General features: G+C 41.2%; 2 protein-coding genes across 2 annotated transcripts; one reads left to right on the top strand and one right to left on the bottom strand.

Moving 5' to 3' along the window:
* Window positions 1-3,781: 3,781 nt before the first annotated feature.
* LOC138599369 (anoctamin-4-like) lies at window positions 3,782-31,802 on the bottom strand. Its single transcript, XM_069671010.1, has 26 exons — window positions 31,740-31,802; window positions 31,382-31,530; window positions 31,066-31,215; window positions 28,361-28,461; window positions 27,045-27,089; window positions 26,827-26,958; window positions 26,461-26,567; window positions 24,711-24,766; window positions 24,452-24,573; window positions 24,184-24,318; window positions 23,333-23,429; window positions 22,767-22,827; window positions 15,363-15,445; window positions 14,380-14,520; window positions 13,835-13,999; window positions 12,646-12,682; window positions 12,294-12,405; window positions 12,010-12,067; window positions 9,591-9,688; window positions 9,269-9,411; window positions 8,159-8,311; window positions 7,928-8,075; window positions 7,712-7,831; window positions 5,829-5,934; window positions 5,307-5,510; window positions 3,782-4,546 (listed from the first exon to the last, which is right to left on the bottom strand). Exons 1-25 carry the CDS (start codon window positions 31,798-31,800, stop codon window positions 5,319-5,321), a joined length of 2,772 nt encoding a protein of 923 aa, XP_069527111.1. The 5' UTR covers window positions 31,801-31,802; the 3' UTR covers window positions 3,782-4,546; window positions 5,307-5,318.
* Window positions 31,803-63,910: 32,108 nt separating this feature from the next.
* LOC138599855 (NXPE family member 3-like) lies at window positions 63,911-68,592 on the top strand. The gene is made up of 5 exons (XM_069671610.1): window positions 63,911-64,282; window positions 65,441-65,736; window positions 65,993-66,063; window positions 67,749-67,955; window positions 68,039-68,592. Exons 1-5 carry the CDS (start codon window positions 64,106-64,108, stop codon window positions 68,590-68,592), a joined length of 1,305 nt encoding a protein of 434 aa, XP_069527711.1. The 5' UTR covers window positions 63,911-64,105.
* The last annotated feature ends 3,497 nt before the right edge of the window (window positions 68,593-72,089 follow it).

Below are 72,089 nucleotides of genomic sequence, written 5' to 3' on the forward strand. Positions count from 1 at the left end.
TTCTCCCCAACATATATCCTTTCTCTTTTACACTGTACACTCCCTGATCTGACACACCTCAGTTCAACTACATCAATTTCACAGAGTGCCGGCCTGCCGAAAAGCAGGATATGAGGAAATGTCAGATATTATCCTCTGACAGCCTTACGTAACTCCTGAGCGTGTGTCAGGGCTAATCCTCTTACAGACCAGTCGCCTTAACAGGAAACAAAACACAGTTTGCCTCCACTGTCCCCTGCTTTTAATAATCAAAATGGAGTTTGAGCAAAGGGCACCACACCAGGGTAATCCACCGTGCTGCAGGAAAAGCCTCTGCTCTCTAATCTATGATTATTTGTACGTTCAGAGAGAGCAGATAGTGATCGACGCTGGATAAACAGATGTGTTTGGTTATTAAAATGCAGCTGCAGGGACTTCCAGCACAATGCCAGCTATATGGTATTGTGATGTTGGACATATTCAAACTCACTTGCACATCAGGATATCACATATTGATCCTGGTATTGAAGAGCATAATTGATTTTTCCTACGCTCCAGTTGTTAAGCTCATAGAGTGCACTGACGAGAAGGCTGTGATGTGTTTAATTAACCATTGCAGGGAGATGAGGTTGATTGTAAAAGCCCACTTATCTGCACGGAGATAACGAGCTGCTCAGCCTTAAGGCAGCTGCACAGGGCACAAAGTGTGCGTTTACTTCTTCGTTAGTATTCAGATCCAGCTGCAGGATGGGTCACATATCTGACACTTTTCCTTGTTTGATCTTTTCAGTGATGAACTAAAAGGCACTGATGCAAATTTGGAAATAATTCACTTTACTTTAAAATATATATATAGAATACAGACGAATTAATTAAATGTTCATTCAGTGAATTCAGTAAAAATGCTTAATTTATAATATTCTCTGTACAACTATTATTATTATTATTATTGTTAAATTATATATAATTATAAGATTTATAGGAAGTATGACGATGAATCTACTGCATGCTGAAGTCTGCTGTTGCTCAAGTGTAGCTCTGTGACACCCTCTGGTGGCGTGAAAGAGAATTACTGGTTTGGCGTCTTTAATCCAGAGATTAATCTGCTTTGAGTAACCACTGAGTAGACTGATGTAGTTTTTACGTATTTCTTTTTTGATGAATTTGGGGCATTTAGTTGCCAGGAAGAAGGATGTACTCAACAATTGCAAACTTCCATTGCAGTTTTTCACGGAGCACCTGATGTCCCAAAAGTTGAAAAAAATGTATTATCTTGTGCGCACAAGTTAATTATAACAATAACTTGTTCCCACAAGACAATTATCTTGTGCCCACAAGCTAAAATCTTTCACCTTTTGGGACTTCAGGGCGCCGTAGTTTTTTATAGTCTATAAGTAAAAAAAAAAAAAAAAGACTACTTGTGTGCGAACGATGAAAAAGAATACTGAACGGGAAAAAACATAGAAACTGAAAGAGATGTCATGTCTAATCAGAAAGCAGTAGCGATGATATATAATGGTTAAAAAATTGTATTTTTTAGTTCAGCACTATTACGATGGATTTCAAATAGTTGTGTCACAGTGTGACATTACATCACTTCAATAGTAACGCGTACTGTGTCTGTAACAATAATGTTTCAGCAGTTTCCTGAAGACAATTTTTCAATCTTGTAATAATGTCTGTTAAAAACAGTTTACTCCTCAAATTTGTTGCACTGTGCAGACTTTTCAGCTGATCGGCTTTGCACTTAGACTCTGTTACACTAACATCCATCCATCCATTATCTATACCTCTTATCCTGTTCACGGTCTCGGGGGGGCTGGATCCTATCCGAACTGTCATTGGTCGAGAGGCGGGGTTACACCCTGGACTGGTCAATCACAGGGCTGACACACAGAGACAGACAACCTCTCAGGCTCACACTCACACCTACGGGCTATTTAGAGTCACAGTGAACCTACGAGCATGTCTTTGGACTGTGGGAGGAAGCCGGAGTACCCGGATGGAACCGACGCCTGCACAGGGAGAACATGCAAACTCCACACAGAAAGGCCCACTATGTCCGAACCGGGGTTTGAACTACCTTCTAGCTGTGAGGCGACAGCGCTAACCACTGCACCACCGTGCAGCCCAGTGTGACAGATAAGACTTTAAAATCATTGTTACTTAAATGGTAATGCCTTACTGTGTGTTTAAGCAGTTGTCTGTATATAAAAAAATAGAAATAGTCTTATAACAAGTTTAAATGTATTATCTGTTTATAACGAATAACTTTACTCTTCATATTGTTGCACTGTGCAGAAACACTTTTCAGCTGATCAGTTTTGCACTCAGACTTTGTTACACTAACAATTACATGGAATTAAATATTAGTACAAATAGAACAATGTCTATTTCATATAATTACTACAGAATGATGATGATGATCTTTGAACAAGTGAACTTTAAGGAAACTTGCAAAAGAAAGACTTTTTGTCACTTGTGTTTTCTTACTGACCAGAATGACCAGACTTCTGTATGAACCTGGAGGAGGGTTGACAGGATTGACAGGATTATTTATCCTAACTACCAACTCCTCTTAAAGGACAAGTTCTGTATTTTTAAACCTGGGCCCTATTTGTTTAAATTTGTGTGTTGAAATGACTCACAGGAACAAAAACCTTTGGAATTGGTCCAGTAGATAGCCCCCGCCATAGCCGCAACATAATCCAGGGCAACTGCACCCGATCAAAGTACGTCCACTAAAAGTGCTCGTTTTCGTCACTGACAGGCTCAGATTGTTACTCCAGGTGTCCGACAACATAACTGAAATGATCCCAACAAAGATCGTCCTTTTTTTAAAGAGTAAGATCCAGGAGCAAATTTTCCAAGTAAAGAAAATAGATCCATGTAGATATGTTAGGTCTACTTACTCGATAGATAGTTGCCCGAAATCTGGTAAATATTCAGCCATGGCTTTTGAAATATATTCCTCTACGTCAACAAATCCTCTCTCCAACTAAAACTCACGTTTCCACCGTCCTGGTCAGGTTACATCTCGCCACCTGCAGGATTACAGAGCGAGACTTCTCCATGTGTGAGACTTCTGTTTCTGATTACACAAAAAGGATCTTACTCTTTAAAAAAAGACAATCTTTGTAGGGATCATCTCCGTGATGTTGTCGGACACCTGGAGTAACAATCTGAGCCTGTTAGTGGCAAAAACAAGCACTTTTAGTGGACGTACTTTGATTGGGCGCAGTTGACCCAGGGGATTATGTTGCAGCCATTGCGGCCGTATTGCGGCTACAACTGAGGACATCTACTGGACCGATTCCAAAAGTTTCCAAGAGTCATTTCAACACCCGAATGTGTACAAATAGCCCAGGTTTAAAAATACCCAACTTCTCCTTTAACTCAATTATGGAGCGACGCCGGCGAGCTAGTTCAGGCGGACAACTCGAGTTGCACTGATTTCACACTTGCCTCATTCTCCACAATCACCTGACAAACGAATTCCTCCCAGTTTGCCGGGCTATATTTAAGCTGCAAGAATATCCCGTCTCTCCCTCTGCTCTGTCACTGCCATCGCTGCCCTGCAGTAGAACTGCACTCATACTTTCAGCCCCACCACCTCCCCAGCATCCACCTGCAGGCTTCAGCTAGCGGGGTTTAAGATATTATCTCATCAATCCTCAGATTTTTGCATGTAAAATAAATCTGTGAGGAGTGATGATTACACACATGAGTGATGTGACTGAACTGAAGAAAGACACACATAGTCAAGTCAAAGTCAAATTTCTTTACAATAAATAATGTTTATTACTGCAGTTACTCCTCTAAATCCAATTGGAAAGCATCTCCAATCCAAGCATACCGTGGACACTGTCACAGCCTGGACAGAATCCACGTCTAAGTAACTTTTATTTGTGGGATTGTTGAGCAGCAGCTGCATTGCTTACGCTTAATCACTTTCCTTCTGCTCCAACTCTTTACACTCCCTTAGTCATTCAAATAAAGTTCAGTCCGCAGTGCAGTTTATCTCCCAGCCATCAATCAGGCAACATCAAGTAATACAGTCCAGCTTTCAGCACTCAGCAATCCCATTCTCTAGATGTTATTGCACTACACTTTAGCAAAGCGGATGTCCTGAAATTTCTTTATTTACAATAAAGCAGAATGTGAACTCCTCAAACAAGGAGAAATGTAAACAGGGTTTGTCATTCAGTAAGCTCCAGGGACGTTTTTCTCTCGCTTAAGAAAAGAAATCTGTAAAATTTTAGTCAGAATTGAACTCTACATTCAGGATCTGAAGACATACGCTGCTCAGAGTCCAAAACAGTAGAAACTACCTGGAGGAGGGGGAAAAAAGTAGCACAACCCATTGCCAAACGTTCAGGAGGACACCTGTTATGTGTTCAGGGACATTGGCTCAGAGGTCACCGTGTGGGCCTGCTTGGAGCAGTTCATCAGTTGTCCACCAGATGGTGCTGGTCTGACTTGGTAAGAGGGTCCAGTATCATGCAGGAAACCCAGCACTCCTGTCCATCCTCCACGGCACAATGGTAACCAAACACCAGCTGAAAATCTGGGAAGAGAAAAACTATATGGTAAGAACTTTTAACACTACTTACTACTACTACTACTACTACTACTACTTACTTCACTTTTCCAGCTTTAATTAAGTTGTTTTGGTACATTTTTAAATTTAATGTTACAAACTTCACTTCTTTGTGAATGCTAACTTCTCTTTAATTTACTTATCTCTGAAAATATATGCTCATTCTTTCAAAACTAACTATAAGCTTAAGGTGCTTTTCGACCAAAAGTACCATGAACTTCTCTTCAAGGAGCTAAATGGTCCCTGTGGCCCATTGTGCCGGGTAGATTATGCAAATCAGGCCAATGACGTGTAAGGAAGCAATAAAAGTAACTGCACTACACCGCCAGTCCAGGAGGTGGCGGTAAGAAAAAGATGACGGCAAGACAAAGATGACGCCGTAAAACGCGATCATAATCTGTGCGACACTGCAGTTAGCCTGTTAGCATGGAGGAGGTTAAACTCGTGCTGTTTTTGATGGTGCTTTGTTGCATTGCAAATGGAAAAATAATCTACCTCCATTACTACTGTCGGCAGCAAGCTAGTTAGTCGGACAAGCTATCAACTGCAGCATCTGTTAATATCAACTGTTGCTGAATCCGTCCGACTTTTAATGGAACTTATTGCTCTTTCTACTTCCTGATGGACACCGCTTTATCGTGTGTAGTAATCCAAGCCTGACAGGTAAATTCCTTCTGTGCAACGTGATAAATAATAAAGTCCCATACAGCACTTTCTGTTTATGTACCAGTTGGTGCATTCAGGGCCACTCCTTGTGATGGGTCCTGTCTTTCCTCTTCTTCTCATTTCTCTCCTTCTGCAGCCTCTCCAGCTCCGCCTCATACATCATCTCCTGGATCAAGTATTTCTCTCGGCGCATCCTGTCCCGCAGGTCCTTGGGAAGGTCCGGGATCAAGTACGCGATCAGGGTCTTGATGGCAAAGACCATATGCTGCAGAAACGGAGTACATCATCATCAATGCCACAACCTGTTCAGAATGTAAATCAAATATTTGCGCTCTCCTTTGAGCTTTGTTTTTGATAAAAGAAGACCAGGTACATCACATTTTAAAAACTCATTATGTTTTCTTTAATAATTCCTTGGAAAACATAAGATAAGGGAGAATGATTAACAGCAAACCTAGAGAAAAAACTTCACCAGAGTTCAATTTAGAGCAAAATGCTGAAGAAGATGTCGAGGGAAGTGAGGATATTAAAGGCGTCGACTAACTTCTGTCTTGTTTCATTTGTCAAAGACAAAAACACTGACCTCGAACACGATGATGAATGCCAGCCGAGCTGCCAGGACGTGCCAAAACTGCAGAGTGTAAGAGTACGGCTCAGGAGACTCTGGAGGCTCCCTGTAGTCACGATACCTGGTGGGTCAGACAGATGAGATCAAAGGTCAAAACAGAGTGTTACTAAATGATATCTATTCATGTCAGGGATTGACATGAGCTTCAGGGTGTCTTAATATGTAAAATCTTGCACTGCTTTGTGTATGACAAAACTTTTAAGGGGAAATCAGGGCTCTATTTGTACATATTTTGGGGTCACAATGACTAATACAAAAAGCTTTGGAATTTTACCAGAATGGGCTGTGATGGCTGCAACATGCCTGGGGCAAAGTGTCTGAGATCAAAGTACTTCCAATAAAAAAAATTTTTTTTAAACATTACAGAAATAATCCCCCTAAAAAAAAGATGTTAGTGTCGTTCTCTTTGGCGGTAAACTTTAATTTGCGTGAGCACACTTCCCAGATATCCAGACAGTGTTGCATGTGTGACGTCCACGGTTGGCTCCGGCTGTGACTCTTGATTTTCCTCGTTGACGGTCGCTTTCCTTTTTAGACTTTTTGCCTTCATCTGAGCGTCGAGTTTGTTTCTTCTTCTTTGGACTTTCATCTATTTTTGAAGTTGTATCTGTAGTCATCCATCTTTTCTTTGTTTATTCAGCCATAGTAGATTACTGTTTACTCGCAACACTCGCAGAGACAGGAAGAGCAGCCCCTTAGCTCCGCCTACCCTCTCTGGCAGACCAACCAACCAACTGCTGGCTGATGGAAAACGTGTCACTAACTGGGCGCCGCTTGTGACTTTTTCCACGAAAGTAGCCACAGACACTCCAGCTAGCAGGGAACGTTCCCATAACATTGGCTAACAAGTTCTAATTACGTTTGAAAGAAAACGTTTTAATCTAATATTCAAAGAAGGTTTTAAGGATGTTTATCATTTCAAATAAAGTTCATTTATTCATTTATTTAACATTAAAGCTATGACAAAACGTTTTAACTGCATCATTCTGAAGAAATTCTCAGGATGTTATTGAGGCTGCACTACCCCTGCCTCAATTGGTTACTTTGTTTATGGTATTGTGTTGAGTTGGATCCAAGGTGACCATTTAAAACCCCATAGAAAAGAAAATTAACTGTCTGAGGCAGCGTTAGAAGAGCCACTCTTCTGCTCAGCAGGGAAAAACTGCTGTTTTTGTCTGGTCGCTTAAAAGAGAATGATGCAACGGCTCTTCCTGGTTTGAAAAAAGAAGCCTTAACAATAAAGCTGATCTATGTCGGGATCCTTTCAATAATGTTGTCAGAGACTTGGAACAACAATCTGAGACTGTCAGTGGCAAAAACAAGAACTTTTAATGGATCTACTTGGATCAGAAGCATTCGCCCTGAAATCCCGTTGCTGCCGTTCCAGCCCTTTACAATGATGGCCAGCTGAATCAGGAGCAGCTCCAAAATATTTGTACCTATAAATCACTTCGACCCCAAAATATTCAAATATAGGGCCCAGGTCCAAAAATACTGGAAACCTGCTCTGTATAACCTTCTAGTTTTTATGTATTCTTGTTGAAGCTGGGTTATGTCTACACTTTAGTTTGAACTACTTTTTTTGTGACTAATATTTTATGTGGAGGTCTAAAGGGATCATTAATAAAGTGAGGGATGAACACACACAAAAAAATGATGCTAACCATCCCGGGGTTTCACAAGTTCTTCCAGCTGCATCCTGTTAAATATTAATAAGCTTACGATAAGCGGTTCTTCTTTAGAGCGATGGATACTCTGGAAAATCTCAGGTGACTTGATCACAAAAAAACACAAATCTGCACACACACACACACACACACACACACACACACACACACCTGCAATACTTCACAGCTTCTCCAAACAGCTCGGAGCCGGTAGTCCTGGGCTGAGATCTCTTCTCAAAGTCAGACACCCGAAATACTGACAGACTGGCGTTGACGTAACCCATCATACACCTGAGGAACATAAGAAAAATACATACAGTAAAACAGGGACAAAAATAACTTCTACACTAAGGTATAACAGAAAAAAAACAACAAATCCCGACTCACCCCTCTCCCGCTCGGCCCTGACCAGCACAGGGTCCGTACTTGTAGGCGTAAACAAGGCGAGGGATGAAGTCTGAGGTAACAGCGATGACGAAGGCGTTGGTGATGACAGACAAGATGCCGATGCCTTCCAGGATACCATACCAGATACCTGGATACAATGACAGTATCAAACAAGAGGGCAAACTTGAAAAGAATCAACATTTAAAGAAAGTGAAATGTGTTTTAAGTCACCGATGTCTTTGGCTTGTGAAGGCAGAGGTCGTCTCCACTGTGTGACGAACTTGTAGGCGTCTAAACGGATCTCGATGATGTTGTTGAGCAGCGCTAAGAGAGGAGCCAGAGGGAAAGCTGCTACAAAGATGGTGGTGAAGCCAAACTGTAGAACTGGAATAAACACAAACACAACAAGCTTTCAGATCACATAGTTCCTGTCGATGTTCATCATGAATGTAAGTCCAAAGTTGGATTTGGGGGTTGAAAAAGACCATATTGGCCTTATTTTTAATGCCCCACAGGATGCAGCTCGAATGGAACCATACCAAAATCATAAAAGCAGATACCGAGTAGTGATATGAGTCCTTACTAATGTCATTAGAGTTCTCATAATGACTTTAAAAGCATGTTTTACTTTCATCAGATGGTCCTCACTTTCTGACTGTAACAGTAAATCGACAGAATGATGCAACTGTTGCTGACATTTTTACACTCAACTTTGTTTTACTTAACAAACATGACACTGCCACACATTTTACTTTCATGTAACCTATAAATATATAATTATTAAAAATATATTATAAATATATAACCTATAACACATTCAGTAGATTTCAGTATAACACAACATACCACATATAGTGTAAAAAAGGTCATGTGATGACCAGTTCTGAGCGCACCTGAACGCAGCACTACACAGCGCATCCCCCCCGAAACACAGCAGTGAGGGAGACATGCCCGGACTTGTTTACAGCACCTTCTATGGAGACGTCAGTGATCGCCGACAGACTCGTGTGTGCGTCCATGAATATGTAAGTTAGTTTGCCTTAATGTTTATGTTACTCTCTGTTAGCTTCAGTTTTGCCCCAGCAGGGGACAAAAATACAGACAACATCCAAGATCAAATTCAATCCTCAGCAAATCACTGACATGATTACATAACTTGCCCAGCAGCTCATGGGTCATAAAAAAAGATGTAAAAAAAAATGGTATTATAAAAGATTGAACTGTGGATTGTATTTTGGAAATCGAACCTGAAATCTAAGGTGGTTATGGCTCTAACAGGGACATGACTGGAGTGCTACAGGAGATGCAGTATGTATGTACTGCGCTTGAGTTGCAACCTACTCATTTCTAAGTATTCATCAAAGAGTCCGTAGGCATTCATTGGCTGTAGGTTATAATCTCTCTCCCACTGTGGGAAGCTGGCCTTGGCTTTTTGTCCGTGCTCCCTCCTCAGCCTCCGCCGGGTCCACCAGTTCTGGATCAGACTAACAAAACAGCAAGGGAATAGAGAGCCGGAGAAAAAAAAGGACAGATTCAGGACAGCTAATAGATGATTATATCTGATATAACAACAGCTATCAGGAATACAGGAACAATTTTTGACTGAAGTTATGTACTGAATAAGTTAGGCATTTGATGGCCTTAAGAAACACTTTGAACTGACGGGTAGCCGAGCTCCATGAAGTTGTTCCAGGTCTGTTTTAGCACCATGATGATCCCCATCTGCATACAGAGGTCAATGAGACAGCCGCTGGGGTGACACTGCAGCAACAGGGAGAGAGAGAGAGAAAGACAGAGAGGATCAAATCGAACTGTTAATAACGGCACTTTTAAAATGTAAGCAAAAGTCAGATGCATTCTGCATTTCTGTGGAAGATGCGACATTTCTTTGTAACATTTTGTATGCATTCTGTTTTTATAGTAGTATGCAGTAAAAAATGTCTTTTGGGTTAACAACAAACATTCAGGTGTGGTGGCTTCTGTGGATATGCATCGTAGCTTTCAGATTCTGGCTCGCTGACTTGGTTTCTACCTCAGGCCTTTGATGCATGTCGTCCCCACGTTCTACTCTCCACATTTCCTGTCTATCTTTACTGTCCTATCAATAAAGGCAAAGGCCAAAAATCACTTTCTTATGTCATCTCTTATGTCAAAAATGCCCTTTTATCTCTCTTTTTTGTCTCTGCCAACCCCTAAAAATACAGTATGTTGCTATATTAGCATCAATGTATTTTGCAGGATGCTAGGCCAGGCTTAGCTAATGGCAAACCTACGCTACTTTGTAGCATTCACTTGTGCTCCAGTAGAGGAGAAGTTATAAATGTGGAATTCCATATTTTTCTTAAAGATAAACATTTACCTTTTAGGTTAGAAGTAGCTAAGTCTGCAGGGACTTGGCTTGGTAACCGGCGGGTTGCCTGCACGGACGAGGTATGAAAGTAGGGACTGGGAGCTGGAGAGGTCCACAACTGCCCGGGGCGCTTGTTTGTGTGCAGCCCCCTCACTCTGACATGTCCTTAGGGTCCTGTTTGTCCTGTGTGTGTGTGTTTAGCATGTTTCTTATAACAGAGTGAACTAGTCATGTTGAAGTTACATTTCTGTCTGTGTAGACTCTAGATGTTGGAGTTATTAAACAAAAGGTATTAAGTGTATGTTTTGGCGAAATGGAAGTTAATACTATAGCAACATGTATGATTCCAGTGAAGAGTTTCCAGTGAGAAATATACTGCCCTCACTTAGATACTATTTTTCCAGAGGAGGAGAGAGCACTGATAAAGAGCTTTGACACATGATGCAATTATCATCACCTTAAGTTCAGTATTAGCAAGATCAAGGAGCTTGTTGTGGATTACCAGAGGAACAGGAGGCCCCCTGTCCTGGTTGGAAGTGAAAAGGGCGGATTGATACAAGTTAAGTGAAGTTGACCTTTTATCTTTTGGGTATAAAATGTCATCACTTCATCATTTTAAACCTGTTAGAAATGTGTGAAATTTTGGCATAATAAATAATTCATAATAATGAATTCTTAAGTTATGGCCACAAACGTGTTTTGTGAGGTCACAGTGACAGTGACCTTTGACCACCAAAATCTGATCAGATCATTCTTGAGTCCAAGAGGACGTCTGTGTCAACTTTTACCATTATTAGAAAAGGAAATCTGGAGTTATAACCAGAAACATGTTTTGTGAGTTCACAGTGACCTTGACCTTTGACCTTTGACAACCAAAATTGAATCAGTTCATCTTTGAGTACAAGTGGACAATTGTGCCAAATTTGAAGAAATTCCCTCCAGGCATTTCTGAGATATCGCGTTCACAAGAATGGGACGTACAGACGTTTGTATGGACGGACAACCCGAGCCATAAAAATTGAATTTCCCCTCCAGATGAATAAAATATATCTTCCTCTTCTTACCTTTGAGATGGGTTATTGCTTATCTGACAATAGGAAGGAACCAGATTCTGAAGCGTAGGTGACTTGGAGCTAATCCTCACATCTTTTCAGTGCTTTGGAAGCCTAACATTTTTGGTCTTTTGCCACCTCTGATGCGGGCATTGTTGTGTCTGCAGAGCTCAATAAAAACTCTGGCGCAGGTAATCACTTGGTGGTCATTTCCAACTTCTCATATTGCACTGACAGACTTTTACAATCTGGACAAAGTTGTTTATGGTTTTATAACTTCATATGTTGCTACACTTCTCTACACTACACTCTAAAGTTATGATATAACTTTATACGTAACATGGTCACAAAAGGCTGACTCACGCTGCACTTCTTCTGGTCATGTCACATCACAGAGAATGTTTCTATTTCCACTGCAGCAGCTGTAGGGACAAGCAGCAGCACATGAGCTCAGCACCTCAAAGCGCCAGCTCAGGCCTTTCGTCCCCTCAGACCACCTCAGTGTGTGTTTTATCCCCCCATGTTCCCATAAGTACTGCTGGCAGCAACACTTAGTGCTGATGGGGGTTAAATGCCTGGTGGTGGGGCATATAGTAATAGCTTAATGTTCAATTTAGAAATACTTAGAAGCATAGTGCTTTGCTGTTATTCCCCCATGGGAGAGCAAAGTAATTACTCACTTCTTCCAGTTTCCAGCGATTGATGAGGCGGAGATATGCACCAGGCCGGCCTGTAAATCTGCCAACCAAGGGGGAAAATATCATCACTTTTATAAAAGAGTCAGTTTTTCCTTTATAGCAACTTTAACATCAACATTTCAGACTTTGTAAGGCTTTGTAAAGATGTGTTCAATGTCTGTTCAATGACATATCTACCTTTTTTTCAGTTGAGAAATGGAGACAGCGATAGAAGAACATAATACATAAACTATATATTATATTTCAAAATAATCAGAGTTCCTCACCTTCCCAAAAAGAAGGCAATGTAGAAAGTGGAACTGTTGAGGTTGACAAACTGAAAGAGGAACATCTTGAGGGTGAAGCTGTTCTCCCACTCGGACTCTGTTCTGGGTTGTTCTGTGGTGAAATGGAGAGAAAGGAGGAATCGTTCGATAATCTGGTAAAATATTAAATAGATGTGGAGATATAGATGATGGAACAGCACAGAGCGAACATGCTTTCATTTAAATGCCTAAACTACCATACCAAAGTTAAATCAAACTCATCTGACGCCAATACAGAATAAATTACTATAAATCTGCATAAAAAAACCTTTCATCTTCAAATATAAAAGATCTGTTGATGCAGTCAACTTACCTAAATTAGTGAGAAGAAGAGCAACTTTTTCATAGAGCTATAAAAAAAATGGAGTACATTAGTAAGGAAGTTAAACTGATAATCTCCAAGATCTTCATTTAAATAAATGTCTGTTAAGTCTCTGTCTATCGCTGAATGAGGTAACACAATGGTGATTGAGCCTGTGGCCCACTGATGAAAGCCTTTGCATTTGCTGTATTACAGACTGGCTATCTGTGGCAACTTTAGCGGAAAAAATAACAAACAGCGCCCAGGTAGTGACGCGTTTTCCATAAGCCAGCAGTGGTTGGTCTGCCAGAGAGGGTAGGCGGAGCTAAGCGGCTGCTTTTCCGGTCTCTGCAAGTGTTGCGAGTAAACAGTAATCTACTATGGCTGAACAAACAAAGAAAAGATGGATGACTACAGATACAACTTCAAAAATAAGTGAAAATCCAAAGAAAAAGAAACAAACTCGACGCTCAGATGAAGCAAACAGTCTGAAAAGGAAAGCGACCGTTAGCCGGGAAAATCAAGAGTGGCAACCGGAGCCAACCGTGGACGTCACACATGCAACACTGTCTGGATATCTGGGAAGTGTGCTCCCACAATTACCATAGGTGCAACCAAAGACAACTAAACTGAGATCTTCGAGATTACAACTTTAAATTGATGTACAACAGTGTTACATGTTTTTAAATAGCTATTTTAATCAGACAACTCACGTCTGTAATAGTTTGAAACGTTTATTGCAGCAGCAGAACATAGCAGATTTATTTTACATGCAGAAATTTGAGGAGTGATGAGATAAAATCTTAAACCCGCCTAGCTGTAGCCTGCAGGTGGATGCTGGGGTGGATGCGGGGCTGAAAAGTATGACCGCAGTGCTGGTGCAATGCAGCGGTCGCAATGACAGAGCAGAGGGAGAGACCGGAAATCTTACAGCTTAAATAGAGCGCCACATTGGGAGGAAGTGTTTGACAGGTGATTGTGGAGAATGACGCATGTCAAGTGTGAAATCAGTGTAGTGAATTTTTCCCCTCCAAAATCGCTGTTGGTTTGTGACTCAAAATTCAGTCAGGCTCCATTGTAAATATAATAATGTCTGTTTGTAAAGCATAGAAATGGTTTAAGCGGCTTAGATTTTTGTATCTTTTTATCATGTTACACTTAATCCCCTGATCCCTGCTGCTGACTGACAGCAGAAACTCACCACGTTGAGGAGCATGATGACGCAGAAGTTGATGCACACTGCTGTTCCCGTCGTCGCCACCTGAGAGTTGTTCCTGATCAGAGCCCAGCCGAAGGCAGCGAAGGTGCTGACGGTGATCACACGGTATATGACGATGCCAAACACGGCGGCAATCACCACCAGGATCTGTAAGATCAAAGTGACATGAAACAGTACCACTACTACTAATAATAATCGACTTCCCCTTTCACGTCCGCCACAAAGATTTGTTATTAAGAGCTTTTCAATAAGCATAAAAAGAGGAGATGGCACTTTGCTGTACATGCAAATAAGACTAACATTAGATGGAACAATATATAATATTGTAGGTGGTTAAGAAGGTCTAAGAATTTATTAAAACTGGCTTCTGTGCAAACAAAAAAAAACCTGGCAGATGACTAATGAAAGGCATCTTCTAAAGACTTAACCTTCAATCAGGAAATGCTGTGAAAAGGCTTTCCACTCTGAGACAGGATGTTCAGAGTGGCACACCTGCTACTTGACATTTATGTACTGTAGACACTCACCATGAAGAAGATCCCAGACGCTGAGACGATGAGGCGGCTGTATTTGTCAGTGAAGTCTTGGTAAGGCTCAGGCTTTCCTGAGATGGGGTTCATCCTCTCCTTTTTGGAGTATTTGGCCTCGAACTGGGGACGAATTTCATCCTGCAAAAACATGTGAGCAATTTATATTTAGATTTTAATACATTTTTTTGACCAAACAATCGCAAAAAAAGGTTGCCAAGGATCGTGTTAAACACTGTTTCCAGATAACAAACTGGTTATCAGGTATTTCTATATGCACGAGCAATGTGGAGGAAATGACCTATGAAGCGTCAAACTGGAGCCTCTCCCAGCTGTCATTGGGCGAGAGGCGGTTGGACTGATTGCCAGTCAATCACTGGGCTGACACATAGAGTCAGACAACCTTTCATGCTCACATTCACACCTACGGGCAATTTAGAGTCACCAATGAACATAACGTGCATGTCTTTGGACTGTGGGAGGAAGCCGGTGAGAACCCATGCATGCACGGGGAGAACATGCAAACTCCACACAGAAAGGCCCCCTATGTCTGTACAGGGATTCAAACCATTGAGGTGAGAGTGCTAACCACTGCACCTGCGTGCAGCCATTGTTTATAATATGCTGGCTATAAATCCTTTTATTATTGTCTCAATATTGTTTCCAGCTTGAACACAAAGAAAAGAGTTATTGTCATGTTGCACAAAGCAGACTGAGACTCTGAGTCACTTTCACGCCCACAAACAAAAGTCTTTCACGTTCACCAGTTGGAGTATGATTGACAGATGAGAGTTGGAGCTTGACGGGCAAGAACATTATAAACCCACAAAATTCTCCCCAAACCAAATTGCAACGTGACAGCTGTGAAGCGGTCTGATTTTGTAAGAGCTTTCATTGTGAAAGTGTTAAACGGTACATTTTCTGTGAGTCATGAACTGATTTCCAGACAGACTCCCTCGGTGCAGACTTTCAGTGCCACATACCTCCTCTTCCTCCCAGTCGATGAGGTCCCAGTCATATGCGAGGACAGCTCTGCGTCTTTTCCAGAACTCCAGGAAGACAGTAGCTGAAAGACACAAATAAAAAAAGAGACATTATTAGACACACTGTGTTTATATTTATATGATTGCATGTGATAAATAATCTTAATTATACAAATATACTCTCAGGGGTTGCATGTGAATCCTCCTTATATCCTTCTCCTCCTCCGCAATCCTCCTCATAACTTCTGGTTTTATATCATTAAAGGTATAATAAGTAGGATTTTTCCCTGCACAACAACACATTCAAACTGGGTCCCTCCTCCTGGGCTCTTTGTCATCAGAAGCTCACTCTCACTCGTGCAAGAACACGCCCACCCAGCCGAGCTAACAGCGACAGCATCACGGTTACCTTTGTGCTGGCATGCTAACCGCCGGTTAGCTTGTCCTACCCGGTTTGAGGCACCCACCTGTCCCACATAAAGAAGGCCAACTCTGCATCGCTCTTTCGCCATGTTCACCGGTTGCTAATTTGAACCACTCCCACACTCACCTACACGCTGTGATTGGCTCAGGGAGCCACAACAGTGCCCCTCCTAAAAACATCCCGTGCAAAGCAAAACAACAGAATAGATGCAGAGGAAAGGGTTTCATAAGGGTCTGCAAACACACTCACCAACACATATGTAAAGAGGCCCATAAGTGATGATTTATATTATATTTGTAAAAGTCTATATTTGAGTCTAAAAGTCTGTATTTAATCCTACTTATAAGACCTTTAAATATAAATAACACTTTCACGGTGTTGCGCCCAGAGTTGACCCTGAGCATTACTCCAACATTTTCCTCCGGGCTTGGACGTAACGGTCCAGGGCTTTTTCCATTTAGTTTTGCGGGTTTCCTTGTCGACTTCTAAAATGATCTTATCTGTCTCCAGCTGTTTTGAGAGGCATGTTTGTCGCTGTGTAGCGGTAATAACACATCGAACAGATGTGGATAATTTCTGACTTGATCTATCAGCTCTTCTTCAAAACCTTCTGCCTGCTGCTGTGTTGAACCTGTCACATCCCCTCTGCAGCAACACTGCCCCTACCTGTCATGTGCATCCTAAATAATTTTTGAGGACAAGCACAGCTGACGCGCTAAACAGACGCAGGGAACGCGCAGCAGCCATCATGTGTATGCTTAGTTAAAAGCAAGTATATCTCCTGCTTTATATGAGCCCAATACCACTGTGGTAAAAATTAGAGCCCAACTAATATGGGATTTTTGAGACCGATATCCACAAAGTTTAAGAAGGAAAAAATAAATATTTTAGTTGGTATAGCGATTTCTTCTAGCTGAAATTCGTGGATTGTGCAACAATTTTTCACACATATCATTATACAAAGGCATTTAGAACTAAGTGCGCACCACCGAGCTGTGATGCTCTGCTACATATGACAGCAGACAGTTCTGAGAGTACTGCATGCAGTTAGACTTGATGACACCATTCCTGAACAGCCACAAACATTCTTTCGGCATTGTTTGTTCTGAAAGTTTTCCTCTTGACAGTTATCGGAAAACATACACGACAATCTCTGAATGGTCCGTATTGGACAATAATATTGGCCACCGATATATCAGTCGAGCTGTAGTAAAACTAACATGAGTTAAATGATAAAAAAGTCAAATGGAGCAAAAGTGTTTAATCTGTGATGAAAATACATAAAACGACACCACATTTGTTTAACCTCTAGGTCGTCTAATTGCATGTGTTCTGCTCTGTGCTCAGAGTGACTCAGCTGGTTAAATGCCAGGATTAGGACTTCAGACTGTGCTGTTATTATAATGGGGCAAAGTGACACTCCAGTGTTTACAACGAGTAATGACAGCCACCGTCATTACGACATGGCCACAGTGTTGGCATGGAGTGAAGGTCCTCCTGAACAAAGTCCTGTGGATAGCTTACTTATTGCACATGCGTTTACCTGCCTCTCCACTGCTAACACTTTCAAGAGAGGCTCCACACTGATCAGAAGCTTTTATCCAAACAAATTTGTGTCGTTTATTTCCTTTTCAGTGTCTCGTCCCTACTGAACGTAGAGCAACATGTTTTCAATGCGAAGGCGCAGCTGTCTGAGGCTGAGGGCACTGCTTCCCATGTGAGGCCAGCAGGGGAGCACACTTCTGAGGCACCCTAATGAAGGGATTTGAGCCGATTCTCTGCTGCTTGCAAACACAAATTATATTCATTTGGACAGCAGCAACACAGAGACACAGGGAGTCATTGTAAGGTCAGTACGTAACTGTAATTTCTATTACACTTTTATTGTAAAGTAGATAAAAAAAAAAGAGTAGAATGTGCAGACGACAGACTGGGCTCTGGCGTGTCTGTGCAGCTGTGAAAACAGCTCAATCTTCTTCTCTTCATAGAGAGTTTCTAATCTGGTTCACTATACAAAGTTTAATATCAGCTTTGCACATATTTAATTGACATTTTTAGCTTTTATGACAATCTTTACCCGTGTGTACAAGTATGCAGCCATAGTTTTTATTCTTCTTATTATGCTGTATTTACTGTATTTTAACTCTTTTCATGCACCCATAAAGTTGAGATGTTTTTCGATGTCTTTCGTATACAGGCCCTTTCAGCTTTGTATTCAAAAGTCTGCATGGGTTTAAAGCAAGTTTGCACTGTGCTGTGAAGTGTGTAGCTTGTTAAAGGTCAACCTGAAGAGAGAAGGTAAGACAGACACTCAAATAATTGTCATGAATTAAGGTTGTTTGTGTTGTGTTTTTGATTTGTGTAACTGTGTTCAGAAAATGTCCTGTTTTATTTTGTAGTTCTGGCCCCATGTGTGTCATGTCTTGTTTTACTTCCTGCCTTTGTGTGTTTTCCCTCCTTTCTGATTGTGTGCCCTGTCCTCATTACCTGTCACATTTGTTAATCAGTTTCACCTGTCCCTGTTTAACCCCAGTGTACATAGTCTTTTGCTGTGTCCGAAACCGCATACTTACGTACTGCCTACTGCATACTCAAACAGTATGTACTGCATACTGCCTACTAACCTGACTGTTAGGATGCCGTTGGCATCATACTCAGAGCCGTCTTCTCCATATCATGTGACTTAATCGTTTACGTATGTCCGGTCTGATCTCCGGTCCATCTCCGCCAGAGTAGAAGCTGAATAGCCGCAATGCATTTTGGGGCGGTTGAGTACAACCAGTGAGCTCCCGTCTCATACTCAAATATCTGGGCCGATCTAGTATACATCCGGGCATTTCTCGCATACACAAAATTGCATCCTATGAGATGGGAACGCATGACAAACTCAATTTTACGTCACAGTTAGTATGATTAGTATGATAGTATGATTAGTATGATAGTATGTGGTTTCGGACACACCGCTCGTCTTCCCCTGTTGCTAGCTCGTTGCCGTCCTTCTTTCTGAAGCTTTGTTCCAATGTTTTCAGTGTGGATTATTCTTTGTGGCTCGTTCTGTGTTGGTTCTTCCTTTTTTATTGGACTTTAGTTGGAGTTTATTATTTTTGAGTAAGCGTTTTGGATTTTGCCTGTTTGTCTTTTTTGGTTATTTAATAAATTACTTCAGCACCAGTCTGCACCTGGGTCCTCAACTGGGTCCTCAACTGACCTTTTTGTTTCAAACTTGAACCGTGACAATAATTAACATTTGCTCTTTTCACCTCAGAGTAAACATTGATTATTTATAGTTTCAAAGATAATATCTATGTGAAATCTTTTAAAACTCTACATAATATCAGTTTAAGCCCTCACACAATAAACCTGCTATTTCGATTACGAGCAGACAGGAAACAGATAAAGCAGGGCTCTATCACCAACAGATGTTATATAATACATAATATAAATGCCTGAACACCTTGTTGTCATTAGCACTTATATTAGTAGAAAGATTGCAGGACAAACTATCAAATTCACAAGTGCAGGTGGATTTAATATGAAACATATAACATGTATTTGCACACTGACGTGCTTACATTAGCATTAATTTTCCAGAAACAAATCAAAGATGGTCAGAGCTTGCACAGCCTGTGATATTAAAGGGGCCGTATCTTTTAAATGGATATTCTCATATGTTGCATGGGTTTCACATTTTTGTGTTTACTGTTCACAGTGAAAGAGTGAAAGCCGCATAATTCTGTATTTTTCCAGAGTTACATTTTTAAAAAGGTCGCCTCTGAAATGGGCCGTTCAGAACAGCTGCAGGTTTCTAAGGAGAACCTTTCTTTCGCTGAAATCGATCATCATTCACCGTCATTCACCTCATGCTGCCTTCTCGCACTAGCTTGTAGTTAAGTCGTTTCAACTCCCCATTCCGATATCTCCTGGCAAGTCTGGTTTACATATAAAGCGGAATAACCGATCCTAGAGCAGCCATGTTTTCTACAACTTTGGAATGACGGTGCAGTGCGGCCACTCCCCCACGTTGGATCGCACATGTGGGGGAGGGGCTATGTGGTAAAGTTAAAATATGTGCCCTTCAACTTCTTCGAAAGAGATGAGATACTTCTGCTGTGCACATACTCTTTGCGAGGATGTGAATTAAAACAAGCTAATGCCTCCGTCTGTCTGTCTGCACAGGAGACGCCCTTGGAGCAGTGAGAGGTCTGACCGATGGGATTTCTACAGAACCAAAACCTGACTCTGGGTTCCTCTCAGCCGGAGGTCACCCAATGGGAGTCAACACCACACCTATCAGCAGCTGGTACTGTCACATTTCTAATGAGAGTCACACTAGCAAGATTGAGATTGTGGAGTTTGCATAATTCAGGGGTCTAGACATCAGAGTGATCTAATTTTTTGCAGCTTTTATGTTTAATGAAAACAATTTTCTTACATTTCAAACAACTTTAGTTTCTTTGACTTGTGTCCTTTTTTTTATGTATCTGCAATTCAGCATAAAACATTTATGAGTGTGAAAGCGATAGGGTTTCCACTACAATGAGGACACGGTCTGAATATGTCGGAGTGTCTGAATTATTAACACACTTATGCAACAGGGCCTGCACTGCTTTCATCAGCAGGTATACTGCACTGTGAACGATACAGCCCTTACTGGCTATGATTAAACAATTCTAACATGTATTGACTTTGATTTATGTGTCTTAGATTCAAAGCTTTTGGCTACACTACATTGCAAACCCTCTCTCTCCTCTTCACCCTCAACAGTTAACAACACCATAATCGTGCTGGGCGTGTTGACCTTTGCCCTCCAGCTGTGTTTAGCTCTGTTCTGCCTGCTGAGATGTTGGAGATTGGACAAGCGAGTGCGAGCGGCTCTCAAACAACCAGAGACTCTTAACAAACTCATTGGTGAGCATTTACAGTAGTTTTAGTTCTTTTTTAAGGATGGTATATCAATAAATCATCTGGCTGACTGAAGATTTATGCTTGAAACTAATATTTATACGCATATATTCTGATTAAATATGTTTAGATGACATGGAATAAAGTGAGATCAGCAGCCTGAACTCTATCACATGTATACTGTTGTAAAGTTTAAATGGGGAATTCACTAAAGCATTGCGCGGCTTTTGCGCCCGCTAAACCTGTGCAAATGACACAAAAAGACGCCTCATTCTCCAAGCACACGCAGAGGGCTGAATGCACCCCAAAGTGCGCTGCAGAGCAAACAGTGCCTCTGTGCTCCAGTGCTGTTTGCACGTATTTAAAAGAGTCATTATTCAAACATTCGGTGCAAATTTGGCACCTTTCTATGCAAATGAGCCTTGTGGTAAAAAGCACCTAATTCACAAACACCAGCCATAAAATATTACCGCCTGCAGAGAGCTGGTGGTAACTGCCGCGCAGTATAATAAGGGCTGTCACGCTCTGAGTTTCCAGTGATCATGACCACAATTCCACCTTTTGTGTGATTAAAAAAAGTCTTTTGTCTGTGAAAACAATCTGTTAATAATATTATGTCATTATTATTATAATCGGGAGACCAATCAGCCTAGGGCTCTGCGAGGCTCAACCCAGGCACACGAGCACAGACACGGGCCGACGGTATGGAGCCGTTACGCATGACTGGGGTTATTATATGGACGAGTTGCTGTTCATGCTCATTTAAAAAATGAAGCTGCGTCAGAGACAGTTAAACTAGGAAACGCCTGTCGAGTCTGGACTGTACAAAAAAACTGTTGAAAGAGCTGCCCCCTCCTCTCCCTGCTCATCATCGATCTGTGCATGGAATTGAGATCTGTCCGTGTGAGCTCAAGTGATGCCTGAGAGCGCAGCACCGCGCAGCAGAGAGTGGAGGTGCAGACAGCTCCTCTTCACAATCAGACACAAAGCAAGAGCAAACTGCACAGATCTGCGAAACTTTATGGCCGTGTTTGCGCTTGAATATCATCAGTGCAATTTGCTTTGTGAGTCGGACTTTGATAGCGGGGACAAATGATACGCAATTTATGGCGACTGCATTTCATTCTAAGTGAATTCCCCCCTAGGTGTGCAAAAGAACATATAAGTCAGTGAGTTTGTACAGGAACACTTTTTTTTTTCACCAGAGTTTTGATATATTTTTTCCCTTTTTTCTTTATTCCTCAGCCCCCTCTTTCTGCAACCCAGATATTTATAAACAGTCCACCTATAAGCTACGTTATGACACTGAAGCTGCTGCTGCTTCATCACCTGCCGTGTCTGCAGTGTCTGATCAACCCATCACAAACTCTTTGTTTGCGCCCTCCATACCCTGGGACCTCGTTCAGCGCTGACAGACTGGGTGCTTCCCAAAAATAAATCAAAATGTTGCTATTGAAGGTCAAAGTCATCAATATAACAGATTTATCTTTTTACAAAAAATAATATGCAATGAAATAATGTGTCTGTTTTAAACTATAGGTTCTGTTTTTAGCATTTTAGATGCTTTTTTTATAACAATAGATAATAAATTAAATTTAAAGCTGCACTTATCAATATTTTTATATGAACACTGGATCGAAGCACGACGTGTAATCTAAAAGTTGTTGATCCTTGTGATGAACCAACAGAGCGCTAATACCCAATTAAACATTTCCCTTCAGTGGTGCGTTTAAGTGTCTTTAATGTTGTTTTATTTTGTTTCACAACCTTAAACGTTGTTGTTCAGTCTCATGACCCTCATCGGTGTCATTTCCAGCAGTAGAAGGCAGCTATTTTCAGTAACTGCATAGCACTACTATCCTGGAAATCCTTAGTAACCAGCTGCTAAACAAACTGCTTTCATTAGGTAAAGAGCAAGAGCTGGTGGAGACCAAAGCACAGCTAAAAGGAGAGCGGATATAGGATTTAAAGTCAGGCACACATAAACAACTAGAAAGCTTTTTCTAACATGATATTAAACAAAGTGCATCTCAATGTTTTTCTAGCACGACATGCAGAAATGTAAACTGATCACTTACCCCAAACAGCCATGAAAACAGCAAAGAAAACAGTTGCCCCATTGTCAAAGAGATGTGTGACCTGAGAAGAAGACAGGAAGTTCTTAACATAATGCTTAAATAGTTAAGATAGAAACACATTTAAGCTGAAGTCAGTATGTAATATTTATCTCTATAACAACAAGACTACGTCAAAACCTAGTATGTTGCTGACTGCATCAGGTCAATGTGCGCTTTTGTGGGCAGTGTGTTACAAGGACTGTCCATATGAGGGCAATGACAACGTGTTTGAAAGCAGGTGCGTGAGGACAGAGGAGGAGCAGCCCCGCCTACTCCCCGAACAAAGTATCCAGAGCTGTATAGACAGAGAGTCGCGTCAGTGGAGGTCCAATATGCTCCATGATCCGCCATTGCAATGTCGCAACTCTCTCTCTACGGCTGTAAAAGTACCGTCACTCAGTCACTCAGTCACTCACCCAGCCAGTCAGTCAGTCAGTCAGTCAGTCAGTAAAGCTGAATATTTCCAATAGCGAAGTCCATGACAGCAGTTGGGAACATTTTGTGACCTTGTGGTGTTGTGACAGTACCTTTGCGTAGATGCAGCTGTCTGACAGCTTCAGGTAGGGGCAGTACTCGTCACAGATGGGGCACATGATGATGTCAGTGGCCTGGCAGATTTCTTTACTGGAGAACAACATTCAGCCAATCACAATATATCACAAAACAACATTGTAAAGTGACCAAACCTTTTGAAAAATGCAAGCAATTACAGCATTGCACATGTGTTTTTCTATATTACAGAAGCACATGTGTTTATGTGTATGTATTACAGAAGCACGTGTTTTTATGTGTATGTATGACAGCATTGCACTTGTGTTGATCTGTATATATTACAGAAGCACGTTTTTATGTGTATGTATGACAGCATTGCACATGTGTTTTTCTGTATATATTACACAAGCACATGTGTGTATATATTACAGCATTGCACATGTGTGTATCTGTATTTTTTACAGATGCACATGGGTTTATTAGTATTTCTAGTAGTTCTTTTTTATCTTTGGCACTGCATACTGTTTCGGACTTAGTCTTATGAAGTGATGACGAATCACATTTGCATTCACATTTATTTTAACCAGAGATTTTTTTCCCTTTATTTCATTAAACAAGCATCTAATACTGTTTTGCAAGGGGCAATTGTACAATCGGTTTCCTTATCTGTAATACCAAATGAGTTTTGCATTAAGAAAACTGACATGACTTTTCATTAAATAAATTGAATGTCTAATCGGTACATTTCGAGCATTTGTGCAGCATAACCAAACAATTTAAAGCAGATAAGGCTTTTCCTTCTGTTCCAACTATATCTAAAAAATCCTTGAACACAACCAGCAGCTCTAAGCACATATTGATAGAGGAAGAGAGGAGGTGTGTTTACCTGACCTGGCAGTGCTCCAAAGTGAAAATACCGTACAGGAATACCAAGAGGCCGACCAGAGCTGCAGGAAACAGCATCCCTGTGTACCAGCCAAGCCAGGCGAAGTACAGACCGATCTTCTCTCCGAAATACCTCCTGAAACAACAATCCAGCACAAGAGAAACGAGTTTTAGGTCCTAGAATACTTTCACAGCTACTACTACCTGTTATGATATTTTGACTGTAAAATGTGGAATTCAGACCCCTTTTAATGTCTGACTGTAGTTACCTGATGAGGTCCAGCGGTTGATACTTATACCAAACCCCCCACCAGGCCCAACACTCATACAGCAGGTGTCGGTGGTTCTCTGCTCCGTGTGTTCTGATGGAGTTTTTGCTGTGGTATTTCCCCTGTTTGAATCAGACACACACACATACAAATACATAGACATGGAGAAGTGTAATCCGTGTATGTGTTGGTGTTATATGAGAACATGTGATGCATGAATTCATTTCATGAATGGCTTTATGGAAATCAGCCAAATTACCTCATGAAGAGGGAAAGCTGCCTCATATGAATTATTGCTCAAAAGACGATTAAGCCCTGAAATCAAAAACAGAGGAGCATAAAGGAAGAGCAGCAGATGTTTCATCAGGCGAGCAGTGTGGCAAATACAAGAGCTGCTAATTTTTAATGCAAATCCAAACTACTGTTAGAACATAATGTGTTTGAACTAGTGTATAAGCTTAACAGCCTTGTACCCTTGCATATGATCAATTATACACCAATCAGCCCAATATTGTGTAGGACCCCTTTAGCCGCCAAAACAGCACAAACCCCTCGAGGCATGGGTTCCTCTAGACCTCTGAAGGTGTGCTGAGGTATGGCACCAAGGCGTTCCTATAAGTCCTGTAAGTTGCGAGGTGGGGCTTCCATGGATCGGACTTCATTTGTCCAGCACATCCCAAAGATGCTCGATTGGATTGAGATCTGGGGAATTTGGAGGCCAAGTCAACACCTTCAACTTGCTGTCATGTTCCTCAAACCATTCCTGAACCATTCATGCAGTGTGGCAGGGCGCATTATCCTACTGAAAGAGGCCACTGCTATTAGAAAATACCGTTTCCATGAAGGGGTGTACTTGGTCTGCAACAATGTTTAGGTAGGTGGTACGTGTCAAAGTAACATCCACATGAATGGCAGGACCCAAGGTTTCCCAGCAGAATATTACCCAAAGCACCGTACCACCTCCACTGGCTTGCCTTCTTCCATTACATTCACATGATGTAAAGAAAACATGAATCATCAGAGCAGGACACCTTCCTCCATTGCTCCGTGATCTAGTTCTGATGCTCATATGCCCATTGCAGGCACTTTCGGCAGTGGACAGGGATCAGCATGGGCACCCTGACTGGTCTGCAGCTATGCAGCCATACGCAACAAACCGCCTTTCTATTAGAACTAGCATCAACTTTTTCAGCAATTTGAGCTACAGTATTTCTTCTATTGGATCGGACCACATGGGCCAGCCTTCGCTCCCCATGTACATCAATGAGCCTCAGCCACCCACTGGCCTGGAGGATAAGTCAGCTTGTCAGCTGTGAAAAGCTTGTCTTCATATGTGAAGAAGTATCTGCAGCTAAACACAGCTCCACAACACTGGTGGGACTAAGAGCCTGTGTTGTTTTGTTGTCATTGAAACAGCTGTGCCTAATACTGTATGCCTCTGCCCAGTTCACTGTCAGATTGTTAGCATAATAAAGAGCTATAAAGGTTAAATTGCGTCTGCAATTCCTGTTATAAGGCTGCAGAGTTACAGATTATGGGCCATAAATGAGGCTATGCAATGACGGTATAGTCCATTCAAGGTAGACGTACAGTAGGCTACACGCCGTTCTGACAACACCCTGTTAACGTTTATTTAATGTAGTGCGACTAAAATTGACAAAATGAAGAACATGCTGTATTGAAAAAGATTTGAACATAAATATTGAGAACATAACCCCCTTAAGAAAATGTTTACTGAGGTACTAGTGAGTAGTAGGGTCCAATCCTCTCAAGCTGTACCAGTGGCCCCACCCAGCTGGCCTTTAGAAGAAATGCAGGTTTGTATTGGCTTCTCTTTTCAGACCTGGAGACTATGTCCAATACTTCTCCAATATAGTTGTAAGGTATCATCTGCAAAAAATGGTTGTTGGTTACACTTCTTTTTGCACCCATTCCCAGTGTGTAAGCTCCACTTTCCTTTCATTTCAAACATTTCTTGAATTTCTCAAAATGCCCAGGGAAAAACTCACCCATCTTATTTTTCCCCTCCTCATATTTGACCCGCTGGAGGATGTGGTGGACGATGCGGCTTCTGGTGGCATTGTTGAAAAAAGTGTCTTTGTTGTGGATGATGAAACTGCAGTGAAACGAAGCGGTTATTACAAATCTGTCTGCTGTGACTGATTGTATGTGTAAAGGGCTATATGTGTGTATGAGTGTGCCAGTGTGTGTGTGTGTGTGTCAATTTGTCCGAGAAAAGCAACAGAGAGAATTTCAAGTGGCAAAAGTGTGAAAGAAGAAATGGAAAATGTGCCAGACACCAGTGTAAGAAGAAGTTTAGGTAATTTCTCTCGGATGAGTTTTTAAAGGACAGTTCTGTAAAAGAAAAAACTCACTGATGTATCCGTGATCGACTGAAGGGGGCGGTAAAGCTTTCGTTCTCCTCCAGGTCGGGCAGAGTGTCACTGTCGAACTTCATGGGCTTGCGGGGAAGCCAGCCACGGAATTTGTTGATGCGTTTCTCCATCCTGCAAGTCAAGTTTCATGTGAAAGCTGCAAGAGGAGTTTTGCTTTGTTAGATGACATCATGCTGCCTCTCTGACTGAACACTCACCTGCTCATGAACTTGTGCCGTCGGTTCATGTAAAAGATTTTCCTCCTGAAATAAATTGGCAACATTTAATTCAAAGTTTAGTCATGACGATAATATAATGCGTGAATGTTACTACCACCAATGGAGTGATGCCTGCGAGCTAGTTCAGGCAGGCCGTTGCCCTGCACCAGTACTGCGGTCATACTTTCAGCCCCACCACCACCCCAGCATCCACCTGCAGGCTCTGGCTAGGAGGGTTTAAGATATTATCTCATCACTCCTCAAATTTCTGCATGTAAAATAAATCAGTGTCTGAGCCAAGACACTACACACAAGCTACGTTCTGCTGCTGCAATAAACATTTCAAACTATTACAAACATGAGTAAGATAAGATAGACTTTATTGATCCCCAAATGGGCGAAATTCACTTGTTACAGCTCAAAGTAAAGGACAGGGTGAAAAAGTGATGGATTAAAAAAATAGCAATAATAATATTAATAATAAATATATACACTATGTACACCTTTCGCTTATTGTGGATGGTTAAGTGTCGTAGCTTTTACCATCAGCATTATAGCTTTCTATCTGAGGAAGAATGTTTTTTACAATTACTAGTATTACTGCTAATAATAAATATGATAATACAAACATTAACGGTAGGCATTCGACCACTAGTAGCACATCATGCAGGTGACCCAATGCATATTTCTGCCACCATTTCCATTGACAGTCGACGGCGTAAACACCCAAAGAAGCACATTAATGTACCAACAAAGGCAGTGAAGAGGAATTCTATAAGCAAGCTAAACTGAATGTTAACAATGCAACATAGTGTTGTGATGTTCGCGAACGATCTGATTCTTTTGGCTCTTTGATAGGAACCGAGTCGCAGGTGAGAGACGTTCTTTTTAAACAAGATCCACTCCCCTTCATGCCCGATTACCACAGGCAGCTCTTTTCAACTGCAACTCCGCTATAATAGGTCACATGCAGCAGAATCATGTCACCACAACATAGTGCCGACCGTGAGCAACATTATAACCCTCCGCCAAGCTTGTTGTTTTTTTGTAGTCATACAGAGTTGATTAATTGTTCCTACATTACTCTGCTGTTTCCTTTGAAATTTTAAAAGCGCAGACCTCGTAGTGTTGTGGCGTTCGTGAACGATGAGCAGTAATTCCCAACACTAATGCAAAGATTAAAAATATTCTCCAAAAATGTAAATCTAGTTTTTCCATGAGGAAGAAAATTTACATTAAAACTATACAGGGTAACTTTAAGTGTTTGTTTTATTTTGCTAAGACAGTTTGGGAGTGTGTTGGGTGTGTTGTCTCACCTAAACGGCATGCGAATGTTCATGAGCTCTGCGTAGCGACAAAGAACATCCCATGGAGCATGAAGCTTCAGAAAAATCACGTCACTGTTTGTTATTGAGGCCTGGAAAGAAAACAAACACACACAGACACACACAACAATATGATTTAACGGATGTAATCTAAAAGAAAGATAACAAACAATAAGGGCTTGAACATACATTAAACATTATTACGTGTGCTAGTTTCTGCTCTTTCCTCACCTGCACTGCCTGACAGAGTGGGAGTCAGTCTAAGTGAGTCAGGAGCTCACAGGAAAGAGACCTAAAAATAACAAAATGACTCCACGCAAGAAACAAACACCAGTGGGCCGTTGAAGGACACAATAAGTATTGTTTTCCTGCATGTTCTACGTAATGATGACCTTGATGCCTCTGCATCAGCAGAAGGGAACAAACAAACTCACCGTTCACAACATCCACATATTCCATCTTTCAAGTGACACTTTTGCTAAATGAGAAGCAGCAGTGGAGAAAATTGCCATCAGCAAATTTGTTTTGGCTCTATAAGAGGCAGTTCACCAACAGACGTCACAACAGCACTCAGCTGTCAGACCTTATACAGCCGGGCACGAAGGCTCAGAGCATTTTAAAACTCTGAAATCTGCCCTTTGAGATTACATGCATTATAGGACTGGGCATTAAATTGCCTCTTCACACAGATTGGTATTAATGTTGCTCGTGTTGCACGCTGTGAACGCAGATGCATGTTTGCCAAAGAAATCGTAGCAAAGATGTTTCTCTGTGAGTACAGGAACCTCCTTATTTCCTTCTTTATTTGCAATCATCGGCTTCTGAGTTGCCGAACTATTTCAACTTGACCAGAAATTTTCACCACTGCTCTACAGCCACAAAGTAGAATTCAAGATTTTTTCAATCACATTCAAGGTACCTTAGCCAAAGATGTACAGACTCTGAAAGCCTAAATATCAGCTCTAAACTTTTACTTGCAAGTTTAGTTTGCGTGCAGTTGTGAAGAATAAGGTTTAAACAATTCCGGCATTCCCATACATTCAAACCTACCCCTCTCCACCTTTTTCGCCCTTGCACCCTGCACCCCTCCCACACTATAAAAAACTACTCAACAAAATTGAGGTAACAATTTCCTATCTTTTGAGTGATGAGTACCAACTTAACAACTATGATTAACTAAAATGAATTACGTAAATTCTACTCATTAGATTACACAACTAATTACTTAATAAAAAGGAGTAATAATAACTCTTGACACAGACAACTTTTCACGCTCACACCTACGGGCAATTTAGAGTCACCAATGAACCTAACGAGCATGTCTTTGGTCTGTCGGAGGAAGCCGGAGCACCCGTAGGGAACCCGCGCATTCACGAGGAGAACATGCAAACTCAAGCCCACTTCGTCGGTACCGGGATTCCTTCTAGTTGTGAGGCGACAGCGCTAACCACTGCACCACTGTGCAGCCTTTTGGGAATTTAAGATGCTCAAATCAACAACATTAGCCTGCTCGTGTTGATTTACTGACTAATATTCAGGAGAGTCAGGCAGTGTTACCGCCAAGAGAAGGCTACAAATTAAAATGTCTTGTCATAAACAGACACGCAGACCCGATATCTTTGGGTAGATTTTATTATGTTATTTTGGGCTGCGATTGTCGCTGCTGAAAATCAGGTAATGCAGGTAAACTTTACTTATTTCAATTAATTCAATTGCTAACTTGTATACTTTTAGTATAATGTACACAATTTGCATGGATTTTATTTACTACCCTCAAAGATTTTATTTTTTACAGTGCACCCCAGCTTTTTCTGTTTCTTTTTGTCCTCCTATCCGTAGGGCTCTGAGGGGGTTCGTTGTGCCTGGGCGCTACGGCAGGTGAAGCTTCCCTAAAACACTACAAGAAGTTTGACCTCTCCACATCCAAGCATCATTGTCATCAATCTCATGAATCAATAAATTGTTATATCGCATCACGTGATGGTGTGGTCCCCGCTGTTGAAATGTTTATTATCTCCTTGCTTATTATACAAGTTGTTAGCACGCTTTTCCGTGGCTTCCTCCCGAAGCCATTTTGTGTATTTATCCCAGCTCAGGGAGTCCTGCTCTGTAGCTAAACTCGCCCTCAGAAATATCTTTAGTGGACGGCAAGATATAATGTTGGTTCTATACATCACATTAAAGACTCGCAAAGTACAGCACATTACAGTACATTTCTGGTGGTTGGGCGAAGAACTATTTTAAAACTGTCCTCACCAATTCTTCCAAATAAAAAAATTATCAAAAGTAATGTGGAAAGTTTCAGTTATAGTGACGGACCCACAGATGATTTTTTAACACTCTACATCTCTGTGGAGCTTTATGATCCGAGTTAACATCCTGGAGACCCTTATTTAGCTTTCATGGTTCCCCAAGGAGTTGGTGGAAATCAAAACTGACCTACAAGTAAAGGGAACATTTCGTGTACATTCTTCAGGTGGCCACAAACAAAGGCACACAATTATTTGCAAATAAAGTGAATAGCCCGTTACTTTGGCATTTCCTTAAACCAGAGAATGATGGAAGTTAAGCAGTGAAGTAAAAATGTTTATCAAAGCAGTAAAGTGTGTAATGTTGCGTGACACGGAATTTCTTATATCTGGATTTGAACATATCCTTCTCAACATAATGAAGCAGCGAGTGTAAATGGTCTGTACCTCCTTCTCCATGTGTAAGCCCTCTGCACGGATGTTCCGCTCAAACACCTCCCTCTTCTCTGACAGGGAGCTGGACTTCCTGTAAACCAGGATGTAGTCGATACGGCTCTTTCCATCGCTGAAGCAAAGACCGCTGGACTTACTCCTCGCCTGAGAGTCGACACACAGAAAGAGAATCAGGAAAGAATAGAAACTGGTCTCTTACACACATTCTCCTATAAACTACTCCTTTCCAAAACTGGCTTATGTGCTTTGTTAGATGAGCTGATAGGAGCAAAGGCTGCTGCGTGCCCAGAGGTTGGGTTTCACCACTGACCTCTGGGAGGCCAGAATCAGACTTTGTGTTGTCGTCCAGGATGCTGCTGTGTGTTCCCGGGTTCAGCAGTGTGGAGTCGTCGTCTCTGGACGGGCTGCTGGTGCCCTCTGACCTCACTCTCTCCAGCAGCACATTGACATCCTTCACAGCTAGAGGGAAGATGAACGACAAGATGAACAAGATAACTTCCTTAATACAATGGGGGCTTGGCTAGTATACCATGATGTTGTAACATTAGCTGTAATGTACAAATCTAGAAAAATCTCTTATCTCTGTATGTACGTCACTACCAGTAAGGACTGCTTGCTCTCACTTAAATAATGTTGTTCAGTTGAAAACTGAGGTCACTGGGTCTCACCGAGAGGAGGCGCATCATCTTGAGTGCTGGAGTCGGGGGCTTCAGCCGAGGATTCCTCCATGATGTCTGCCTTCCCACAGGAGAAGGGGAGGGGTCTGTCCGCTGCCTGGAAGCCTGAGGCCGAGGGCTGCAGCGGGACTCTGCGTCGGTGGGGGCTCTGCTGTTGGAGCTCAAACCCATGTAGAGATAAACTCACACCTACAGGACGAAAAGAACATGTTTACTCTTTTTAAATTACATTTTATGTTTTAAGCCTCTCCTTTAATAAAGGCACAAAAAGTCTACCATAGACATAAGGATCAGTTAAAAGGATTTGATGTGGGAGCTCACTCTGAGCTCTGAAAACCACCAACGTCAGCGACTAGCCGAGTATTGATTAAGCCATTCGTCTTGATCAGCAAGGCTATCGACCAGTAATGATGTATTATGGTAATTTCATTGTACAGTTCAAGTAAGCATGCGGCTTAGCAGTGAAAACACTTTCATACACAAAATTACTACAGACTTTTATTAATCCTGAAGTTTAATTTTGTCACTGTACACACAAGACCTGTGTCTACGACTACAGTTTCATATTTCAGGCATTATTGTCTGTAACACTGTTTTTCCTTTAGAGTAACAATGCCCATCCTACAAGTAGGTTTAAAATGTTTGTTTGTTTCCCACACAAATGTAAAAGAGTCACAAAAGTACATTTGTTTAAGACATCCATTAAATCCTAGGACTGATTCAACAAAGAAGGTGTGTAATAACTCTTGGTTTTCCTGACAGACTTTTTAGGTTTTGGCAATGGCTATTAATACCGCTAGCTGCACGGCTAACTTAGCTATTAGCTGTTACACTGAGCGACCTCACAGTCATTTGATTTCCACTGATTGGTCAGTGGACAATGCGGAGGCGAGCTGATTGGCTGGTTAGCTGAGGCGTAAAGAAACGGTCAAAATTCGTGCTTGTAACTCGTAGCTTGTAGCTTGTAACTTCAGGTTCCCACATGCAGATAGGAAATTTGTGCGTCTGTAACTCAGACTTTGTAACATCTTTGCATTGAAAATATTGTGGCACAAATATTAAGCACACAAACACAAACAGTTTCTACAGCTACAAAAACATTTTACACCTTTGCAAATCTTATCTGTGAGCACAAAATATTTCTACACCTGCAAAACTTCATTACAAATGCATGAGGACACATTTGTTTACGCATTCACAAATTGCATGCAGTATTTTTATACATGCACACAAAACGTTAAATACAACCGCAGGCTGTGAAATTATTTGTGAACATTATGTTACAAGCTCCAAATCTTTTTTAACCTTTATTTGACTCCATAAAACAGCTGCCTGCTGTATCAGGAAATTATGCAGATGAGGGCTGTGATAGTCAACCAAAGGAAAACTGAGTGAATTATATTGATTAGAGCAGCTTTCAGGGAAAAATTCACAGTAATATTTTTCACAGTAACTGAACTTTTCAGTTTTGCTTCGTCTACCAATGAAAGATCCTTGACGACTTTGACAGTAAAGTATGACACTAAGTTCTGTGTTCTGATTTGCAGCAAAAATTCAAACAGGAAAGAGAAAAGAATATGATGGTCTGTAGCAGGCGCTACTCCTCCGCCTAAACCTGTATCTTGCGCTCTCATTGGCTCCCTCATTGCTGCTATCATTCCCACTCAAAACTAATTTAAAGTACGGGCTTTGGACTTGCAGACAGGTCCAGATATTTAATTTTCTCTAAGATCAAATCTTTGGGTTTGAAATGGGATTAAGCCCTTATTTGCCTGATCTTGGGTTTTTGTCAGTAATCTCCAAAAACTGCTGCTGAGTGGAAAATCAGTCCTTAAATTGTGTCGTGTAAACTTGTCATAAGCTAAGTCTATTTTATCAGTCAAAACCATAAAAGGGTTTAGAGAACCGCTGAGATGACCAATCACAAAAGTCTTCCCTTTGTTGTTGCTATAGTATTCAAGTAAATTAGAAAGGTGTAATGGAATAAGGAGCAGGCACAGAGTGAGAAGTCAGATACAATGAGAAAGGACGAAGTAAGAAAGTCTAAAAGGGAAGACCAACAAAAAAAGAAAGAGCAACTTTTATGTCCTTAATAAGAACTAACCTTGGAAAACCTTCAAAAGACAAGATGATAGGGTCTATTTGTCAACCAGATTGGGGTCTTTGGAGTGAACAAATTATGCAAAGCTTAGCAAAACAGCTGAAATCACCTCTATCTAAGTGGGTCTGTATCTCTTTCTTTCAGTCCTCTGGGGAGTGAGAAGACTTCAGCAGAGGTGGGTGGTTGTCTCAGAGGTTTACGTGCTGAATTTTCGTTTGTGACATTTAAGGTGACTCAGCATAATTTTTCTGCTGAGCCGTAGCACCGAGGACAGAGATAGAGGTTGGGGAAGCGTCTCGGCTCTTAATCAGCCGTTGATGCTTCAGAACATTGAAGCCTATGGATGCAGCTAATAGAAATGTGATTTATTTCACACTAGTAAAAAAGCTAGTGCTTAGCGTCCTCTTTCTTTCCTCTGAATGGCAGTAAACATTTCATTACACTAAGGTAAAGCTTTCCTAAGAGGAGTAGATAACACATCCAGTAGATTTTCCTGTTTTTCTCAGAAGATCAATAATAGAGTTTTGCCAGTACCAATATCGGTATCAGACTCTGATTTGAACAACTTTAGTCATCAAGGTGTTGTCAATACACTGGCCATGTTTGAGGTTAAATGCCTAGGAGGACTTTGTGAAAGTATGAGGCCTGCAAATGGCCAAAAATGGGCCAAAATACCACCATAAATTCAACATGGCTGACTTCCTGTTGGGATCAGTGTATGGGTCAAAGAGGCATTTTTATAGGGTTTGACATAATACATATGCCTACCAAATTTGGTTAATCTAGCTCAGGGGTTCCCAACCCCCGGTCCGTGGGCCGGTACCGGGCCGCGAAACCCAACAGGTGTCTGTGACATTCCAAACATACCGTAGAGACGAAGTTTATACTTTAACTGTGCGCAAAGATACGGACAGATCGCAACGTTATTGATTCAGGTATGAGCATCAAAACACACACAGGTCTGCGTCCACGTCTCCTCATGTCGGTCTCCACCCTGCGCGGCATGATAACTCTGATAAACTACGCCTGGATCGCCTCCGGCCCATCTCAGTCACAGCGTGTGCAGACGTATTTTATGCTTTATAAAGGATTTCACGGAAATACGGGATCGATCGCCACGCTATTATGTCAGGGGCAGAGCCTGAGAAACACACAGATCGGTGTCCTCTCTGCGCTGCATGATTATAAACTGCTCACTGCTGGATCACATTATAAATTCAGATAAACTGCTAGGATCACACTATGGATCATCTGTCTCTGACCCGCGCCGTCCCTCTCGTCCGCTCGTCCCCATTGAAAAACTCAGTGCACTCAGTCTCCTCACTCAATAAATACAGATACGATCTGTCTGTATTTCCGTGTGTGTGACCATGCGCATGCGTGTCAAACACAATTTTATTAACAAAATAGTGGGTCTTCATGATCATTTAAAACATTGACTACTAGAGGCAGTCCTAGTTCTGGTACTGTATGTTGTTGAAGTAGAATCTGCATCTGATAGTAAGAATGCTTGTGGCAATAATCTTATTCAGAGTGTTATTTGGCAGACGTGTAATGACTACTGGTATCATCAGCACCAGCTTCATCTGCCTGTACTCTAGATGCTCCATGACACTGTTTCCTCGGCACCAACAGCACACCAACTCCGCTCTCATTAAAGGGAGGGAGACGTGCTTACTATAAATATTGCCTCTCAGAGGACTGACACACTTCATATTAGCCTACATGAAGCTGATGTGTCGAGATAGTCAAAGGCCAGTCAAACTATGTATCCATCAAACTTTCAAAGCCCTATGGCGCGTCTGTAACCTGAGCCACAACTGAGGTCACATGGTCCTGATGCTTTGCCAGCACACAGATGGAAGTGCAGCAAAGCTCAGTTACAGTCCTGCCATTGTGTTTTATTGCTCCTCCATACAACAAACAAATACATTTAAGGGTAAACTAGCACTACAAATCCAGGAATGATCCACAAACGACAAGCTGTAAATGAACAGTCTGTTAAATTGTAGGTACAAGTGTGAGCTAACAAACGGCTAAAGATAGGCACTGTTAGCTAACGGTTCTAACATGTTGCTGACCATATAAGTTTGATAACAATAGACTGACTAAGCCTATATTCACAAAATCACCACTTTATGAGTTCCCTTTTAAAAATGATGTTATAAAAGAAGTACCATTTAGAAGATGTACACAGAATGCTTTCCGAAGGCTATTTTACGTAGGGTTTTACGTGATGCAACGCGAATGAGTTGAAAAAACATCACGTGGTGTAGCGAAAGCCTATCAACATTGAGATTCTCCGGACGCCGTTGGTAACCATGGAGATAAGCTTCTCCATTCCGGAAGTGAAGGGTGAATATTCGGCTGTTATTTAAACGCAAATTTTGATCCGGCGGTCAAACTCGCGCGAGTAACGTGAGGCGAATATTCGCTTCGCGTTCGGTGTGAACGCACAGTAAGTGTGCCAGATGAAGAAAATGTGAAGATTTAGATATTTTGCTCCGTTCATTGAAAATAAATCATGGTCTGTGGCTTCCAAAAGCATCCATTTACAGTTTAAAACAAAAGTGGTGACTTCTCTACCCTAAAATGATCGAGCTGATCCCATTATGTCAGAGTCGGTAGTCAGAACCGCCTTTCATGTTTAGTTTATGAAGTGAAATGTGATTGAAACTGAGTTTTGAATCAGGACCTCCAGTATTTAGAGCACGTAGCTCATGAAAATTAATACATGCAGAAGTAAGTAGGCTACGCTTGTTATTTCAAAGTGTCAGATGAATATTTAATGAGTGTTTCATATCTTCGGCTGCACAAGTCATTTTCAAGCTTTAGCAAGTGTTTCCGTCTTCTCAGTTGACAAAAGATGATTACAAAAGTTAGGTAACTTTAAGTTCTTACAAGTGAGGAAAGATATCCCTAAATGAGTCCGGGGGGTTGATTTGGATTTCATACTTGGATCCACACTGGATCTAAATTTGATCAAATACTATCAGACCCTACAAAAGTCTCTCAGTATTATGTGAAATATGGTTGAGGTAAAATGTGACATGAGTGTTCAAGAAATGCTGGAATTGTTGGATGCAGTGTTTTTGAAGCCTTTGATTCTCCAATTTGATCTGTTTTGCTTTTAATTGATCATGCAGTTATTACCAATAAGATAATATATATATTAATATAAGAAGGAGAACATTACATCCAACGCTGTGTTCAGACCAGTATCAAAGCAAATTTTCCTCAAGTTTAACTGCTGGAGCAGCTAACTGCTTTGTGTTTATTCACATTGGTTAACGTTTCTTGAGACTGACCAGTACCATGTTAAGCGGAGATATACTTGCTTTTAACTATGCGTTTGCATCATGGACTGTATAAAGCCCGCCTCCTCCATGTTAACAGATGGGACATGAGTCAAACTATAAAATCAAAACACACATCAAATAAATTTTTCTCAAACATGGTTTCTGTCATTATAGTTAGTTCTTATCATGCTGATTTATGTCCAAGTGTTCATTTTTCAGACAAGTTTATTTTTAATTAGTTATTTGATGCTATAAAATTGATGATTGACAGCTCTGTTGACCTATACAGCTCCTGCAGCAATTCAGTTCCAGGTTAGCAGAGTAGAGGACGAACGGCGAGAAGAAACGTAACAAAAACAATCACTAGAGTCACTGAAGTTAACCTCAGACCAACACAAAGAAGCTGTTCTGCTGTTAAACACGCCGGTGTGTGGGATCCTTGCTGTTTTTTCTTTTAATTGTGTTTCGGTTAGCAGTGGCTACGGCAGCCCCACTCGCCGATCTCTACTGCGCACACGTCACCATCACAAGATGGCAGTGCCTATCACGGTGGCTATTTTAGCATCAATTTTGTACAATGAGAGCAGATGGAGATGCGTCGTCCATCTATATATACAGTCATTGGTTTGCATGCGCATTTCTTTGGAGCGCCGGCTGTGCACGTCCTCAAAAATGAACGCTACGCAAACGCGAGATGCAGTGTGCACATGAACGGTAGGAGCAGTGTAGAGGTAGAGGGGATGTGACAGGGTCAACACAGCCGCAGGGACAACAGTGAAGGAGTCCACTATCATTTCCACTACACAGCAACAAACATGCCTGTCAAAATAGCTGGTGACAGATCAGCTCCATTTTAGAAGTCGACTTGGAAACCAGCAAAACTAAAAGGAAACAAGTCCGGAACCGTTATGTCCGTGCACGGAGGAACATGTTGGAGAATCGGAGTGGGGGCGGTGCTGACAGTGTGTTCTGTCCACCGGTCATCAGTCGCCTGAGCTGGCTGTGGAATTTCGTCAGTCACTGATTGTTTTTTACATCCCACACATACGGTAGTTGCATACGCTCTGAGCTCTCTGGTGCGCCCTCTAGAGGTATTCTCAAGTAACACGCACAGAGCATAGCCAAGTATGTGAACAATTCAGTCATGACGCAGACGTTTGTGTACATGAACGCAAGGTAAAAACAGTACATCTCCAGCCTTAGAATACATAGCAGCTATCAGCTAGCTCAGGCTCGGCTCGGCTCGTGTCCATCTGTGTCCGGTAAGTGGCAGTTTCTGTATCTAGTCAAACACATTGGACAAAATCTGGTCTACTACGGTGGTATGAACTAAAAGAAAGATTTTTATATGCCTTTTATATGCCCTTAATTGTAATGTTGCACTATCCACTTTGCTGCTGTAACACTGTAAATTTCCCCGTTGTGGATAAAGGATTATGCCTTGTTAGGTCTGTCAGAAAGACGAGACAAGCAACTTTGAACACTCTGAAAGATGAAAAAAACATTCGCAGATACACAAAAGTTGCAAAGGACTTCTATGATACAAGCTACATATCTTTCAAACACCTAGCTTTATATGCATATTTGTGTTATTTTCATGTATTCTTGTCTTTGCATTAGCTTTGAACATAATGCCCAAATATTTGCTTTGCTTTTGGTCTTCACACACCTTAAGATTTACAGTGGACATAGGGCTACTCCAACATGAAAGAGTTTATACCGACTACTGATCACAGATTTTAACGTTAAGTAAAAATTATTAACCTAAGTTAATAGTTAATTTAATTATTATTTAAGTTAATTTAATTATTATTTAAATATTATTATTTGATAAATAACGGCCCATTAACTGTTATCTTTGTGCTTTTAAGCTCCTGGAGGAGTTTTTCGCTGGTTATGAAACGGACTGAAATTAATTCTGATTACTCTATATGAGCTACAAAAGCAAACCAGACCATCAGCGACAAGATTGATGACTTCTATATAGTTATTTTTAATGCCTGAAACTGCTGGCGGGGGGTAGGTGTCAGATGAAGCAATTAACTGCCTGTGTTTACATTTTCTAGGGCAAAAATTTAAAGAGAGCAGGATGAGATTGTTTATTAAAAACCACCACTTAAGCATGTACAGGACAAAAATCAGCAAAGAAATAAGAAGTACGGTTTTGTCCACAGGGGGCGCCAAATTAACACAAACCAAAAGTTCCTCACAGCAGCTTTAAGAATGCGGGGGGACATTTTTTAAAAAGCCCCTTTAAGATAAACAGTCAATAAGAAAGTGGTTCATTGCGTAACACAAGCCAGCCTGGAGATGACAGCTCACACTGAGAAGAGAATAACAGATTGCAGGGTGGAAAAGGAGGACTAATGGGAGGTGGTGGGGGTGTGATGTGTTGCAGAGGGGCTCAGGTGTCAGTCACTCGTGAGGGAGAATCATTCGTATCATCTGGATGCACCCATCATGCCCTGAGGTGGACGGGGGGGGGGGGGGGGGGGGGGGGTTGCATGTTTTCCCTGATGGCAAATAGTGGAGATTTTGCACCTGCCAACCTGCTACTGGTGCATGGATGACACACACTCTTTCACACTTACACACACATACTCCTCACAGTGGCATGACCCATTTCTGTGTCTTACAACTGATGTATCGTGGAGGATGAGGAAGTGGAGTGTATAAAAAATAAGGGGCACTCAGGAAAAGGAGGAAAGCTCAGGTAAAACATGAGAATGTGTGTGTGAAGGTCAAATGCTCTCATGGACACTGTGTGAAACAGATGAAGCGTGAAGAGGAGTGTGAGTGGGACACGTAAAACACATCAATGAGAGCACTGCAGCAAAAAAAAAAAACATCCACTCAGTCGAGAACAAGCTGCCTTCGCTTTAAGACAACTTGCAAACACTCACCGTGTGAAGGTGGAGAGAGGTAGAGAGGCTGCTTCACCCTTCAGAGGGGAGGAGGAAGGTGGGGGGCGGAAGGGGGGGGGGCTTCCAAGCAGCCGCAGCAGACGCCAAAACAGCCAGGTCTTTTCCCCCATACGCACACACATGGACAAACACAGCGGTCACCCCTCCATCCCCCCCTAGCCGCCCGCGTGCAAATGACCTCACTGAGAAAAACAAACAAACACGACGTCCCACGAGGGAAACCAGCATCCCCACTTTTTACTCTTCATCACTGCTTCTGTCGAGCCAAAATAGCTACACATGTAAAACACACTCTGATACAAGCTCTCACACAGACGGATTTGTCTTAGCGTAAGATGCTAAGACCAGAAAAAAGCTCACACAAGCTGTCAAAGATCTTCTCTGGTGGAAAAAAACACAAGCATGAGCAGGATGTTTACAGTGAGAGGATGAGCGAGACACAGAGAGAGAGAGAGTGAGAGAGGAGGTGCGTGCCGCTCATCGGCATTCTTAATCAGCCTTCCCCTGCCAGCCAATCAGAGATCAAGCTGCTCTGACGACAGCCAATCAGAAAGGAGGGCTGGCTGTGTCAGTGTTGCTGTAGCCCAAAACAATGACAGTTGGCACTGATGACAGTGTCAGCATGATCCGCTGATGGAGACTCAAGGGCACACACACACACACACACACACACACACACACACACATTAATGTCGAGTAGATATTAAAGGGTAGGATCACATTTTTCTCTTCTTTCATTGAGAAAAAAAACACTGAAATATCCATATGTAAGTAAAGATGTATTGCTCACTGTCTTCACTCCTGCTGTTTGTACTTGCCCTGAAGAGACCCTGTGATAAATCAATTTCAATGTGAGAAAATGTACCTGTGTGAAAACATATTCCCTAAGCTAATATGAAGCTTCAGCAGTCTGTGTTACCAAAATTAAATGAGTATTACTCCTTTTTAGTACAAAATTTAAATGTCTTTTATTTGCCGCCCCTCTTACGCAGCAGAGGAAAGCATTTAAAATGCATTGTAATTTTTGCCATACTGTATTAGTAATAAAAAATATGTAAACTACATCTGTTCCTTTTTATATTTTGCAGTGGTGTGTGTTATATGTTGATCTTATCCATAAAGGTTAAAGGGCCATCAGAGCTCTTCTATACAATATTAACTATTTAAATCTCACTCTGTACTTCACTGTACGTACTTGTGCTGCTATCGCAGAGCGTCTCCTGGCTGGCACTGAAGGTGGGCAGCGGGCTGATTGATAGCGAGGCTGGACAGGATACTGGCTCCAGATGCTCACTGATGGGCGGTACAGCGGAGGCTTCAGAGTGAACGCAGTCTGGACTCGGGAGATCCTGGCTGCTCCCCGGGAAAGGACTCTTCCAGTGGGAGAACCCAATGGCCACTTGACCCCCGAGGTCAAACCCTGCAGAAGGAGTTATACAAAATCAGTATAAAGAAAATATGTTACACTATTTATTCTGTTTAGTCATTGTGACGCACACATTATTCTTACTTCAAACTCCCACTATAACATACATTTTCAAGTGTCACGGTGAAAGATGTGCAATGTCTTACATGATCAAAGGGTGATTTTGCTGCACCTGCTATCAGAACACAGAGTCCTCTGACCCCTAAACTGGTGCTTTATAATGCTGGTATATGAGTGAACTGAACAACCATCACAATTTTATCCTCAGCAATGTTGCCCTCTAGTGGTGAAAGCTGCAAAGATCATTATAACATTGAACTCGGAACTGTCATTGGATATTGTAATGTGTTTAGAGACAACCACTGTCCTGTCAGTCATGTGACATTTTCTACAAACTAATCTTAATCACATCTCTTTGACAAAATATACACACTGACAAGAGACGAGTAAATTTTGCAATAAAATCTTTTTGCTGGCATTTTTTTGTCTCACACTTTCACTTCCACAGGTCAAAGAATAAATACAGTAAGTCTGACATCACTGATCACTGAAAAAATAATTTATAATGTTTTGAATTAAACCAGTCTATAATACAGAGTGTGGCTTAAATATATACAGTATGGGGTGGGGGTGGGTATTCCGTAACAGGCAACAAGGTTCCTCTGCCTCTCTCTGATAGAAGAGCAAAGAGCAACGTTCCCTCTTTGCTGCTCTCTCTGCTTCATAAAGAGCAGCACACTGCTGAACCAGCTCGGCCCGCCTCCGGCCTTCGATTTTGTCCTCAGCAGGCTCTTTCTCTGTTTCATGAAGCCTTCCAGAATGGTGACCCAGCTTTCTGAACTCTGGACAATGCACCACACTTCCTTTTTTCCAGTCTTAGTGCTAAGCTAAGCTAAGCTAATTGCCTCTGTCCATCCATCCATCCATCCATTCTGGGGTCGGGTCGCGGTGGCAACAGGCTAAGCTAGTTAGCCCCTTGTGTCCATCTCCCTAGCGACAATTTTCAGCTCTTTCTAGGGGATCACGAGGCGTTCCCAGGCCAGACGGTATATATAATCCGAGTTCTGGGTCTGCCCTGGGTTCTCCTCCCAGTTGGATTTGCCACCACAGGGAGGCGTGCAGGAGGCATCCTAATCAGATGCCCAAACCACCTTAAGTCGCTCCTTGCGATGCGAAGGAGTAGCCGCTGTACTCCGAGCTCCCTCCGGATGTCTGAGCTCCTTACCCTATCTCTAAGGCTGAGCCTGCAGAGGAAACTAATTTTGGCCGCTTGTAACCATGATCTCATTCAGTCACTACCCAAAGCTCATTACCACAGGTGAGGGTTGGAACTTAGATCTACTGGTAAACTGAGAGCTTTGCCTTACAAGGTCAGCTCCTTCTTCACCCTGGCGGTCTGGAAACAATGCCTGCAATACTGCTAAAGCTGCAGCAACTCTGCCTCTGACTCTAGCTAAATGCTACGCACAAACATGAGAGAGTTATCAATAATATTATGTTACAAGCATATTCCACTCAAAGTAAATTATATCTTTAAGTTACCTGAACATTATGATACCTATTCAACAATGACTTTTAGTTGCACCAAAACTGCAATAATACAGCTAGATGCTACTTTACTAGCTAACTGGGGATCTTTGAGGTTTTGGTAATTGGTTGCACAACACAACAGTTCGACAGGTCTTATTTTGCTTACACAAGTTCTGTGTGGTTACTCATTCTCTGAACACTTTGATTTTCTTCCAGTACACTGCTGTTATATAACACATCAGGGGCAGATGAGACTAAGGCACACACTCAACCCCCAACTTCCTGGTTTCCTGAGAAACACAAGCCCAGCAAAATTCAAAGGTACATCAGCAGTGAACAAATACAGTGCGATCAATAGCAGAGTAGTGAAACGCCTGGCAGTCTCTGAGCCCCGCAGCTTGCTCCTCACACAGCACATTCAGCTGGAGGATAAATTCTGCTGTACATCTGATCTCAGCTTTTTTACAGCCTCAAATTCACTATAAGAATAAAAGGGTTTCACACAATGGAGTACATTTTCCTGGGTGTCCCTAATATAATGTTTGTGCTCATGTCAGCAGTTGTAACGACTAGAACACTGAGTAGGTCTTTATTTTCCCTGAGGGGAATCTGTCCAGCACAGCTAAGATAAATCTGACTTCTGCTCCAAAACTATAAGAAGGGGGATATTCTGTGGTGTGTTTGCAAACCAACACAGCCAAAAAGTTCAGTGAATTTGGCTTACTTCATAGTTAGTATTTCACTCATTTTCAATGCAGAGACCTTGACCATTTTTATCAATTTATCAAATCATCTTTGAGTACAAGTGGATGTTTGTTCCATATATGAAGTTATTATAACATAGGTTCAGGAATAGCCTTCCCCATCCACCCCCCCAAACCGCATTCCTCTCCTCTGTATCTCAACGAGACGTGCCCCCACCCATGTGAGTCTCGACCCAAGGGTTCCTGACGGCTCCAGCTAACTCACCCCATTTGACCCCCTCTCATCCAACTCTACTTTGACCCCTCTCATTCGTCCCTACTTTGACCAACCCTCATCCCACTCTACTTCTATCCCCTCTCATTCCAACCCTACTTGTACCCCCCTCTCATCCCACTCTGATCTTTGACCCCCTCTCATCCCACCCTACTTTGACTTTGACCCCCTCTCATCCCACCCTACTTCGACCCCCTCTCACCCCACCCTACTTCTATCCCCTCTCATCCCACCCTACTTCAACCCGCTTTTCATCCCACCCTACTTGTACCCCCCTCTCATACAACCCTCCTTCTATCCCCTCTCATTCCACCTGTCTGTTAGGGAATTAGAGATATTCCCTCCAGGTCTCCCTGATATACGGATTCAAAAGAATGGGATGGATGGACAGACAAACACAGTGCTCAAGGCAACAGCTCTCAATGGCACACAGACATAATAGCTAATTTATTTGTAACACAAATGGCTAAGAGCAGAGATTTTTTTCATTTCATTGATGAAAAAAAATATACTGTATATCTAAATACAATAAATATCTGTAAGTGAGACTGTAGAACTTTAAAATGTGTGGTTTGTACAGGAACTTGCACTCAAGGCACTTAGAGAGAAACACCGTTCAAAATAGTCACTGTCTAAAGGCTTTTGTGTAAAGAAGTGCATTAAACCAACAATCTCTATGAAAGTCACCTGAAAAGGCAGCGGGAGGGGCGGAGGAGGTAATCCACACCTGGCATGTATCCGAACGACCTCCAAAACTCAAGGTGTGCGCAGCCTTTTCGGACATATTGTGTTCTAAGCAATATGTATGTCGCAGTCATCAGAAAAAAGTGCAGCGTGGCTCTCTGAGGAGAGGGAGGCCCAGATATGTAGCACCTCCGCTTCCTGACACCAACAGAGGTAAGACAACAGATGCAGGTGCGGGTTTCTGGGCCACACGCTGCACTATGCAATGACAAGTTTGAGCACAGAGTGTGAGATAATCAAAGAAAGATGGATGGATGGAGGGCTAGTGTGATAGGAAACAAATGCAGGGTGTTGAATGATGTGTCCAGTGAATCAAGCTCCTGACGATTCAAATCATATTTGCAGATGATTTCAGTACGAGGGAGCAGTGTACTGCACTTTTCCCAGTTCAGTACAGACTTTAGGTACAGTAGTCCTAGTGGCAGAACTGACCATAGGTTTAATCCAAAAGGCAGCTGGACTTGGTGTAAGTTTTTAAAGACGTTTTGCCTCTCATCCAATTGGCTTCTTCAGTTCTCAACTGACTAGAGGATGGAGCTAGACAAATAAGCCTCTGTGGGTCATTAGTAAGCTAACGGATGTTGTAATCAAATGAGAGTCTTTAACCTGCGCTGTTGACATCAGAGTTGTTAACAGCCTCTGGCCTTTGTTGGTCTTGGCTAGCTCCGTCCACCAATCAATTTAAAACTGAAGAAACCTTTTGGATGAGAGGTGTCTTCAAGAACTACAACCAAGTCTTGTTTGCCTTAGATTTAACCTTTGAATTACCATAATCTGAGTGACTGAGAATCTTCACAGACAGGTAACTGAATATACGTCCATAAAAAAACGTAGGTAAGATGGAAGCAGACTAAGGAAAGCCTCATAAATAGGTATAGCAAAGGTTAAGAATACAGCGAAGCTACGGAGGCTGGTTTAGCTTAGTTGTTAGAGCAGACGTCCCATATACAGAGGCAAAGTCCTTGACGCATCGGCCTGTCCAGCTCACTCTCTCCTGCCCACACTTCCTTTCTATCTTCACTGTTCTATCAAAAACACTATGGCTAAGCATACAAAGAGCAGTTGTGATTAGTAATAAAAGGTACATCTATCCTGCAGTAGGCCTACTGTCTTGGTGTTACAATAAAGCAAATTCCTTTTTGCTTTAACGACAGCTGACAAATTGACACCAATTATTAACTATGCTATGCTACCGCCTCAACAATGGCAATCCTATGCTACATGGACTCATAGGTAGTTATAATTTTCCTTCTGACTTGAACTTGACTAATCTTTACAAAACTATGTTCATGTTATTGATAGGATAGTGGACAGAGTCAGAAATGAGGGAGGAGAGAGTGGAGATGACCTGTGGCAAAGGGTCCAGGGTCGAGGGTTGGGGTGGAACCCAGGGCCGCTGTGTTGAGGACTTTCCCCTGTACAAGGAGCACCTTGTACAGAGGACACTTTTCAAAAGACATAAACTGCTTCAGCTGGTAATAAAACTGATCATTAACATCAATAAACCTCTGCTTATTATGCCACTTTATCCTTTTAAAATTCACAGGACAGCCCTGATAACCTAAAAGCAGAGTCAGCACAATCCTTAGAAACATACTTTTCAAGTTACTGCCCCAAACATAAATCCAATGACGACGATGGGACGACACACACACTTTGAGCATGTTTATGGGTCCTTGGAAATATTTTCCAGAGAATCAAATATATTTCAGACTAAAACAATAACTAAATCGAGGTCTCAGGTTTCTGAATGTAAAAAGAAGGTATCAGCATGATTCTCCTTTGCTTGTTTTTCGTGTCATCCTTCACTTGATCCCTGCCTCAGGTTGAAGATCAGCTCCGTCCATCATCTGCACAACTGCAGTAAATAACTTTTACAAAGAAGGAGGCTGGAATGAATGGAAGATTATAATCGATTAGAACTTTAAAGAACCTACAGTGATGCTGACGTGTGTTTTCCTCTCAAACAAAGGCCAGGGCTTTTAAATCACAGGCTGCAACTCTTTTTTTAATGTCAGAGTGCGGGGAAGGACTATAGATCTTTGCCTTTGTAAAACCAAGAGGGTGAGTCTCAACGGTCCAAAGCTCCCCCTCAGCACTTCATTAGTTTTTTTATTTAGCACCGAGAGAATAGAGAACACCTGCATGCAGCTGCAGTGTTGCCTGAGCTGAACCTAAAGTCTTACCTGTCACAGCACTCAGCTAACAGCCTCTCCTTCTTACCAGGCTTTAATATGCATTTAAAACATGTCAAAAGGCAAGGTCTGAATATTGCAAATGGCAGCAGCTTGCAGTTTTCTGACAGCAAATTATTTCAGACAACTTCGTCAACAACTCACTATTTCCTGTCAACAGTCCCAGGCATACAAACAAAGTTACACGTCCTGGGAAATCTTTTATTTTTGTGCTGCTTAGCAAACGCAGCATTTAACTCTCTCCCTCTGGCATCCTTTCAGACAGCTTATGATTCACACGGCACAACCCTGAAGGTCATTAAGCTTTCAAAGATGTTGTTGAACAGGTTTAACTTAGAAGTATATAAGTTACCCATAACACTTCCACTTTATGTTGTACAAGTCCACATGCTGGATTTCTTACTAAAGTTAAGACTACTACAATGATCATCGTAGACTCCTATTACATTGTCACATCATGGTGACAGTTAAAGAATAATCCATGCTGTGTTTGTAATTGCTACAATAATCATGAAACTGAAAGCAGTAAAAGAAAGAATCCATTCAATAAGTAATATCATAATACACAGCTTTAACTTTTAACTATCAGGTGCAAATTATTAAAACACAGGGGTTGCGCAGTGACGCAGTGTTTTGCGCTGTCGCCTCACAGCTCCTGGCTTGGACGTAGGAGCCCTTTCTGTGTGGAGTTTGCATGTTCTCCATGTGCATGCGTGAGTTCCCTCTGGGTACTCCCACAGTCCAAAGACATGCTCGTTAGGTTCACTGGTGTCTCTAAAATTGCCCATAGGTGTGAATGTGGGCGTGAAAGGTTGTCTGTCTCAATGTGTCAGCCCTGTGATTGACTGGCAACCAGTCCTGGGTGTACCCTGCCTCTCGCCCAATGACTGCTGGCATAGGCTCCGGCCCACCCGTGACCCTGAACAGGATAAGTGGTTTAGATAAGAAAACAGCTCTTCCATAAGAAAACAGCTCTTTCAGTCTTGTAGAAAGTGCACTTACCGATGGTGATCTGACTGACGCAGCTGTAGAAGGTTCCTGAAGAGACATTATAGCTGCTACTGCTGGGCTCGCGGTCTATAACAGATGTTGAGATCACATATAAGGCATTAGGTAGACTCTTGTATCCAAACAACAGTGCAGCAAAAGCAACAAAGTTGTAGTTTTAGTTACTTTACTGTATTTTGTATGTGTATGACATGATACTCTGGGTCCCAGAGCATCATGTATCCTACAGTTCTGAATGTGTTTAGTGAGCACAGAGCTGTTCCTGGGGGCTTGAGAAAGTCACGGCCCTGCAGCATTACAGGAATGAAAGCCCTAATCCAGCAATGTTTGTGCCCTGCTCCAAACATCGAGCCACGCAAGGGGAAAAACCCTTGACCTTGGCAGAGTTAAGAGAATAAAATCCATGTGTCTGGCAGCTTTAGTGCTTTAGTCTATAGAGAGGGAATGAAGTCATCCACTGTGGCAGAACACTGTGAATAAAAGTCATAACACTAGCATCGTTATGGGAGTGAGCCCATAACTCAGACTCAGAGAAAGATGAACCGTCATTATGCTTAAAACTCTCAAAGAGAAAGTTGTTGCTAACTTAATATATATGGAATGTGGTTGAAATTTGGGATGCAGAAGAAGAATCAGTTTATTGGTTAATTTTTGTTGAACTAGGATTCAAAAACTGCAATTAGTAGTCTAACTTGTTTCTCATATGAAAGATCACTGTTCAGAAAGAGATGATTGAAGATTTGCATTCATTTATCTGGAGAAAGTTTCATGCAGCGCTTCATTTCTGAGAGACAAGATCCTAACAGATGAAATCAGTGTATTCACCAAAGGATAAAATATTTTAAGTATGATAAGTCACAGTAGCGGCATGTAAACACAGAACAACATGGGGCCGTGAATGGGGCCTTGAGGAATGCCATTAAGAGTCAAGTGACAGAATCGGATGCACAGAGGCCACTAACAGGTTCTATTGAAAATGTAAGACTTGAGCCAGTATAGATATAGATAGTATAGATTATTCCTGATGCCATCGGAATAGTTGCTCATAAAATTATTTGTAAATTGGCTAATGGATCGATTAATCAAGTTATTGCAGTTGAGCTCTACTAATAACCACTGCTAAGTTTACTTTAACACACTAATTGATTTTTATATAGATTTTATATCTAACCTGTTTGATAGCAGTTGCCTATTTAACTATCCAGAAGGCACAGGCAAAAATTAAATTTTTTTCGGTGGGGTTTCTAACCACATGGAGATGTCCAAAATGTACTTTCCCTTTAGAATCTTTTGGTCGCCTCCAACTCCTCAGGGGGCATCTGGCTCTTGATCTGCTAAAGGCTTTGCTATATGCTCAGCTGATGATCATTCTTTGGTGTAGGGCAGCTAGAGCACAATGTTTTTCCAGAGGAATTTAATGGTTGCGACTGGACACTAGGTTGATAAATGCGGTGAAATAAATTTCAGTTGCAAACTATCAAGCCGAAATGTGTACTACGATTACAAGTGACAACTTTGTAAACATAAAAATATTTGATAGGACAGTTTTGAGATTCCTGAAATGTTGTCCAATGTACATAATATTTACATAACATACAGTATTAAGCAAAACTAATTTTAAATTCTTTCATTTCAATTTTTTTTTTTTGATACATCAGACATAAACTGGACCAACCGAGCAGCAGATAAAGCAGCTTGTGTGTCATGCTCACTACCATCATGGAAAATCAATTTTTCAAAAATAATACACACAGAAAAGACACCCTGTTGGATTTTAAATTTGATGAGCTTGCAAGCTTGCAATCACTGAGGTTCCTATGTCAATTAATAAAATGACCTTTTACACTGGAAACTAAAGGCTTAATTTGAAACTCCATGTTATCAAGGGAGATAGAGGTTAAATCATTAATCCGCCTCACCAGAGGAACAGACTTTCTATAGCACTGCAATCACTAAATGAAGGTACCACCTAACAATCTTGCGTCTCGGTCTGAGAACTGAATACAAATCATTCTGGTGAGGCATCATTTAAGATAACTTTTCTCTTATTTTCTAATTTTCTAATCTAACACCTAAAGCCAAACAACAGAAGAGCAACCGCAGCACATTTATCACTGACTGCAACGAAGCACACGCTTCTATGTTCAGAGATAAAGCTGCAGGTATCATTTATTTCTAAAGTTATTAGAAGTCAGCATGTGGACAAACCATATCAGACTCTGAGCCGCTTTCAGTGACATCAGTGATTTATCATCAGGCAGAGCCTTGAAAATGTTAAACATTATTTAAGCTCAGGCTGCAAATTAATTCACTCTGGGGTCAATATCTGCTGTACAAGTTCTACTACCTCACATTTTGGTGCAAGTAGTACCAAGGAGTGAAAAAAATCTTAAATACGTGTAGCAACTTTAGATGCTGATAAATAACACTGCTGCTTTTTTAAATCACCAAATGAGAAGAAAATAGAGAGAACAACAGTGTGTAAATGTGTAATAAACACAGGCAGAAGGTGCTATGACTTAGATGTTGTCATGGAAAACTGAAGGTAACATAACTTCAGTCTTTCCAGTGCATGCATTTAAAAGACTATGAAAACTAACATGACAGTCCCATCTCCTGGAGACTATAAATTCAGCATATTTATTAGAATCCTGGTGGTCCACCTAGTCCACCTTCAATTAATCTGAAATAAACTCAGTCTAGTTCATGATTATCCTTTATATGTATGTAAGAGTTTTGAGTTTTTCAAGGTGTTTTTAGATGCATTTGAACACCACACCCTCATTTTAGCCCACACTCAACAAAGAAATCGGAAGAATTCGAGATATAATACACACATAATGATATATCATACGGAAGTTATGTTAATGTATGTATTCAACCGGCCACTTTTTCTACTTTCACACGCTGCAAGACGCTTTTACCTGCGGATCCGGAGGAAAGGCGCGTCGCGATGGCGCGGCGAGGACTGCGTGGACTTCCCGGACAGACCCGCACCCCCTCGTCCTGACATTGGAGGCAGATGACCTGGCTCTCCTGACTTTCTCCGACCCTGCTGCAGCCCATGTGCTCGCCCCCCGCCTGGATCTTCATACCTGTGTTGATCCGACGGACCAGTCGCATGTCTGCTGCTGCTTCATGCTCAAGCATCCTCCTCACCGGCGGCGGTCACACTCATTATTACGCATGGCTTCAGCAGCGTGTGAAGGAAACAACTTCTCTTCTACCTACAGCGTCGTTAACTCCATCCACTGTAGTTGAATTCAAGAGCTTTTAATTCAAACATGTCCCCTACCAGTTCACCTCCGCTCCGTCAGATCAGCCTCTCTCTGCTCGTGTCGCAGGTGGAGGCGCAGTTCTTTACGCACGACTGCAGGCGTGGCTGCTTCACGTGGTTAGTGAGGTCGCAGTGTCAAGTTCATATAGAAATGTTAACTATGCCAAAATTACGGAAGACAGTCACTTAAATACGTCAGTATTACTGCAATATTTTTTAATTAAAAGTGTCTTAATGTTTTTGAGTCGTAACCACCGAGATAGATAAATACGCAGGGGTGGAAGCTACAATTAGACCTAAATTCACTGTGTTTGCTATGGCAAAGCTATATTTTGGGTACATATTTTACAAATTCTGTGTGTACTGAAGTATTGTGTGTTTTCAATAACATGTTTAAAATCAAAGATTACAGACATAATGGCATGAGCTTCATATCTATGTCCACGAGACTAAAACATTCACCATTATACCAACAAAAATAAATTATGCATACATAAAAAGAGATATATATACCATGTCACTTTATCTCATAACTGCCACTTTAACTTGTCACTTACTCCTACTTGTAAAGCACTTATATATACAGTACCTCATGTTTTATTTTATTCATTTGATCTATTCTAATCTTATATTATATTTACTTACTTGCTATTTTGTCTTTGTGCTACTGCAACACCATAATTTGGAAATACAGGAAAATATACCACAAAAGGCAGAAAAACTGATTTTAAAAAGTAGAGTAAAAGTTAAATAACTGATTCCAAACACAGAGTATAATCTCTGGCTTCCAGCCTTGGCTGTATACACCACAAATTACCCCGAGAGCTTCTGAGAAAGAATAACACTTCATTTGAGGGAGGCCCTTTGGCTCAAGGGAAATAGCCCAGATCTGTCGAGTAATAACTCAGCTACTGCAGAGTTCCTTTTCACTGTTCCACATTTACAAGCAGGCTGTGCACCAATCTGCTGCCTGGAAATCAAACGGTGTGTCATCATTGGTATATTTATCGAACCCTGTCACCATCTGTAACAGCAATGATTTGGGTGTTTTTAAAGCAATAGTGTCTTAGAAAGTGGCTTAAATCTAACACCAATATCAGCTGGGAACAAGTGCACATACTATTAATGTTTTTATTTCATTTAATATACCTGTTATACAAACAGGTATAAGTGAGTAAATGTACAGGAAGATGGAATCACTTGCTGGGCATTGCTGCCGGTCACACCTCCTCCGGTGCCCATAGGTCAGCTGCAGGGTCATCAGCCAGGAACCATCATTCACCAACGTTTCGCTCCTTTAATCCTGGAACGTCTCCTGGTGGCGGAGCAGTGACAGGGACGTCTCCCTGTCACCCCCTGCAGCTGATAGGTGTTACCTCCTGCGGCTGTTGTTGGGGTTAGTTGTTCTTTACCCAGCACTTGTCTTTCCTTCTCAGCCAGAGCCAAAAGCTCCCCTTCTCAGCCTCCTCTGCCAGTTCTTTGGTTGCCTTCTTTAGGTTCCCTCCAGTCACTCCTGCGTCCCTCAAAAGGCGTGTGGTTGACAGCCCCACGTAGCCTCAGCTTCCCACCTCCACTGGATAGATGGTAGTCTTCCAGCCAGCCTCCCGGCACTCAGCTGCCAGCTCCGAGTACTTGGCCTTCTTGCATTCATAAGCGGCCTCAATCCCCTCCGCTGGTATCGTGAGCTCAATAAGGAGTAAGATTTTTCCTTGGTGGACCACACCACTATGTCAGGGCGGAGAGATGTAGCAGTGATCTCAACCAGGGAACGGAGCTGCCTGTGGAGGTCGACTCTCATGTCCCACTCCTGACCAGGGGGAAAAGGCCTAGGTGTTTCTTTTGGCCTGATGTTTCTTCTTCCCTCACCTTCCGTGACAAAGCTGATGTGGTTGTGTGGTTGTCTCTGCTGGTGGTAACCCTTAATTGCCCTGTCGATGGCCCACCAGCACCTCCGCTAGCTTCCTCAGGACCTGGACGTGATGCCATCTGTAGCGTCCCTGGGAGATCGCGATCTTGCAGCCTGACAAGATGTGCTGGAGGCTTGCGTTAGTGGAGTTGCAGAGCATGCAGCATTCCTCGCTCCCGAACCACTGGTGAAAGTTCCAAGGACAGGGAAGCGTGTCGTATGTAGAGCGGATGAGAAAGCTGAGCCTTGCCTGAGGGATCTTCCAAAGGTCTGTCCAACTGATGTTTCGGTTGACAACTCCCTCCCAGGTTGTCCAGCTTCCTTGTCGGCCCTGCGACACAGCCTTGCTCTTGTAGCGCTCTTCCTCCATCCTTGTCACCTCCACCACCACCATCTCCTTCCTCTCTTTGCGGTTGGCTCTGGACCAGAACCGTGGCGCTTCTCCCCACCCTAGGCCTGCTCTTCCTGCCTGGACTCTGCCGACAATCTCTTGGTGTTGCAGACGACTGAAGGCTTGGTCAACCTCAGTTTGGGCATTCCACTTCCGGCCTGTCGGAACCTTGGTGTTCGTGTTCCTTACAGTCTGGTCGGCAGACTCTCTCAACTTGAGAACGAGCCTGGTCTTTTCCTGCTTGTAGCCCAAACTGATGGATTGTAGCGGCAGCTGAAGGGTGTTCCTTTAGAAGAGGCCTGTTTCAAAGAGGCACCGTGGCAGCCCCAACCACTTTCTGATGAATGAGTTGGCTTTTCCATCCATCTTACTTACAGTGGATGAGGGGATCTCACTCATTTTCAGCGGCCACATCACCCTCCTCTAAAGTGTGAATTGGTAGCACCAGACCTGGCACTTCCCTGGGAGTTGGCTTTAGTCGATCTTTGCCAGGCCCTCTGACAGCTGCTTCATCACGGTCCTCCCCATCTGTTTGTCCGAAAGCTCTGCCGTGTACTGCCTCCCCAGGCTTTTAATGGGTTGCTCAGAGAGGAGTAGGATTTTCTCTCCCCCTACGACGAAGACCGCACCTCTCCAGGTGGGGTCTGTGCATCTGGGACTGACAAGAGGGTGTCTGTGAAGAGAGGGGTCAGGCAGGGATCAGGTCCTCTGATTTCAGACTAACACCGTCCAGTACCCCGAGTACCTCCCTGGCCCCAGGGCCACGCAAGAGGTAGTCACATATTTGTGAAATTAAGGTAATAATAATTATAATAATAATAATAATAATAGAACTTGTGATGTGATATATAAAACAAAAAGAAGCAAAAAAACAAAAGATTGGGACGTTGAGCGGTGAGGTTTAGTGTGATTGTATATTTAAGTGTAAGTGTATTGCTGCGCTTTTGGTACATTAACTGAAAAAGCAGATATATCTTGATATAGTCTTGTGACTCAATATGAACTTGAAAATAAGTGAAAAAGCTAACCAGCATATAAGACAGCAACCAATAATAATAATAATAATTATGATTAATTATAATAATAATAAATCATCAGTAGATTAGAGGGAGATTGGGCGGCAGAAAAGAAAAGATAAATAAAAGAATACAATAAAATATAAAATAAACATTTTGAACATAATAGTGGTGGTAATAATAATAATAATAATAATAATAATAATAACAATAATAATAATAACAACAATCATATTGATTAAAAAAACAAACACACAAAAAAAATAAAATTTAACAATATGCTTGACTAATTAAAAGGAGAAAGGAAAAAATAATAATGTAAGGTAATCATTATTAATAAGGTAATGGTGATCATTTGCAAGCAGTTTAGAGCATGAGTGACAATTACAACTTAGTAAAGTTATCATAATAATAATACAAATAAGTAATAATAATAATAATAGTATTAATGATGATGAATAACTAATCATGAAGGTATATAATAATTATAATAATAATTAATTTTAAGTATAATAATAACTTAAGTATAATAACCAGCAGATTAGAGGGAAATTGGGAGGCAAACAAAAACAAAACATGAACACAATAATGGTGCCAATAATACTAATAAGTAAAGACCTTATTGATGAAAATAAATATTGTAACAATATACTTGACTAGTAAAAGGAGAAGAGAAAAAGAGGAGGGAAAAAAAATAAAATAAAAAGAATAATATATCTATATAAATTAAATTAAATAATAATAAAAATAATTTAAAAAATAGAAATTTAAAATATATATATATATAAAAATAAAAATTGATTAAGTTGAAGTTTCATTTAGTAATAATGATCATTTGCAAGCCATTTAGAGCAAGAGTGATAATTATAACCAAAATAAATACAAAAAAAAACGTATAAACAGTGATCAAAATAATAATAGTAATCAAAATAATTGTTAATAATAATAATAATAATAGTAATTATGAACACCCATGAACGTATACATAATGACAACAATAATAATAATAATAATAATAATAATGATAATAATAATTCACTGGTAGATTAGAGGGAGATTTGGAGGAGAGAACACAAAAAAAAATAAAAAATCAAGAACAAAGCATGAGCACAATAATGGTGGTAATAATAATAATAAGAATAAGAATAGAAACACACTTATTGATGAAAATAATTATTGTAACAATATACTTTTATTATTTTTATTATTATTATTATTAATAATGATAATAATAATAATACATGTTCTAATTTGCCTGTTTTTTTGCTGGTACAATCATGATAATAAAAACACTAATAATAGTCACCATAATAGTATATTTATTTAACAATGCAGTTTTAAAAGGTTGATTGTGTGTGGGGGGGGGGGGAGTTCTGGTGTTCATCTCGTTGTCTGTTTCCATTGCCATCGTTACCGTGTGGTCTGTCCTGTTAGGACCATCTTTCATCCCGCCTCTCGGAGGGCCTGCGGGTTGTTTTCTCTTAGGGTTCTTCGTAGTTATGGTTTGGGTATAACAGGTATATTAAATGAAGTTGAATCACCCTGTCTCTGACGCCATGAGCGCAAAAAAAAAAACTTAACAACCACTGCAAAGAAAAGATTTATTGAAATGTTACTTTACTTTTGTTACTTTAGATTGTACAAGTGTATTTAATGTAAGAGTCCATATTGTAGTATCTTGCACTGTATCTTATGATTTGCCTCTAAAATTCCCTCTAAAATGTCCCTGTAAAATTGGTTCACTGTAAAAGAAACCATATACACTATATTCAACCGTTTATCCATTGTAGGCCGATGCATGAAATTCTTGTATTTTTGCCGGTTATATCATGAAGCCGTTTAGTAAATTTGAGAAGGGCATAAGGGTTAATAATTGACAGAAATCAAACAAGGTCAAAACTAACCCACACAAATATTGGTCACTAAGGCAGCGGGGAAGAGAGAGGTAGACAGGAGTTCAGTGAGGATTCCTTTGGCCATAGGAGGTTTTTAAGTTAGGTCTACAGCTGTGCAGAAGTTCAGTTCAGTCTGACTACAGGAGCCTAATGAAACAGTCACCCAATTGTAGTTACTTGTTGGGTAATACCTTATTCCTTCAGGAGTCAGGGAGAATGCAGCTGAAGTGAGTGAAGCAGAAAGTGTCTCTCTTTTGGGATAAATCCGTGCTGAGGTAAGAACCATAATATTCCTCTGAGTTTCATTTTATGAACATTGTGGAAACTAAATGTTTCCAACAACCCTTCTCGTGTATGTGTATACTTTTCAGGTATTTGTATTTCAGTTTGTCTGTACCAATTTGCTGCTTTGTACTGCTCCAATACATTTCAGAAGGAAAATTGTAATTTGTACTCCATTACATCTACTTGGTATCATCATCATGTTAATTAAATTAAGAAGTAATGGCATCAAAATATACTTAAAATACCAAAATTAAAAGCAGTCATGAAACAAAATAGTTAGTTTCAACAGTTTAGATCATATTTCTATTTTTTTTATTGAGGCATTGATATGACTTTTTGTTGAAGCTGATAACCTGGGCTAATTAGAACTACTTAATGTATATGATCTTAGACATCATCATTTATATGTTGATTATCGTCTGTATTTATCTTAATCTGTGTAGTTAATGAAATTTACAGATTAATTTTGACGAATAAAAAGTAGTTTTTTAATCTGGAATGTAGAGTAGGAGAATCCGTTCATTCGTTTTTCAAAAAAAAACCAAAAATAAAAAATCGAAACGGATAACGACTCGTTTTTTCGATTTCCGATTTTGTGCTCAAATGAAAAGGGAAAAATTGGATAATGGTCGTTATCTGTTTTTTTCCATTAAATGATGTGAAGTGACCAGACCGAGAAGACGCAGAGCACAAGGCGCCAAAATAAACCAATGTAGCTACTAGTATCATGGCCGGACTGAACGATCATTGTGAGATTATCGGACAGCTTTTTGAGGATGGCAAAACACATGCCGAGATTTCCACTGCGCTGCAGCAGTTAGGTGTTTAGAGATGCTCGGAAAGTGAGAAGATTCTGTGCTCAACACCAACTCAGGCGAAAAAGACTTGTGTCAGATACAGAACTGGAAACGGCAACCCTATCATCAATAGATGAGGTAAGTGTTCACATTTTTTAACACTGACAAACATGTACGCTTTTCATATTCATTATTTTATGGAAATAGTTATATTTTGTTAACACTCGAAGTGCGAAGAAACATGATCGCCAGAAGGTTAGACAAGCGCAGTTTAATGCTACATGCATGTGGTGTCGGAAGATCTCAGTTCCCAAGTTGGCAAGTCGTTGTGTTTGTTGCGTTCATGTGTCTAGAAAGTCGTAATGTGGGAAAAACATGGATGCTACAAAAGAAGACGAGTTATGTTTTAATGCTCAGAGCGTATAACAACAGGTTGATGATTGTTTCCAGTTCATATTAGTGATTTTGTCCGTTGTTGCACCTGTACATCCCCTATAACCACTAGCAACTAACGCTATATCATATTACACATTATATATCAGTAAAAATTGATATGCAATACGTGAATTAATAAAGTTTATTACCATTAACCAAACATTCTCTTTCGTCCGACATTTATCTGTGAAAGTGACGTCAATATCAAGTCAAGTCGGCAACTCGTGTACCAAAATGTAAAAATACCTTATGATGTGTGTAATTTGTAAAAGGTGTTTGTCAAGTTTCACATAACTTAGATGACAGTTTTAGTTATAACCCTTTTAATGTTAATCCTTAATTTGTCTTAGTTACATGGCTAGGCAGAAGGCTTTCGAATTACTTAATTTAACTTTTTTTTGTCTTGACAGACAGGTCCAACTTATGGACGGAGATTCATGACAGGCTACCTGTCATCAGTGGGAGTTAGGGCAGGTGAACCTCGAGTGGGAAGGATTCTTAGGGAGGTGCACAAGCCATACAATGAGCTGCGTCGCCAGGTAAGTCATCTACATTAATTATATTCGTGAAGAAAAAGATGATTTTTGACCTCATGAAAAGTTCAATTTAGACTTAAAATATGCATATTAGCATCCATCCATTCCATCCATTATCTTCCGCTTATCCGGGGCCGGGTCGCGGTGGCAGCCTATTCAGCAAGGTGACCCAAGCATCCCTTTCCCCAGCAACATTTTCCAGTTCCTCCTGGGGGATTCCGAGGTGTTCCCATGCCAGACAGGATATATAATCCCTCCAGCGAGCTCTGGGTCTGCCCCGGGGTCTCCTCCCGGTTGGACGTGCCCGGAAAACCTCCAAAGGGAGGCGCCCAGGAGGCATCCTAACCAGATGCCCGAACCACCTCAACTGGCTCCTTTCGACGCGAAGGAGAAGCGGCTCTACTCCGAGCTCCCCCCGGATCTCCGAGCTCCTGACCCTATCTCTAAGGCTGAGCCCAGACACCATCCAAAGGAACTCATTTATTAGATTCGTAAATAATTTAAACATCTTAGCTGATTTAATTTGATTGCACTTTTTAATGATTGAATTCTACTTGTTTTAGGGAGCACGTAATCTAAATCCAGTTCCTTATCATGCGGAATACATGGGCCACAAACTCCACCTAGACCAAAATGAGAAGCTGGGAATGTTTGGAGTGACACATGTCTTGGCTATTGATGGTTTCAGCAGCAAAATTGTTGCATCCTTATTATTTATGAGGAAGTTTACAGGCAAGTATAATAGGCACTACATAGGGTTATTGTACTGTGTGTAATACGTGCATCTGAATGTTAAATAACTAAACAAGGGATTGTATCACCTAGTCCTACACAGAACAGAACTGAATCGATCATATCAACATATATATATATATCCATATAATTTACAAATTTGTAAATGACCCTGTACATGCAAGAAAAGCTGTCTCAATACAGACACAACGTCAACAGGTTACCTTATGTGCAGACAACTTCTTCAAGGGTGAATTTTGTCCTATTGATTACATATAAAGATAATAAGTATTTTCCATTCCATTTCATTTGTTTATGAAACAAGGACCATTCACAAATACATTAAGCTCAAATGAGAAGAGATGATGTATGCCAGATGTAGCTATGAGCTCGTTTACATCTGCAGTCCCTGAGCAGGTACAGATTTTAGAAAAAGTACTGTAGTTAGTGGATATGGTTAATGTTGACATGATTAGTGTTGACCTTTCAAAATCAAGCAATATACTATTTATCACGTTACAACGTGATAAATAGTATATTGTTATAACAAGAAATGTTTCTTGTTAAAACGTGATACGTTTGTATGTCGTAATAACATGAAACTATGTTGTTATAACGTGAAAATGTCTTGTTAAAACGTGAAAAACATCTTGTTATAACAATAAACTTTTCACGTTATAACATCATACAAATAGGTTTTTTTTCTGGCGTGGCAGCAATACGCTAACGTAATCATATACAAGAAAAAGTGCAAAAAGTAAACATGTGACTGTACATGTGACTGAAAGTGCTTTTTAAGCTTTAACATTAGACACTAGTAAAACTTAATTCCCTGAATAACTGGTATCTGTATCATACCATGTGCAAAATCTCAACCTATTGAGTGCCATAAGAACTTGCAACATACTCTGAATTGTATAAAAACTTGATATCAAACTATAAACAAACATTTGTTGCCACTGTAAAAGAGAGAAATTACAGCAGTATAACTTCTCCAGTGGTGCCAGTGCCTCAGAGAGTCCAGCCACTTCGTGGATGCTGCCCTCCAAATCCGCAGCACGACACTTTGGGCAGTAACTGTGTGTGTTGTTCCACTCCATGATACATGTCTTACACCCGATAAGGCTTCTGCAGCAGGTTGAGAACATTGGATTATCTACAGGACCTGTAGATAAAAAAAAGTCATTTATTTTCATTGTGTTAGAAGAGGGGAAGAAGGAAGGGAGGAAGGAAGGAGGGAGGAAAGAAGAAAGGAGTAAGTGTGCAGATCCACTCAAATCCTTTCAACCAAATATTTTCTGTATTGTTGAAAACATATATCCTATAGGTTGGTTAAGAATTTAAAAACAGGACACTAAAAACAGATTTGAAGTGCCCAAGTTAGCTATTGTGAGGGACATTCAAAATGCACTTTAATGTGAGAATTATACTTAGGTGTATGCACCTCATTTAGCTGTTAACTGTGTGAACTCTTTGTGCAGAAAATAGCATTTACATAGAAATCATTTCAAACAGATAACTTTAACAATAATCTGAAAAAAAAACGCCTAAAAATTGGATTATATAAACTATCACATTTCCGATCAATGAAAGCAGTATATTTAAGTGTAACTGTTAAGTTATTGTGGATAAAGATCAGCTGCTGACAGGGACTAACGTTAGTTAACGCCAGAGCTCATGTATTTCCATTGAAACAGAGAGAACATTAGCAAAACACTTTTATATTTTTAGAGCGTATTGCTCCACATTTTGGATAAATTTACAATCAATGCTTTACCGTCATTATTGTCACTGCAGTGATGCTAAGGGCAACTCGGCGCAAGGGCCTCGTTCCTGACCGCATCACTGTCGTGACAATAATGACGATAAAGCAGACCCTCGAGTGTAATAATGCTTAAATACATAACGGGAAAATGACACTGATTTTATCTGTGGTCACGTCTTCATGCTTCAACGTGACCCTCTTGTTCCCACAGAAAAGGACGTAAACTTCAATTTCCATTTTCTACATTGGTTTATTTTGGCACCTTGTGCTCTGCGTCTTTGTTCTCGGTCTGGTCACTTCCGGGGATACAGTCATATCCGGGTCATTCAACTTACTTTAGATAATTTAGTGGAAAAAACGGATAACGACCATTATCCAATTTTTCATTTTTCATTTGAGCACAAAATCGGAAATTGAAAAAACGAGTCGTTATCCGTTTTTTAAAATTTTGGTTTTGGAACAAATACTGAGAAATTGGCAGATACATAATTGAAATACCACACTTTTTTTTTTTCTCCTTTTATAAAGCATAAACATTTTTTTCTGTTTCTGATGGAAAATTCAAAGGCCCAAAAGTTCACAGACCACAGGAACACCTAAAGAACCAGTGCTTCAAAACTGTACAAGTGACCTTAATCCCTGTATTTGTAGAAGAAAACACAACTCTAACTCTTTTAAAACCTGTCATACAAACTACTATTAAAACACCTGGGTGTCACTTGACATACCAGTCTGACAAGTTTGTTTGTTTTTCTGCAAGTCAAGCAGTCAAGCATGTCAAAGTTTCTTCGATTTACAGTCTTGTGCACACGAGATCATAAATTGTGGCCTCATTTTAAGAATTCATCCTCTCCTTTTAATTAATTGTCATAGATTCTCGAAGTTGCAGCTTCGCTCTCATCCTGACTGAGCTCAATTCTGTCACATAGGCAACAGATGATGAGCTGGATGGGGAGGGGGGCACGTCTCACCAGTTTATTGTGGTTGGTTTTTTGTTGTATGTTTTAATTCAGAACCAGAGGAGGACTGATCCCCAAACATGGAGGTCAAAAGTTGTATAAGACACAAGTTCTGCAAAAACCTTCCAAAGTGCTGCTTCCTCTTCCTGGCTGTGTTTGTCTTCATCGCTATTCTTGGTTACCTGGACCTACTGAAGGTGAGAACTTGGTTTTCCTGGGAACACTTTAAAAGTGGACCCTGTATGAAATGTTGAATATTGGTCGGATTTCAGGCTACTCTTTTTAACTGTCTTTTAATGTGTCTCAGATAACGGTCACGTTTATGTTGCAAATGAATGCAATATGAGTTTCTGGGTAATTGTCTTTAAAAAAATCTTTTGTTGCAATTTTAAAACCATCGATGTGTTCCAAACTACTGGTTCCCATTTCTTCCCACTGAAGACACAAAATGAACAAATAGGTGACAAATATTGAAACTATTTCCTAAAACCAAATGATGCCCAAAACACACTTCAGTCAAGTCAAGTCAAATGTATTTGTATAGCACATTAAAACAATGTGAGCTGACCAAAGTGCTTCGCAGGCAGTGGCAGATAAAACTGTAAAAACACACAACAAATGATCACAAACAAATATAAAAATGAAATAAAAAATAAGAGTTCTGATAAATATGAGAGAACCGATCCATGAAGTGACTTCATAACAAGAAATACAATTTTAAAAATGAATTCAAAAATTGACAAGGAGCCAGTAGAGGGAGGCGAGTACGGGGGAGTAATGCTCAGGCTTTTATGTACCTGCTAAAGATCTGGCAGGTTTTATGCAGAGGTTTTTACACATGTTGACAGTGGGCACAAGTTCATGACAGATCTGACTGGTGGAGTCAGAAGGGCCAAACAGAACTACTTCAGTAGTTTGGGATAACTAAATGCAATTTCTGTCAGACTTTAAGATACTCGTGAATTTGAATTTACTCTATTTGATAGAAACAATAAAATTTAACATAGTTCCAGTACAGAGCACGAAACTGATGTGTTGCATGAAGAGTTTATAGCTTTCGCTAATTTTGAACTTTTTCCCTAGTTGGGCCTTTACATATACAGTGTAATAAAAAAATAAAGCAGTCAGTATCATAAAAACACATAAAACTACGGATTTGAAAGTACAGTTAAAAGTATCTGGAGGATATATTTAAATATGACTTTTGACTCTGCATCTAACTGCCCTGATGTGTTCAAAGCTTATAATCCTTCCTGAACTATTTGCGTCACTTTACCTCAATCTCCCCCGCTGTGATCTGCAAAGATTCATTGGGGGAATCAGTGAGATGTACTGGCTTTACTTAATGCTCCCCTGATCGTCAGAAAAACAAAGTGCCCAGTCTTTCTGCAGTGCAAAAAGGTGCAAAGTGCAAATAGCAGATTTGTTCACACCTAGCGTCCATATTGTATTAGTAGCACTTGTGGGCCTCTTGGACTTAAAATGGGGTGTGGTAAGATGCACCAACCACTATTGGTGCTATGCCATAAGAAAGCGATTATATATGATTAATGTTATACGCAAAATACATCTTTGATTAATTAAGAGACTAAATATGTGCTTTACTTTGTGCCCAGATTTTGCGCCATTTAACAAGCAAAAGTGGAGCGGGTCCTAAATGCACTTGCGCCATGACCTACAAAGAACAAGAACTATTTAAGAGTGAATTCCAGCAGCTTACAACTAACAGATCAACGATTGTTACCATCCATGAATATTGTGTCATTTTGTTGTGTAGAGCAGAAAAAAATGTCCTTCTTGCCCTTTTTGTTTTGTTTAGTTCATTTGCTTTTCTTACATTTGTTTAAGGCATCTTTGTCACAATCTTTCTGTCTCAACCCCCTGCCAGTTAAAGTATGAAGAAATCTCCACCATCAACCTCCAGGGAGCTACCACTGATCCTCAGAAGCATCATGGCTTCTGCACCTTCCAGCCACTGTCCTCTACAGACGCTCTAGAGGAACGCCTCATATTAGACTCGATTGCTTGGCCAGAAACTCCACTTTTGCCAGCTCCTCTTCCACTGAATCAGACAAGTGATCCTGCCCACAGCACCTTCACCATTCTCCCAGGGAAGAGGGAGGGGGGGCAGTGGCATGTAGGGGATCAGCTGGAGGTTATGATCAAAATATACGACTTCCAAGGTCAAGCCAAGAAGTCTGGAGGAGATGTCTTAATTGCACGGTTGCACAACAAGACACTTGGAGCAGGTGTGGCCGGGCAAGTGGTGGATTACCTCAATGGCTCCTACTCTGCTGTATTCTCTTTACTCTGGGAAGGAAGTGCACAGGTTGAGGTAATGCTAAAGGCTATCTTTTTAAATGTAATTGTTCTATAGGTGTTTAAAATATGTTATATAAACCTCTCCCCACTGACTTACTGTTGCTAACAAGTGTCAACTTCCAGAACCAATAAATTAAGTCATTGTGAAAATGCCAAAAACTGCAGTACCTCTAATGACCACTGGAGGCTGCCTCTACTAGCGAGCCAATCTCCACTGATCTCCATGTTAAATGCCCAACTTTACTACCCAAATAAACATGTTTACAGCTTGGTTCTTATGTTTTTAGACTCTTGAGGATATTTCTTTAAACTATAGAGACTTAAAACAGGGTTTTAATATTTAGGCTTTAATTAAGCGTATTCTTGTTTTTTTTCATGCAAATATCAATCAATTAATTGGCTAGTTGTGTAGTTAATGCACTATATGACTGCCCAAGAAGTCCTTGCTCCATTTTTTTTGGTGAGTGAATATCTAGTATAATTTTATTCAACTGTTAGCACTTACTAGCAGGTAACTGTGTCTGCACTTGCTTTACCTGGCTTGTTAGCTAGTCGAGTGTTTGTCACTGATTGATTTGTGGTGCCCCTACATGAATGTCAGGATTGTTTTTTGTCACTTAGAATGGCTGGCTGTAGTGGTAAGAGGACCAATTGTACTCGCTAACAAGAGGGTGCCAGGTTCATTTCTGTAGTGTTTAAGAACGTGCGGACCGCATCTCAAATTCACACACTTTACTTTATTGTGCTCTGCACATCACAACTCTGAAAAACCATTTTTTTCAACACTTGTTTCTGGCAGACTGTTGTAACTGCCATTAAACTACAGCCACGACCGGTGCCAATGTGGCTCATACACAACAATTTCATTCTGTGCTTAACTATTTAGTTTGCTAATCTATGAATTAGCCTTGGGCAGACAGTTTGTAATATAACTGTGATAACTCCTCGCTCCTCACTACTGACTCAAAAACAACAGCAACAAAAAACATTTATTCTCCTTCTTCTTATTTCTAATCACCAGCTGTAGTTTTTCTCACCTTAAAACTGTCAGTAGCACGTTAACAACTGTTGCTAGCTTCATGTAGCTAATCAGTAAACATTTGCGCTATGAAGTAAGCTGCCGGGTAACTTGACACGACTGAGTGAAAACTCTTGTTCTCTGTACTATCAGGTGACGCTGGTTCACCCTAGTGAGGCTGTCACAGTGCTGCGCAGGCTGACCAAAGAACAGCCTGATAGGATTTTCTTCAAGAGCCTCTTCCGCTCAGGCTCAATTTCTCAAACTACCACCTGTAACGTCTGCCTACATGAAACCGGGCAGCCGCTGTGCAACTTCACAGACCTCCATACGGGTGAGCCTTGGTTCTGCTACAAGCCAAAGAAGCTGAGCTGTGATGACAGGATTAACCACATGAAGGGAGGATTCACCCAAAAACTCAAGGCCACAGAGGATAAGCTTTTCCAAAGGTGAGGGAGGAGAGAGAAAAAACTTTTGTTTAGTTTCAATTATAATAAATATGTATACAATATTTACTTGCGTAAGAATAACAAACAAAATATTGTGAATCAATTCGTTGACTGTCAGTAACAAAGTAGATAGCGAATCTTGAAAGTCCAACTAAGAAGCAGAATAATTGAATATTAAATAATTTTCTTTAGATTAATAACATGACGGTGGTTTAATGTGTGTATGAGATACTTTATTATGTGAGCTTTTCTTCAGGGGTGTCAACATGAAAGTCTTCATTCAGGCTTCAGGACCTGCTAACATCGCTGTTTTGCCACAAAGGAAAGGTAAAATAGGATCTTTCCTACCTTCACCTTTACCTATGATAACAATTCAAAACCTTATGTGCTTAAGACCATGAAAGTAAAATTGTCAGTGGAAAAATTGCATACAACCTATCTCTGTATTGACGCCAGAGCAAAGTGTTGGCAGAAAAGAGTAGCTGTGTATCTAGTTACTCCGGAGTAATGATATCCCATAAAACCATAAAAACACAGCTCAAGAGCTAGAACTTTTTAGTACAAGTTAACAACTGCCAATGTTCTGCTTAAATGATGAACATTTTCATGTTAGCTTCAGTGCAGTGGTAACCAACCTTTTCCAAGCCAAGATCACTTCTCGTGTCCAAATATAGAACAAGATGTACCGTTCAGAAATATAGGAAATAAAAGTCCACACGTTTAAGTGCTGAATAATGCTGCCTCGTTTCTTTATTTATTTTACAACAACTAGCGCTCTGTAGTTGGGCTCATAGTTAGAGACACCTAGTCTCACACAGTCATTAAGGTGTCTTTTTCCCTGCTCACAAGTTCCCAGAAGTTGCCGTGCTTTGCCCTGGCTGGCAATTTAATATCACTTCGCAGTTCAAATATTTCCATATCCTCTCCATTCGGTAAGTAAAATGCATCCTGCAACTTCACAGACAACGCGTTGATGTCAACGGAAAGAAATAGATTCGTGATTAATCTGACAACGTCCTCCATGACATGCACTTCCTGAAAACACCTGTCAAATTCAGCTGTCACTTTATGTCACTTTATGTCACTTTATCCAAATGGCCACAGAATTGTTCATGTTTAGCTTCTCTCACATTCCTTGACAGTCTTTCTAAGTTTGGGAAGTGTGTCAGTCTCACATCTCTAAACTGAGAGGTCCACAGACCGACTCTGGCTTTGAAAGTATTGAAACTGACACTTATCATGTGTAGCACCTTCTTGTCTTTACTCTGCAGTTCATAGTTAAGCTCATTTAGTTTGGTCATCAGGTCTGTCAGAAATCCCACGTCGTCTGACAGTTCTTTGTGCTGCTCAATCCGTAACTCCAAAAAGGAGCGGATCTCTGGCAGCAGGTAAATAAGTCACTGACGTGCTTCACCGTGCCATCAGTTGTATGTTGTTGTCATGCACATACTGTTGGAACTCATTATAGATGTCCTCTCCTCTCCTCCTCCCCTTTAATGGCAAAAGTATGAGGAAATCTTCCTAAGATTCGTCAAATGGCAGTGAGAAGCATTTACACGTCTAAATCCTTGAGCACTTGTTGAGACACATCCTCCGATACTGATTCTATCCTTATGGCCACAGTAGCTGGGCCGAGAGGCACACTTGCGATCGCATTTTTAATACAATATGATGATCCCTCCACCTGGCCACTGGGTGTCTCTGTTTGGTGCTGGTTGTGTACGTGGCCTGTGTTGCAGGAGAGGTGTGTCCACTTTGGAGGGTTCATTAGCGTCATGAGTTGCAAGTGGGCCCGGTGCGCTCTGCCTGATAAAGACCTCCAAGATCTCTCTCTCGGTCTCTCTCTGGTTATCTGATGGGGCCGGTGGCAAGACACTGTTCCTTTGTCGTCTGGAGTTTTGTTTTGCATATCTACATTTACACGCATCCACAGAAGCTCTACATACTGATAACACGTTATGTTTCTTCTCAGTAAAATATAAAATAACTCTTCCCACATCCTTTTCTCTCAGGTCAACCTGAGGTCAAGGAAAGCATTGGGAAGTCTGGAGTTTCTGGCTATTACTACCAGGGCGTGTGGAGAGCACTAGGTGGAATCAAAGTTCGCCAATTCAACACCACCTCTGCCGTCAATCAGTGTCTGAAGGGCAAGATTGTCCACCTGTATGGAGACTCCACCATCAGGCAGTGGTTTGAATACCTCAATGCTTTCCTACCAGGTAGCTGATCCACAGGGATTTCTGGAAACAGTTTTATTTTGTTTAGACCTCTGCTTAACCTCTCCCCTCTGTACTACTTTCAGATGCCAAGGAGTTTAACCTGTACAGCATTAAGCAAGTAGGACCTTTCATGATGTTGGACAATGCAAACAAATTCTTGGTAACATACCGCTGCCACGGTCCTCCTATTCGTTTTCTCAACGTCCCAATCAGCAAGCTGCATTACATTGCCAATGAAATAGATGGGGTAACTGGTGGCGACAACACTGTCATAGTTGTTGGCATCTGGTCTCACTTCAGTACTTTCCCAGTTGAGCTCTACATCCGACGGCTTCAGAGCATCCGCAGGGCAGTGGTGCGTCTGCTGAACAGGGCTCCAGGCACACTGGTTGTCATCAGGACTCCAAACCTTAAAGCTCTGACGCTTTACGAGACGCTTACCAACAGTGACTGGTACTCGCTTCAGGAAAACAAGGTGCTCAGAGCCATGTTCAAGGGACTTGAGGTTCATCTGGTGGATGCCTGGGAGATGACTCTGGCTCACCACCTGCCTCATAGCCTTCATCCACAACCTCCCATTATTAAGAATATGATTGACATTCTCTTGTCCTACGTATGCCCCAAAAAGGGCAGCTAGATTTAGGTTCAAGGAGAGAGTTTGGGGAAATTCAAGCAAACATCCATTTCTTTAATTGAAAGTTTTTTTGTTCTTCTGTGTTTCTACTAAGTGCAAGATTTATCTTCAGCAGTCCATACATAAACTAAGTAGGTATGAATATTTTATTCTATTTTTAACCAGTGGATGTTGAGAACAAAAGTGACAAAACAGGGCTGAAGACAGCTACAAGTTAACTTGACTTTCATAAAAAACACTGGTGAATGCTTGTTGCGTGTGGCTCGTTTTGGTTTTGCCCTGTTCTCATTCTCCCTGTTTCTCTGGTCTCCCTCCTCCTTCTGACTGCTGCGCACCTGAGCACAATGAGCACTAGGGTTGGGTATCGTTTTGATAGGGTATTGATTTTAACGATTCTGCTTCAGATTCTGCTTATCGATTCCGGTTCTTAAAGCCCCTGGAAACCCAAATCCACAAAATCCTTCTCACTATGCAATTTAAAGTCTTATGTACATACTTGTAAGCATGTTAGAAGTTTTAGAAATGACTTTCAATCCAAACTGGAGTTATTGCCATTCTTACTTTGTGAACTTCCCTGACGCTAGGGTTAAATTGGGCGTGGTCAGTGAAGATATTTATGTCGTCATAAATTTTCTCGAACCAATCGTGAAATAATCAACAGCAGTTGCCCCGCCCTCACAGGTGCAATAACACTTCTGGGCTCGCGATCAATCCCTCTCTCTGAGTCTGCATTAACTCGTGTCCACATATCTTGAACATCTCTGCACATACCTGTTGCAGTTACCTACCTAATGATCGCCTTTTTTCCCCATCATGCCTGTGTCTGCTGTCCCCAGGTGCACATCCACCACCTGAGATGACAATGTGTCATTCTTTTATTTTCTAAATGCGGCGGACTTGGAGAAGCAGCAGTGTTTCCGCTACATACATTTAATGAATTGTTGCAGCCGCTGCTTCAGAAGTTGTAATTGAACGACTCTTTGGAGATTTCCGCTGCAAATCAACGATCGTCCATCCTCTCCTCATTGAGGAAGAGCACTGAAACAGTGAACTTGTGAAGTCTTGGCAACCACATAAACAACAGCGGAACCAGTTTACTTCTAACAGCAAAAGAGGGTCCGCTCCACATCGCTGACATCGGCATATATACGCAGTTCTAATACGCAATGTAAACAATCCACGTGCCCATATCAGCTGTGCGCTCAGTATCAAACTTTCAGCTCCCTGGCAATCTCCCTCCAGCAAGCTGCACAATATTATACTGAAATGAGGAGATATTGTCTGTCTAACTTCGTACGTCCCTACTGTAAATACATTGATTGTCACGCTCTATAAAGCTTATAAAAGGAGATGTCATTTGGTAACGATCGATCGTTTAGATCACTCCGTCATTAATAACGTCCCTCGTGCACACGTGACTCACGTGCTGTGAGAACTGAATTGCAAAAGAGAAAATATGTAACTTTTGTGACTTAATTAAACAGACTGCTGATGAAGACAGTCAACACAGCAGACAGAGAGACAGACAGAAGCGGGGGCGGGGGGGTTGAGCGGGGCCAGTAGTGGTGCAGGGAGCAGAGGTGCAGGTGTGTTGGGGGACTGAAGCAAAGTGATCAGATTAAAGTAGTTTGTGAATTAAAACTTAATGAGGTGAAGAAGAAAGTACAATTAAAGTGTGGAAGTAAGAAATAACCATCTAGAAAGAGGGTAAGTCAACATGTGATGTGTTTCTCACAGAAATCATTGATATATGAGATTAATTGAAATCAATTAATTACAAAGCCTGTAATTAATTAGATTAATTTTTTGAATCACCTGACAGCAATAGTTTTGATATGATGTGCACATGCGCACCTGGGTGGTACAACACCCTCTACCCTGCTGCTGAAAAAAATCCTAGAGGAAACACTGCTTTCCCATGCGCCATTGTTGTGTTGACAGTTGCCATGAGAACTCAGACCCCGGCAGGTGTCAATCAACACGGGAGCTGCCACGCCTACACAGTCCTGAGAAATTGTCTGCACAGCCAAACGAGCTGTTTTTCCAAGAAGATTTTCTAGTGGTTCTGAACGTTTATTTGCACTCAGATTTTTGTGGATGCTTTATGACACACTCACAACTGATATCATATATGCATTTTTGCTATTTCAAGTGGAGTTTCCAGGGGCTTTAACGATTCTCGATTCCAATTCTTTGAAGTGCAGGTTCAAAACAGGTCACTTGAATATTTGAATGAGGCTTTGAATCCTGCATTTGTTTTTTACTACATATAATATTTTCAAGGATGTGGTTGACCCAAAATGATTCTGAAATGAAATTCCTGTTGGTCAATTCCATTATGCATCGTAATAAGACTTTAAAACACATCATACTATAATACAAAAAAATGTGAAGCAGACTCGCAGCACAAAGACGGGTAGAGTTGCTGCGCAAGAGCACAGAGGGAGGGAGGGAGGGATCGGGTGAGTACAGACTGAAGTGATGACATGATATAAAATTGCCTGATGCACCTCTACATCTCTGTGTTTATCAGTGAAATTTATTAACTACACAGCATATGGACATATGACAGCATGTGGAGAGGTAGCTTATACTTTATAGTAACTGTGCACGGAATAGGTTCGGGTCGGGTCCGGCATTTCTCGGTTGTGCAAAGTTCGGGTCCCAGCTTTCAAATGATAGACATGTCCGGTTCGGTTCCGGATCGCACAATATCGGGTCTCTTAGGGTTCGGGCACGAAATTTTGGACCTGTGAAGACCTCTTCTTTAGAGGAGCGAGGCCTTGCACGTTTTTTTCTTCAAAGACTTGACTTGAGAATTGTTAAGAACTGGAATCAGTAAGCAGAATCAGAATCCATAAAATCCAAACGATACCCAACCCTAATAATAATCTCATTTACAGCATGTGGAGATGTAGTTTATCCTTTATAAAGCTGGTTCATAGAAATACAGGACAGATCGCAACCCTATTGAGTCAGGGGCAGAGCATGAGAAACACACACAGATAGGTGTCGTCACTGCGCTGCATGATTACAGTATTGCCTGTAGCGTGGTATCAGGATAGGCCTGATCCAGGCCTGACCTGGTCCTGTGACCCCAGCAGGAAGAGAGCTAAGCCATTAGCTCTGTTCTGGGGACCAATAAAGTAAAGATTGTGTCCACAGGGGAAACTTTATAACTCTTTGTCTGCAGGACCAACATTCCAAAGACACCAGATGAAGGACGTCACCTGATAAACCATGGGATTACAGTCGGTTAATGTTTGTCTTAGTTGATTAGCTGTGGCGAAATAAGGAACCACCGGCTTTGATCCAGGGACGGTGGATCAACAGACACGATTCACACCCCTCTCTGGGGAGAAGAAAGAGTTTTGGAGCATCCATTTGTTCCCCCCCCCCCTAACACCCCTCTCTCTGCCGGACCTGCAGACAGGCAGGGGAAGGGGGGGTGAGACTGAGACAAAGGGATGTTGATTCAGTCAGGACATCTATTAATGAAT

Source organism: Semicossyphus pulcher, unplaced genomic scaffold (assembly GCF_022749685.1).
Source record: "Semicossyphus pulcher isolate SPU_LCO1_2020_fin unplaced genomic scaffold, fSemPul1.0.p SCAF_20, whole genome shotgun sequence".
In the NCBI taxonomy this organism is placed as follows: Eukaryota; Metazoa; Chordata; class Actinopteri; order Labriformes; family Labridae; genus Semicossyphus; species Semicossyphus pulcher.

Excerpts from the sequence above, each read along its gene's own strand:
- LOC138599369 (XM_069671010.1), bottom strand. The coding sequence starts at position 31,800 with ATGGAGGAATCCTCGGCTGAAGCCCCCGACTCCAGCACTCAAGATGAT. Across the intron at positions 24,319-24,451 it reads CAACCGCTGGACCTCATCAG|GAGGTATTTCGGAGAGAAGA; the intron begins GTAACTACAGTC and ends TTGTTGTTTCAG. Across the intron at positions 15,446-22,766 it reads TGTTTTCATGGCTGTTTGGG|CTACTGTCTTCCTGGAGTTC; the intron begins GTAAGTGATCAG and ends TGTGTCTTTCAG.
- LOC138599855 (XM_069671610.1), top strand. The coding sequence starts at position 64,106 with ATGATCAAAATATACGACTTCCAAGGTCAAGCCAAGAAGTCTGGAGGA. Across the intron at positions 65,737-65,992 it reads GAGGATAAGCTTTTCCAAAG|GGGTGTCAACATGAAAGTCT; the intron begins GTGAGGGAGGAG and ends GCTTTTCTTCAG. Across the intron at positions 66,064-67,748 it reads TGTTTTGCCACAAAGGAAAG|GTCAACCTGAGGTCAAGGAA; the intron begins GTAAAATAGGAT and ends CTTTTCTCTCAG.